This window comes from Hemitrygon akajei, chromosome 11 (assembly GCF_048418815.1).
Source record: "Hemitrygon akajei chromosome 11, sHemAka1.3, whole genome shotgun sequence".
In the NCBI taxonomy this organism is placed as follows: domain Eukaryota; kingdom Metazoa; phylum Chordata; class Chondrichthyes; order Myliobatiformes; family Dasyatidae; genus Hemitrygon; species Hemitrygon akajei.
The window spans coordinates 83089655-83150602 of record NC_133134.1 but is presented as its reverse complement, the minus strand read 5'-3'; the positions used below and the strand labels follow the sequence as shown (position 1 = coordinate 83150602).

General features: G+C 46.6%; 2 protein-coding genes across 3 annotated transcripts; both read right to left on the bottom strand.

Annotated features, from left to right (window-relative positions):
* Positions 1–11789: 11789 nt before the first annotated feature.
* Positions 11790–24421, bottom strand: ecm1b (extracellular matrix protein 1b). Its single transcript, XM_073061255.1, has 4 exons — positions 24264–24421; positions 20684–21024; positions 17686–17890; positions 11790–12423 (listed from the first exon to the last, which is right to left on the bottom strand). Exons 1-4 carry the CDS (start codon positions 24370–24372, stop codon positions 12404–12406), a joined length of 675 nt encoding a protein of 224 aa, XP_072917356.1. The 5' UTR covers positions 24373–24421; the 3' UTR covers positions 11790–12403.
* A 4702-nt stretch (positions 24422–29123) lies between these two features.
* mrpl9 (mitochondrial ribosomal protein L9) lies at positions 29124–45569 on the bottom strand. 2 transcript variants are annotated; one of them, XM_073061254.1, is made up of 7 exons: positions 45531–45569; positions 44387–44546; positions 43755–43879; positions 43516–43569; positions 37985–38086; positions 30193–30276; positions 29124–29425 (listed from the first exon to the last, which is right to left on the bottom strand). In XM_073061254.1, the coding sequence occupies exons 1-7, from the start codon at positions 45552–45554 to the stop codon at positions 29273–29275; spliced, it is 702 nt and encodes a 233-aa protein (XP_072917355.1). In that variant the 5' UTR covers positions 45555–45569; the 3' UTR covers positions 29124–29272. The 2 variants fall into 2 exon arrangements, with proteins under 2 accessions (XP_072917355.1, XP_072917354.1); XM_073061253.1 differs by lacking the exon at positions 45531–45569 and adding an exon at positions 45384–45524.
* Positions 45570–60948: the final 15379 nt, after the last annotated feature.

Genomic DNA, 60948 nt, shown 5'->3' with positions numbered 1-60948 from the left:
TCTCCGGCAGTCCTATAAAATGCGCCCTCCTCTAACGTTCGTTCAACTGATCAGAGACGTGAGGGGGGATGAGAACGTGTTGAGACTGCGGGAGGACTCCGTCAGCAGGGTGAGGTCCTCAGGTATCATTCCCAGTGGGGAAGAGATTGAAGCCGGCTCTACCCGCAAATTGATAAAGGAGGTGGTGGCCGAGCTGAGAACTGAGGGGTTGATAGGGAGGGTCCCCCCGCCCAGGGGACGGACAGCGCAGAGGGCTGCGAGTGGTGGGGGGTCCGCGAGAAGTGGAGTGGTCGGTAGCGTGTGCTATGACTGTGGGAAAGAGGGACATTTTCGGAGAGGGGAGTCCCTGGGCATCCAAGTTGGGGAGAGGTGTTGGGAGACTTAGAGGAGACCCAGTGAGGGAATGGCCTGGTAACTCTGGGGAAACACGTTCCCAGCAATGTACCAAGGAACCTCCGAAAGCGAAAGACCCTATTCCGGAAGGAGTTGTGGGACCCCGATCCAGCGTATCGCTACGGATAGAGGCAATCTGAGCTAAAGCCATACTCGACACCAGGTCGCAGGTCACATTACTATACCTTTCATTTTACAACCAGTATTTAAAGCATTTTCCCTTGACCCCATCCAGTGCGCTGGAGTTTTGGGGTGTCAGTGCTGGAGATTATCCATATGACGGGTATTTGTCGGTGAAATTGGAGTTTTCAGAAGCTGATGTGGGAGTGTCTGAAGTTCTGGAGACGTTAGTGCTGGTTTGTCTGGATCTGGTGGAGATGGTGGGGGTGGGAGGGGCAGGGACCAACACCGCTGTGGTGCGGAGGCTCGTGGGGCCTGACAGGAGAGGGAGAGTGAGAACTGTTTGGAGACCCTGGCCTTGCACCCAGTTTCAAGCTGTTTTTGAGGAAGTGCGGAGCCGCCCTGGGCCGGATACTGAATTTAAAGGAGGGACTGTGTGTGCACCCAGTCGAAGCCTGTGATACTAAGGCCTGGGGAAGTAGCGAGAGTGATGGGTCAACCTTCCAGAGGGTCATGGAGAAGAGGGTGGGGGATATGAATTTGCTCGAAGTGTTGGTGTACTTGGATGACTTGATAGAATTTGGATCCACCTTGCAAGAGCATGAAGCGAGGCTACTGAAGGTGAAGTCGACTGAACGAGGAAGGGTTAAAACTCTCTCTGGACAAGTGTCAGTTCTGCAGGACGTCTGTTAGCTATGTCGAACACATAATCTCGCGGGATGGATTAGCTACAGACCCAGCTAAGATAGAAGCAGTGGCCATGTCGCCAGGGCCCTGGACTGTGAGCGCTCTGCGCTCGTTCTTGGGGTTCTGTGGTTATTATCAGAGATTCATAAAGGGCTACGCCAAAGTGAGTCACCCCTTGAACCAGTTTCTGCGTGGTTACCCTCCCTTGAGGAAGAAGGGAAAAGGGGACAGGAGGTGAGAGAATATCTCAACCCGTCGGAGTCCTTCAGACGGAGGTGGGATGTAGAATGTGAGGAGGCTTTTCAGTCTCTGAAGGAGTTGCTGACCCAGGAGCCAGTGCTGGCTTTTGCGGACCCCCGATTACTCTGTGTACTACACACTGACGCTAGCTGAGAGGGATTAGGGGCCATCTTGTATCAAGATCAGGGCACCGGGTTGAGACCTGTCGCGTTTGTCGGCCGGAGTTTGTCGCCCTCCGAGAGAAACTATCCCACCCATAAGTTGGAGTTCCTGGCATTGAAGTGGGTGGTGGTGGATAAGCTGAGTGACTATCTCTACGGGGTAAAATTTGAGGTGAGGACGGACAACAACCCGCTCACTTACATCCTGACTTTGGCAAAACTGGATGCTACAGGCCATCGGTGGTTGGCAGCCTTGTCGGTATATGATTTCAGCCTGAAGTCCCGGCCGGGAAGTAGGAATGTCGATGTGGATGCTTTGTCACAATGGGAGCATGAGGAACAGGAGACGGATGAGGAGTGGGAGAGCGTTCCTGCCCCTGGGGTGAAAGCTATGTGTCAGTTTGCTATCACCGTGAAGGCCGAGGAAAATGGGAGGCTGGAGCAAGCAGTGGACCCATTGGGGGCTTCTGATGTTGCCCTACCCCTAGTACTGCACTGAAGACTAAATAGTTGCCAGAGCTAAGTCCAGGGGAAGTGGCAGCTGCTCAGCGAGATGACCCGGGCATTGGCACTGTTCGGTGCGTGGTGGAAAAGGGTAATGTGGCGTGGGCAGAGGAGACTAAACACGCTTCAGTGCCTCCATTACTGAGAGAATGGCCTCGGTTGAAGTTGAGGAAACAAACTTTATACCGGGTAACGTCACCCCCAGACCAACCTCGGTGTTGGCAGCTGGTCCTGCCTGAGAAGTATCGGAAGAATGCGTTGAAGTCACTGCACGATGATTCTGGACATCTGGGGGTGGAGAAGACCTATGGACTGCTCAAAGACAGGTTTTACTGGCCCCGAATGAAGTCGGAGGTTAAAGAGTATTGCAGTTGTGCATCTGCTGCATGCGCTGGCAGCTGCCTTCGCGGGCAGCTCCTCTGTCCCACTTGTAGACCTGGTGTGTATGGATTTTCTGTCCATAGAACCCGATGCCAGCAACACGGCAAATGTCTTAGTCATCAAGGACCACTACACCAGATATGCTCAGGCTTTTCCTACCAAGGACCAGAGGGCGACTACGGTGGCAAGAGTGTTATGGGAGAAGTATTTTGTGCATTGTGGCTTCCCAGGTGGATACATGGTGACCAGGGACAGGACTTTGAGAGAAAGCTCATCTATGAGTTTCTGGTGTTACGAACCCCGTAACTGGGTCACTTACCAGCAAAGATGGAGACGTCCGTTGAAGTCTGATGATACTATTTTTAACAGTATTTATTAGTAACAATACACAAAAATAATATCAATGCAAATATACAGATAATATACATCGTCAATACTAAATCTAAAAGTGCGGGTATAATAATAATCAATAAGAAATAAGCTCTATCGTTGTCTAGGGGATAATGTATTGTCCGATGGAAATATAAAGTTCACTCAGTTCATGCAGGCTGCAGCCTTTGGGGACCGCTGGGTTGCAATGGTTGGAGAGAGAGAGAGAGATTTGGAAAAAAACTTGCCGGCTTGCCTTTTATGATTTCAATCCGTTGAAGTCTCGTTGTTGTGGCCGTTCACTTGTGGCCTCTCCTTTAGCTAAACCGTTCTTCCGTGATGAGCCCACCAATCCCAGGCAAGGGAGGACGCACACAAGCCCCCACCGGCTGTCGCTATTAAACGTTGTCACGGGATCTCTAGCGTTTCTCCTGGTGCGTCTAAAGGGGTTGTTCCCCAGACCCTCTTTTATCCTTACTCATGGGGTCTCAGATGTCAATCAGGTTGGGATGATGCAATCCCTCAACCAGCCCACTCTGGTTGTCCCCTGAGGGGTTTCAATGAATAGTACAGTACTCAATACACAATTCCGTCTCCAAGAGACAATGGCCGTTATCAGTGGTTCTGTTTCGCTGAGGTCAGGACACATTCCAAACCTTGTGTATTCTGGATGTCTCTCTCTCATTTCCTGGGTCCCAGACCCGAATTAATAGCGATCTTGTGATTCTCAAAAAGGAGGGGGTGACTTTGTACCCTTCGGCCCCTCAGAGTTGTGTCACATTCGTAACACCCCCTTCCTTCTAAGATTTTTACCACAGGTAAAAATTAATTAATACAGAGTCTTACAGGATTTCAGAATCTAACACAATACAAAAGAGTTTTTTTTTCACTACAGAGTAATACAGTTATACATTCAATTCAGCATCTAAACAGTTAGTGATTACATTGTCACTTCCTTTAATATCTTAACATCTTGTACCTTAATAAATTCTTGTAGCATCAGACTCCAATTTAATAACCACTTATTTTTTATTCCTTTTCTTCAGCAAACAAAACTAAAGAATTGTGATCTTGGCTTACGTGTATATTACAAAAGTTTATGCAAATACTAATCTTTATGTTACTTTCAAACTTAACAGTCAATCTTCCATGGGGTTGTCTTTATTATTCACATGCTTTGTCGAAATCCCTTAAAACCGGATCCTGTTATTTAAAGTGACATTCCGTCAACCCTCGCCCCTTTTCCAGTTAACTCCCACGTGGTTAGCTTGTGCACCAGTGTGGAATAGGCTTTTGCATGCTCCTTTCATAGGAGTTATTTTATCAACAATGTTTTCCAAACGTAGCCCATTTGCCGAATTTCCACACAATTCTTTATTTTTAAGCAAGTTGTTAATTTTATCTTCAGGACCCTTCATTCTATTAGTTTTCAATTTAAGATCTGCAAGCGATCCCTCTTTGTCCAAACAACATTTCAAATTCTGCCTCTTCACAGCACACTCTTGAATAACAATAGCGCGTGGGGCACCTTTACATTCCAAATCAACCTGTAATTGATTCGTAGGCACCGTGTTACCAAGCCATTGCCCCTACAGCCTGGTTACTGCTTCTGACATCAATCCAGACTTTAAATTTTCTTCATTCAATTTAGGAACTACACTTTTCCCTTTTCCTTCAATAATAATATTCACCTCACCACCTTTTATCTCCTCACTAACTTTTAACACACCTTCGAACACAAACAACTGGGAATTCTCACTTCCCACTTGTACCAAGGTTAACCCTTTCTTCACTGAACCAAGTCCATCTGACCCACAAGGACTGCATTCCTTTTCAACTGAATCAAATACCTCAGACTTTTTCTGAGTTCCATTACTAGGTTCAGTACCACATGCATCCACATCTTGAACACACTCAAACGGGGCATCTGCCCCTTCCAGGCTTTCAATACCCATACCCTTTTCAAATTCTAAGTTCCCCTGATCCTCCCAGTTACTCTCTGGGCAACTCCCTTCCGGAGTAAACTCAACCCCGTGGGCTGAAACAACCTCATCTGCCAACCCAGCAGACTTCTTCAAGGTAATGGCATCCTTTTCATCTAGGACTGCCCTCATTTCATTATCAGGAACACCTTTAGAATTTTCAACTTCTTCAAACAGTTCTGCCAAACCAGACAGATCATCCATGTCCAACCCTGGACCTTCTAACAGCCTTATCTGTTTCTCATTTTTACTCCGTGCCTCTATAAATTTCCTCCTGGCTAAGGGTAGGACTACCTCCCCTCCCTTACTCTCTTTCACCTCCCTATTCTCCGTTTTACCACCCTCTAACCTCTCTTGGTACAGGGTCGGTAAAAACGTCTCAGCCAAATCGATACTGGCCTCTTTCTCGGCTGCCTTTTCTGACATGCTGCGAGTGGTCGCGCATGCGGGATAGATCTTGGAATCTAGGGGCGGGTCCTCAACACTTACAGGCTGGCTCGTCAGCTCCATGGCCGACCAAACGTCACCACCAGCTAAATCGTTACCCAGAAGGATGTCTACATCAGTTCTCGGAAATTCTGATCGCACCCCTATTTCAACTGGTCCAGATACCAGCTCACAATTTATAATGATCCTATGCAAAGGCACAGCTTCTGTCTCTTTTCCTATGCCTCTCAAAGCTACCTCTCCAGTCTCGCGACCAAAATCTTGTACCGTACTGTGAATCAATGACTGCTCAGCTCCAGTGTCTCTCCAGATCCACACTGGAACTGGTGTGTCTCCCTCTTTCACAGACACGGTTCCTTCTGAAATAAACTTCTCAGACCCTTCTCGTATTCTGTCTACCTGGGGCTTTCTCGTTGATTTACTGATCACCACAATACATCCTGTAGGGACTGCTGCTTTTCCTGTTCCTATCTCCTTCCTCGGAGCAAGGCACTTAGATGCAATATGACCCACCTTTCCACAATTAAAACAGGTCAAGCCAGGACCTCTCCTGCCATCTTGCCTTTCCTCCTCCTTATTTTTATCACTAGCTCCCAGCTGAATCTCTGCCTCAGCCGGCGGGCTTTCTCTACCATTCCCACGGTCTCTCTGGTAACTTTTATTTGAGGAAAACTTTGTCTTGTGGGTTAGGGCATATTCATCTGTGAACCTAGCAAATTCGGATATGGACTTATTCGGCTTCTCGTTCAAATACATCCGGATATCATCCAAAACACAACCTTTAAATTCCTTAATCAGAATTAAATCCCTGAGACGCCAAAAATCCTCTTCCACCATTTCTGCTGCACACCAATGATCCAAGAGCACACCCTTCTCATAGGCAAACTCGGTATACGTCTGATTCCACCCTTTCTTTAAATTTCTGAACTTTTGTCTATAGGCTTCAGGTACCAATTCATAGGTCCGAAGAATGGCCTCCTTTACTTTCTCATAATTCTCAGACTTCTCCTCCTCCATGGACAACGCCGCATATGCCCGTTGTGCCTTCCCTTTTAACACACTTTGTAACAACGCCACCCACTGATCTTTGGGCCACTTCTGACTCACTGCCACCTTTTCAAAATGCAAGAAATAACTATCAACATCCGTCTCCTCGAACGGGGGTACCAACCTCAACTCCCGACTAACATTAAATCTCTCCTCTCGGTCTGACCCTTGAGCTCTTCGCTCTTGCCTTAACTTCTCCAGGTCCATCTCATGTTGCCTCTGTTTCTCCTTCTCAGCTCTTTCCCTCTCCTTTTCAGCTCTTTCCTTCTCCTTTTCAGCTGCTTCCAGCTGTTTTAACTTAATTTCATGCTCCCTCTGCTTCTCAGCTCTTTCCTGCTCTAACTCCTTTAGCTGGAGCTCATGCTCCCTCTTCCTCTGTTCCGCGTCCAGCCTCAATTTCTCCAACTCTAACTGAGCCGTCCCACTAGCTGGTACCTTTTCAGGGATATTTTCCAATACCTCAGCCAAAAACACATTCTTCACAATATAACACTGAGTTATGGCCCTCCGCACCTCCCGCTTTTTCATTGACAACCTCACCTCTGCGAGGTTTAGTCCTTTCGCAATATTTATCAAGTCTGATTTGGTGGCTGCCTCTAGCGCCTCCAGAGTCGGGTTTTCTATAAATTCGTCTATGTCCATCTTTGCTGGTTTCCCGTCTGGTTACCCGCGCAACCAGATCCAAGTTTGGACTTAAAAGCCCGATTCACTGGCCCTCCAATTTGGTATCAAATCTCGAGATGAGGCCCCACGTTGTTACGAACCCCGTAACTGGGTCACTTACCAGCAAAGATGGAGACATCCGTTGAAGTCTGATGATACTATTTTAACAGTATTTATTAGTAAAAATACACAAAAATAATATCAATGCAAATATACAGATAATATACGTCGTCAATACTAAATCTAAAAGTGCGGGTATAATAATAATCAATAAGAAATAAGCTCTATCGTTGTCTAGGGGATAATGTATTGTCCGATGGAAATATAAAGTTCACTCAGTTCATGCAGGCTGCAGCCTTTGGGGACCGCTGGGTTGCAATGGTTGGAGAGAGAGAGAGAGAGATTTGGAGAAAAACTTGCTGGCTTTTCCTTTTATGATTTCGATCCGTTGGAGTCTCGTTGGTGTGGCCGTTCACTTGTGGCCTCTCCTTTAGCTAAACCGTTCTTCCGTGGTGAGCCCGCCAATCCCAGGCAAGGGAGGACGCACACGAGCCCCCACCGGCTGTCGCTATTAAACGCTGTCACGGGATCTCTAGTGTTCCTCCTGGTGCATCTAAAGGGGTTGTTCCCCAGACCCTCTTTTATCCTTACTCACGGGGTCTCAGATGTCAATCAGGTTGGGATGATGCAATCCCTCAACCAGCCCACTCTGGTTGTCCCCTGAGGGGTTTCAATGAATAGTACAGTACTCAATACACAATTCCGTCTCCAAGAGAGAATGGCCATTATCAGTGGTTCTGTTTCGCTGAGGCCAGGACACATTCCAAACCTTGTGTATTCTGGATGTCTCTCTCTCTCATTTCCTGGGTCCCAGACCCGAATTAATAGCGATCTTGCGATTCTCGAAAAGGAGGGGGTGACTTTGTACCCTTCGGCCCCTCAGAGTTGTGTCACATTCGTAACACTGGGCTGGGGGTTGAGAAATCGAGGACCACGCCCTGTCACCCGCAGGGCAATCCCCAGCCGGAGAGGTTCAATCAGACATTGCTAGACATGCTTGGGACTCTGGAGATCTGCAAAAAGAGTCGAGGGAGTCAACATATTGGGAACCTGGTTCACTGTTACGACCATACACATAATGAAGCTAATGATCCTATTATCTGATGTTTGGGCACAAGGCGAGGTTGATCATTGACCTCTGTTTCGGGACAGACGCGGGTGATGTACCGCCAAAGCCTTATCTGAAGTATGTGTCTGATATGAGGAGAGATCTGAAAAGGGTGTAGAAATTGGCAGGGGTGGCAGCCGCCAAGCAGAATTGGGGAAATAAGAGGAGGTATGACCAGAAAGTGAGGTTCTCCCAACTCCTGCTGGGACACAGAGTCCTCATAAGGTTTACCTGGAAAGCACAAGTTGGCTGACCGCTGGGTGGCCACACCCTATGTGGTGGAGAGTCCGATGCCAAACCTACCGGTTTTCCGGGTGAGGCCCAAGGACGGGAAGGGGCCTGTCAAGATTCTCCATCGGAACTACCTGTTGCATCTGGGACAAGAGGTGCAGGTAGACCCAGAACCCGACTTGGAGTCTACACCGAGTACGAGGACTCTGCGGAAGTGAGGGGCGATGGAAGAGCCTGGGCCGGGCCCGGCCCCGGAAAGGGACACGGATTCGGATGCGTGGTGCATGCTGCAGTTCACTAACTCCCCCGTGACGGAGGAAGAGACTCCGGGCTCTTCTCTCTCTGCGTCAGGTGAGGTGAGGGGGACTATGGGTGGGCAACAGGGAGTGGAGAGGGAGGGAGGCCCAAACCCGAGTCGGGGGCTCCAAGTTGCAGAGGGGTTTGAGTGACAGATTGTGGGAGGTTTCGCCAGGTAGCCCCAAAGTGTCTCCAGTAGTGGCTGAGCCGGAGGAGCTGGAAGAGGGGGTACGGAGGTCTCAGAGGATTAGGAACCCCCAGAGAGGTTGGCCGATGTAGCACCTGGGGAGCAGGGTGTGATCTCTGCTGTTTTGGGGAGTTATGTCACTGCCTTTTGCACTTGGATTGGGCTCTGTGTTTTGCAGGAAGGGCAGGCGAATTACCTGAACGTCATGAGGGCATGACTAATTTCGGTGGGGGGAGAATGTAGGGTTCTCAGCAATATTAACTGTAATGTTAACTGTTAATTATAAAATGGCTTCTCTGAAAGTCTATAATGAAATGGCTTCTCTGTAATGTTAACTATGAGGTAATGTTCTCTGTAGCTGAAATGTTTGGGTTCTGACTACTGATAACGGGGGGACTAGCCGATGGAGTCTTGTTATTCTATCTGTACGTGTGGGAACCAGGGCTGATACGCGGGAAGTTCGGCGAGGAGGAGCGAAGAGGAAGGACATCGGGAAACGCTCTGGTAGACCACCGTGGTTGGTCCCAGTCCGAGGGTCGTGGAGTTCGGAGGAAATCGAATGGTGGACCGAGGATATTGCGTGAGCTCCAATGTGTGTACAAACTGTATAATCTCTAATCTTAGCGCCTTTTTAATTTATAGTTTTGTTTCTCTACTAACCCTGTAGTTACAGTAAAATTTATAAAGTGTAATCGTTCAAACGCACATTGTGTACTGACTGATATCTCACGTTGTAGGTTCGCGCCGGGGTGCATACGCAGCATCTACGCGAACGTGAGACACAGTTTGGTGGGCAGACGGCGGTTTCCCCTCGACGAACGTGGGTTGATAGAGTGGAGTGTTACATGGGCAGTCTGACTTCTCTGGGAACTCATTAAATGATGCAGCTGAAGTTTATATTAAAAAAAATTGCCCCAGCTAGACTAACAAACTCGATTGTTTTGAGAGACCTTGATAAGAAATTACAGCCACAGCAGCAGCAGGAGATGACACAGTTAATTAAGAAATTTGACAGACAGACAGACATACTTTATTGATCCCGAGGGAAATTGGGTTTTGTTACAGCCGCACCAAGAGTAGTGAAGAAATATAGCAATATAAAACCATAAATAATTAAATAATAATAAATTAATCATGCCAAGTGGAAATAAGTCCAGGACCAGCCTATTGGCTCAGGGTGTCTGACACTCCGAGGGAGGAGTTGTAAAGTTTGATGGCCACAGGCAGGAATGACTTCCTATGACGCTCAGTGTTGCATCTCGGTGGAATGAGTCTCTGGCTGAATGTACTCCTGTGCCTAACCAGTACATTATGGAGTGGATGGGAGACATTGTCCAAGATGGCATGCAACTTGGACAGCATCCTCTTTTCAGACACCACCGTCAGAGAGTCCAGTTCCACACCCACAACATCACTGGCCTTACAAATGAGTTTGTTGATTCTGTTGGTGTCTGCTACCCTCAGCCTGCTGCCCCAGCACACAACAGCAAACATGATAGCACTGGCCACCACAGCCTCGTAGAACATCCTCAGCATCGTCCGGCAGATGTTAAAGGACCTCAGACTCCTTAGGAAGTAGAGACGGCTCTGACCCTTCTTGTAGACAGCCTCAGTGTTCTTTGACCAGTCCAGTTTATTGTCCATTCATATCCCCAGGTATTTGTAATCCTCCACCATGTCCACACTGACCCCTTGGATGGAAACAGGGGTCACTGGTGCCACCAGCTCCTTAGTCTTTTCCACATTAAGCTGCAGATGATTCTGCTCACACCATGTGACAAAGTTTCCCACCGTAGCCCTGTACTCAGCCTCATCTCCCTTGCTGATGCATCCAACTATGGCAGAGTCATCAGAAAACTGAAAGGTTGCCTTACACGACATAGATGTGGGAAATGCCAAACCCATGAAACAACATCCATATCACATGAACATAGAAAAATGTAAAATTGCTGAGCAAGAAATTGAGTACTATGCTATATAGTAACCGCAAATGTAGTGTTTCACGTGTTGTAGTTTACAGTTAAAATTTTGCTCATATAGATCAAAACTTTTTTTTGGGGGGGAGAAGTGTTACAAGACATGCAGGCTCGTTCTGTGAGTGTTACTTTAAGAGCGCCTGAGTGAGGTGGGACTATGACGTCAGTCACAGGCTGGGGAAGCCTACTGTGGACTTGAGAGAGAGAGGGAGAGATAGAGCGACAGAGAGAGAGAGAGAGAGATTGGGAGAGAGAGAGACAGAGAGAGATAGAGCGATAGAGAGAGGGATAGAGAGAGAGAGAGAGGGAGAGAGACAGAGAGCGAGAGAGAGCGAGAGAGTGATAGAGAGAGAGGGGGAGAGAGAGAGAGACAGAGAGCGAGAGAGAGAGAGAGAGAGAGAGAGAGAGAGAGAGAGAGAGAGAGAGAGAAAGAGACTGGAAAGCTGTTGGAACTTCAGCTTGTCACCGCTATGGTTTGGAACTCTCCTATGCCCTAAAGGTTGGGTTGACTATGATGATGTCCAAAGGATGTGTGACTGTCACTTCGTATAATCCATATGTGTGGATTTGTTGGAGTATCCTGTGGTACCACTTTTGTTGGCCCTTTTCCTGGAATCGGGGTGTTGTGGTAACCACTTGAAGACGATATTCCTGTGCCTGTCACCTGGTGGTTTTCTAGTGGATTTCGGAATGGCTTGACGGACAAGATCTTCAACGGCTGGGTTATTTTGTTTACCCAGCCAGGAACCTCTGACCCTTGGTAATCACCTTCTCTCTACATTATATCCTGGATTACAAATCTCTCCCCTCACTCACTTATTTCATGGATTACTGAACTTCTCTACTTTACCATTTTAAAACTTTAAGAATTGTTCCTAAGCTTGGTAGTTTGGGAGCTGCATACACACACACATACATACACATAACACTGGTAACTTTTGTTTATCTCATTTTATTACTATATTGTGAGTAGACACTAATAAAGACAGTGGTTTTAACATTAAAACCTGACTCAGTGTGTGATCTATTGCTGCTGGTACATAACAGCAGGATCATAAAAAGCTGCAGAAAGTTATAAACTGAGCCAGCTCCATCACGGGCACTAGCCTCCCCAGCATCCAGAACATCTTAAAAAGGCGATGCCTCACAAAGGCAGCGTCCATCATTAAGGACACCCGACTCCCATGACGTGCCCTTCTTTTATTGCTACCATCAGTGAGGAGGTACAAGAGCCTGAAGACACACTCAGTGTACCACGAACGGTTTCTCCCTTCGTCAGATTTTTGAATGGACGATGAATCCACCGTACACTATCTCACTATATTTTGCTCTGCTTTTCCACTACTTACTTAAATTAATTTAAATATATACTGCTTACTGCAACTTATAGTATAATATTATTATATTTTGCAATGTACTGCTGCTGCAAAGCAACAAATTTCACGGCATATGCCGACGATATTATACATCCCCGTTTCTCTCTCTCTCCCCGCAGACGCTGCTCGACCACGTGCTTGTCTCTCCACTTCCCAGCAGACCTGCTGCGGGCGCTACTGAGAAATGTAATTTTCTGCATAAAAAATAAAACAACTTCAGTTTAAATTGTCCATGTCAAATATCCAGTTTCACTTCCTAATAAATAGCCAATATCAGAACAGGTCAGACACAGAGTGAAGCTCCCTCTACACCGTCCCATCACACACTCCCGGGGTCAGAGACAGAGTGAAACTCCCTCCACACCGTCCCATCACACACTCCCGGGGTCAGACACAGAGTGAAACTCCCTCCACACCGTCCCATCACACACTCCCGGGGTCAGACACAGAGTGAAACTCCCCCTACACCGTCCCATCACACACTCCCGGGGTCAGACACAGAGTGAAGCTCCCTCCACACCGTCCCATCACACACTCCCGGGGTCAGACACAGAGTGAAACTCCCTCTACACTGTCCCATCACCCACTCCCGGGGTCAGGCACAGAGTGAAACTCCCTCTACACCGTCCCATCACACACTCCCGGAGTCAGACACAGAGTGAAACTCCCTCTACACTGTCCCATCACACACTCCTGGGGTCAGGCACAGAGTGAAACTCCCTCTACACCGTCCCATCACACACTCCCGGGGTCAGACACAGAGTGAAGCTCCCTCCGCACCGTCCCATCACACACTCCCGGGGTCAGACACAGAGTGAAACTCCCCCTACACTATCCCATCACACACTCCCGGGGTCAGACACAGAGTGAAGCTCCCTCCGCACTGTCCCATCACACACTCCCGGGGTCAGACACAGAGTGAAGCTCCCTCCACACCGTCCCATCACACACTCCCGGGGTCAGACACAGAGTGAAGCTCTCTCCGCACCGCCCCATCACACACTCCCGGGGTCAGACACAGAGTGAAGCTCCCTCCGCACCGCCCCATCACACACTCCCGGGGTCAGACACAGAGTGAAACTCCCTCCACACCGTCCCATCACACATCCCGGGGTCAGACACAGAGAGAAGCTCCCTCCACACCGTCCCATCACACACTCCCGGGGTCAGACACAGAGTGAAACTCCCCCTACACTGTCCCATCACACACTCCCGGGGTCAGACACAGAGTGAAACTCCCTCCACACCGTCCCATCACACACTCCCGGGGTCAGACACAGAGTGAAGCTCCCTCCACACCGTCCCATCACACACTCCCGGGGTCAGACACAGAGTGAAGCTCCCTCCGCACCGCCCCATCACACACTCCCGGGGTCAGACACAGAGTGAAGCTCCCTCCGCACCGTCCCATCACACACTCCCGGGGTCAGACACAGAGTGAAGCTCCCTCCACACCGTCCCATCACACACTCCCGGGGTCAGACACAGAGTGAAGCTCCCTCCACACCGTCCCATCACACACTCCCGGGGTCAGACACAGAGTGAAACTCCCTCCACACCGTCCCATCACACACTCCCGGGGTCAGACACAGAGTGAAACTCCCTCCACACCGTCCCATCACACACTCCCGGGGTCAGACACAGAGTGAAGCTCCCTCCACACCGTCCCATCACACACTCCCGGGGTCAGACACAGAGTGAAGCTCCCTCCACACCGTCCCATCACACACTCCCGGGGTCAGACACAGAGTGAATCTCCCTCCACACCGTACCATCACACACTCCCGGGGTCAGACACAGAGTGAAACTCCCTCCACACTGTCCCATCACACACTCCCGGGGTCAGACACAGAGTGAAACTCCCTCTACATTGTGTCCGTGTGAGTGTGCGTGTGTGTCAGTGTGTGTGCGTGAGTGTGAGTGTGTGTGTGTGTGAGTGTGTGTGTCTGTGTGAGTGTGTGTATGTCTGAGTGTGTGCATGTCTGTGTGAGTGTGAGTGTGTGTGTGTGTGTGTGTGTGTGTGTGTGTGTCCATGTGAGTGTGTGTGTGTGTCTGTGTGTGTGAGTGTGTGTGTGAGTGTGTGTGTGTCAGTGTGTGAGTGTGTGTGTGTCCGTGTGAGTGTGCGTGTGTGTCAGTGTGTGTGCGTGAGTGTGTGTGTGTGTGTGTGTGTGTGTGTGTGAGTGTGTGTGTGTGTGTGAGTGTGTGTGTGAGTGTGTGTGTGAGTGTGTGAGTGTGTGTGTGTGAGTGTGTGTGTGAGTGTGTGAGTGTGTGTGTGTGTGAGTGTGTGTGTGAGTGTGTGTGTGAGTGTGTGTGTGTGTGTGTGAGTGTGAGTGTGTGTGTGAGTGTGTGTGTGTGTGTGAGTGTGTGAGTGTGTGAGTGTGTGAGTGTGTGAGTGTGTGTGTGTGTGTGTGTGTGTGTGTGTGTGTGTGTGTGTGTGTGTGTAGCGTGTGCTCCCTGTAACTGCATGAGTTTCTTCAGGATGCCCCAGTTCCCTCCCACATCCCTGGGTCATTGGGTTAATTGGCCACTAGTGTGGCTGGGGCAAGAATAAATTTGGATTAATGTGGGATCAGTGTAAATTTGCTCACATGTTTGCCGATTTTGGTGGTTGAGTCATTTGGAGAGACTGCGCAGGCTGGGACTTTTTACCCTGGAGAAAAGAAGGCTTGGGGGTGGGGGGTGATTCAATGTTTATAAATTCATGAGGGGTGTAGATAAGAAGAATAGACATAAATTCGGAAAAGAACTGCAGAAAGTTTGAAAGTCAGCCAGCTCCATCATGGGTGCTATCCTCCCCAACATCAAGGGCACCTTCAAAAGGCGCTGTTGCAAAAAGTCAGCATTATTATCAAGGACCACCCCCCTCGCCCATCACCCAGGACATGCCCTCTTCTCATTGCTACCATCGGGGAGGAGGTACAGGAGCCTGAAGACACCCACTCAACGATTCAGGAACAGCGTCTTCTCCTCTCCCATCAGATACCTGAATGGACAATGAACCCATTAACACTAACTTTACCCCCTCTGTATTTGCACTATCATTTAACTCAATTTTCTTTTTATCTATATGCCCCTTATTGTAATTTACAGTTTTTATTATCAAGTATTGCAATGTACTGCTGCCACAAAACAACAAGTTTCACAAAATAGGCCAGTGATATTAAACCTGAGTCTGATTCTGATCCTTTTCCTCAACAGAGGGGAGTTGACAACCAGAGAGAACAGGATTTAAGGGGCAGGATTTAAAAGGGCAAATTTTCCACTGTAAGGCTACTGAATTTATGGAACAATCTGCCCTGAGGAATGAGCTCCTCAGTAAGAGGAGGCAGAGCAGGACCCTCCTAAGTAAATTGGGGCAAGAGAGGCCCTTCCCCCCCCCCAACCCCAGACAAGCTGCATCTCCACCTGGTATGGGAGCAGTCGAACATCGGACCAGAAGTCCCTACAAAGGACCGTGAGAATGGCTGAGAGGCTCATAGGGGTCTCCCTATCGTCCGTCGAGGTCATTTATCAGGAGCACTGCGTACGCAGGGCCCTTAGTGCTGTGAAGGATCCCACCCATCCAGCCAGCATCCTCTTTGACTTTCTACCATCAGGCAGGAGACTCTTGATGCATAAAGACAAGAACAGTCAGGATGGGAAACAGTTTCTTCCCTCAGGCCGTCAGGCTTCTGAACTGCCAGCCGCATCGTATTCAAAGTGTCACCGGTTGACCTGTTCCGTACCTTATAATATTTAATTTATGCACTTTGATTAATTGTAGATTTAATTCTTACGTTCCTAAGTTATTGTGTGTTATGTGTATTACAGTGGTTTACACCGTACTTTGTTTAACAGTATATATGGATATAGTTAAATGACAATAAACTTGACTTGCCAGAGGAAGTGGTCGAAGCAGGAGCATTATCAACAGTTGAAACACACTTGGACAGGTACACGGATAGGAAAGGTTTAGAGGGATACGGACAGGTACACAGATAGGAAAGGTTTACAGGGATACGGACAGGTACACAGATAGGAAAGGTTTAGAGGGATACGGACAGGTACTCGGATAGGAAAGGTTTAGAGGGATAGGGACAGGTACACGGATAGGAAAGGTTTAGAGGGATACGGACAGGTACACGGATAGGAAAGGTTTAGAGGGATAGGGACAGGTACTCGGATAGGAAAGGTTTAGAGGGATAGGGACAGGTACACGGATAGGAAAGGTTTAGAGGGATACGGACAGGGACACAGATAGGAAAGGTTTAGAGGGATACGGACAGGTACTCGGATAGGAAAGGTTTAGAGGGATACGGACAGGTACTCGGATAGGAAAGGTTTAGAGGGATACGGACAGGTACTCGGATAGGAAAGGTTTAGAGGGATACGGACAGGGACAGGGATAGGAAAGGTTTAGAGGGATACGGACAGGTACACGGATAGGAAAGGTTTAGAGGGATACGGACAGGGACACGGATAGGAAAGGTTTAGAGGGATACGGACAGGGACACGGATAGGAAAGGTTTAGAGGGATACGGACAGGTACACGGATAGGAAAGGTTCAGAGGGATACGGACAGGGACACGGATAGGAAAGGTTTAGAGGGATACGGACAGGTACTCGGATAGGAAAGGTTTAGAGGGATACGGACAGGGACAGGGATAGGAAAGGTTTAGAGGGATACGGACAGGTACACGGATAGGAAAGGTTTAGAGGGATACGGACAGGTACTCGGATAGGAAAGGTTTAGAGGGATAGGGACAGGTACACGGATAGGAAAGGTTTAGAGGGATACGGACAGGTACACGGATAGGAAAGGTTTAGAGGGATACGGACAGGTACACAGATAGGAAAGGTTTAGAGGGATAGGGACAGGTACTCGGATAGGAAAGGTTTAGAGGGATAGGGACAGGTACACGGATAGGAAAGGTTTAGAGGGATACGGACAGGGACACGGATAGGAAAGGTTTAGAGGGATACGGACAGGTACACGGATAGGAAAGGTTTAGAGGGATACGGACGGGTACACGGATAGGAAAGGTTTAGAGGGATATGGACAGGTACATGGATAGGAAAGGTTTAGAGGGATACGGATAGATACACGGATAGGAAAGGTTTAGAGGGATACGGACGGGTACACGGATAGGAAAGGTTTAGAGGGATACGGACAGGTACACGGATAGGAAAGGTTTAGAGGGATACGGACAGGTACACGGATAGGAAAGGTTTAGAGGGATACGGACGGGTACACGGATAGGAAAGGTTTAGAGGGATACGGACAGGTACACGGATAGGAAAGGTTTAGAGGGATACGGACAGGTACACGGATAGGAAAGGTTCAGAGGGATATGGACAGGTACACGGATAGGAAAGGTTTAGAGGGATACGGACAGGGACACGGATAGGAAAGGTTTAGAAGGATACGGACAGGTGGATAGGAAAGGTTTAGAAGGATATGATGCTCAGGTAATCACCCTGATCTGGTGGCGCAGTGCCCTCAGGCAGACAGGTCGAGGTCTTCCCGTGTGAAGTGTCGGCAGGAGGCAGGTAGCTCAGAGAGGGGGCAGCCAGGGCAAAGCACTCATGTCGCTCGTCCCCTTCCAGCTCCCGGCAGCAATTGTGCGCCCTGGTCTTGATGGAAAATTCTTCCTCGCAGTACTGATCCAGCGACTCCTTCCACTGTGAGGAAAGCCGGACAGACATGAGTTACACAGGTTCTTCTGACTAAGACAGCAATCTACACTAATCCCATTGCTCTGATCTCTACCCCGTAAACCTGGGATAGAAAATATCACGTGAAGGTAACATCTCATGAGGTGAGAACTGTTCAAGGCAGGTTGGCATGACAATTTATCTTTACAGACAGAAAGCCTGGGCAAAGCTGCCAGGGGTGGAGATAGAGGCATATACGATAGAGGCATTAGACAGGCACAGTGTGAAGGGAATTGAGCACATACAGGCAAAAAAAGATTCAGTTTAATTCACTGTTGAGTTCAGTATGGGCTGAAGGGCCTGTGCTACGTTCTATGAGAATGAGAACTTTTACAGTGAGGGGCCTGTGGCAGAGTTCCTTATGGACGTGTGGGTGGCATGTAGCCTTGCACAGGAAGAGTGCAAGAGTATTTCGGAGATGGTGATCACACTTCTATCTCCCTTACCACAGCATTGGAGAGGGATAGGAACAGACAAATTAGGAAAGTGTTTATTTGGAGTAAAGGGAAATATGAGGCTATCAGGCAGGAACTTGGAATCATAAATTGGGAACAGATGTTCTCAGGGAAACGTACGGAAGAAATGTGGCGAATGTTCAGGGGATATTTGCGTGGAGTTCTGCGCAGATACACGCCAATGAGACAGGAAAAAATGGTAGGATACAGGAACCATGGTGTACAAAGGCTGTTGTAAATCTAGTCAACAAGAAAAGAAATGCTTAGGAAAGGTTCAAAAGACTAAGTAATGATAGAGATCTAGAAGATTATAAGGCTAGCAAGAAGGAGCTTAAGAATGAAATTAGGAGAGCCAGAAGGGGCCATGAGAAGGCCTTGGCGGACAGGATTAAGGAAAACCCCAAGGCATTCTAGTATGTGAAGAGCAAGAGAATAAGACATGAGAGAATAGGACCAATCAAGTGTGACAGTGGGAAAGCGTTTATGGAACCAGAGAAGATAGCAGAGATACTTAATGAATACTGAAGCAAAGGATACTACAGAAAAGGATCCTGGCTATTATAGGGATGACTTACAGCGGATTGAAAAGCTTGAGCATCTAGATATTAAGAAAGAGGATGTGATGGAGCTTTTGGAAAGCATCAAGTTGGATAGTTCACCGGGACTGAACGAGATGTACCCCAGGCTACTGTGGGAGATTGCTGAGCCTCTGGAAATGATCTTTGCATCATCAATGAGGACGGGAGAGGTTCCAGAGGATTGGAGGGTTGCAGATGTTGTTCCCTTATTCAAGAAAGGGAGTAGAGATAGCCCAGGAAATTATAGACCAGTGAGTCTTACCTCAGTGGTTGGTAAGTTGATGGAGAAGATCCTGAGAGGCAGGATTTATGAACATTTGGAGAGGCATAATATGATTAGGAATAGTCAGCATGGCTTTGTAAAGGGCAGGTCGTGCTTTATGAGCCTGATTGAATTTTTTGAGGATGTGACTAAACACATTGATGAAGGTAGAGCAGTAGATGTAGTGTATATGGATTTCAGCAAGGCATTTGATAAGGTACCCCATGGAAGGCTTATTGAGAAAGTAAGGAGTCATGGGATCTAAGGGGACATTGCTTTGTAGATCCAGAACTGGCTTGCCCACAGAAGGCAAAGAGTGGTTGTAGACGGGTCATATTCTGCATGGAGGCCGGTGACCAGTGGTGTGCCTCAGGGATCTGTTCCGGGACCCCTACTCATTGTGATTTTTATAAATGACCTGGATGAGGAAATGGAGGGATGGGTTAGTAAATTTGCTGATGACACAAAGGTTGGAGGTGTTATGGATAGTGTGGAGGGCTGTCAGAGGTTACAGTGGGACATGGATAGGATGCAAAACTGGATTGAGAAGTGGCAGATTGAGTTCAACCCTGATAAGTGTGAAGTTGTTCAGTTTGGTAGGTCAAATATGATGGCAGAATATTGTATTAATGGTAAGACTCTTGGCAATGTGGAGGATCAGAGGGATCTTGGGGTCCGAGTCCATAGGACATTTAAAGCAGCTGCGCAGGTTGACTCTGTGGTTAAGAAGGTATACGGTGTACTGGCCTTCATCAATCGTGGGATTGAGTTTAGGAGCCGAGAGGTAATGTTGCAGCTATATAGGACCCTGGTCAGACCCCACTTGGAGTACTGTGCTCAGTTCTGGTTGCCTCACTATAGGAAGGATGTGGAAGCCATAGAAAGGGTGCAGAGCACATTTACAAGGTTGTTGCTGGGATTAGGGAGCATGCCTTATGAGAATAGGTTGAGTGAACTCAGCCTTTTCTCCTTGGAGCGACGGAGGATGAGAGGCATTGATTGTGTGGATAGTCAGAGGTTTTTTTCCCAGGGCTGGAATGGCTGACACGAGAGGGCACAGTTTTAAGGTGCTTGGAAGCAGGTACAGAGGAGATGTCAGGGTTAAGTTTTTTTACACAGAACGTGAAGAGTGCATGGAATGGACCGCCAATGGCAGTGGTGGAGGTGGATACAATAGGGTCTTTTAAGAGACTCCTGGACAGGTACATGGAGCTCAGAAAAATAGAGGGCTATGGGTAACCCTGGGTAATTTCTAAAGGAAGGATATGTTCGGCACAGCTTTGTGAGCCGAAGGGCCTGTAGCTTTTCTATGTTTCTAAGATCCCAGCTGCGTCTGACAGCGGTGGGATGGGCTATGGGGAGAACCCCACTTCCCTCACCTCAACCTTTCCTATTCCACCCTTTCAACCCCAACAGCGGGCGACTCAGGGCGTTTGTGTATGGGGAGCGGGGCAGGGTGCCTTACCCCGCCCAGGGCGCACTCCAGACGCTCCTGCAAGTCCATCCTGAGGCAGCAGCTGGTGAAACTCTCCTCCATCCTCTGCAGCGCGTCGGCCTGACGGCGGAGGTGCCCAAACCCCGTGGTGGGCAGAGACCCGGGAGGGTAAGTCTTCCGCCAACCCAGGTACTGGCAGACGGAGCCGATGTTGTCCGAATCCGGACGTTCCAGAGGGAACGAGACACTCGGCACCTCCCTCGAGGGGTATTCTGCTGAATCGCTTGGGATGGCTTCTTCCTCGCTCAGTAATACAGGGATGGGAAAGGTGACTTCCGACTGCTCGATGAATTGGCCTTCACTGGAATCATCTAATTTGGAAGATATTGGTTAAAATATGAGCAACACACACAAAACGCTGGAGGAAGTCAGCATCGACGGAGATGAATTAACAGACAACATTTCAGGTCGAGATCCTTCATCAGGTCTCATCGGAACTGAACAACAACATTTCTTCTCCTCTGCGAGTGGCAGATTAGCATGGACTCTCAAAAGTTAATTGGCAGGTCAGCTTTTTTTGAACCATGCTCCTAAACTGTGGAATTCAGACTCAATTGGTGCTTTTGAAGGCCAGCTCAAGACCTATTTATTTAACCTTGTTTTAACTAACATCTGTTTGTCCCTTATCTTTATGTGTAGCCCTCTGACAGCTGGCTTGTGACGAGTTAGCTATTACTGTGAATACAAGCTAAAGGCAACATAACTCGACCATGCACGGGGAATAACGATGACAAGGCCAGTTTCAATAAATAAACAAGTCTAGGGTAAATATGATTCAGGTAAACACAGGCAAATTAAAGTTTGAGTGTCCCTTCAAGGGAACATAAGACTGTTACTTGTATGGACACTCGTGCAAATTTACTCTTCGCCAGGAGACAATAATTTACTTCTGGTTCTGAAGCGGTTTTGCTTGCAATCTTAATCCAAGCAAAACAAGCATCGAACTTTCTCCAATGCTGTGTGCTAACTAGCTAACTAAAAGTTATCTGCACGTCTTCCGTCAGGACATTGTGTGCATGAGGATTTTCTGACAGTGGTATCTGTCTCGATCTTTCCGAGTGAGCGTTTCACCATGTCCTCCTGCTCCATTTATTATCCAATTCCATTCTCCATCGCCAGTCCCGCGCTCTCTCTAGAAAATGGCTTCCCGTTCTTTTCCCCACACTCTCTCCTGAATGTTAGCAAGATAAATCCTGCTGGCTAATTCAACAACCCTAATCAACTGAATATTTATTTTAAACAGCAAAAATGAAATATTGGATTGTATAGTGTAATTAAAAGAGCACGTATTCCATGTTGAAAAAAATACTCAGCAACATAACTCAATTAATAAAATAAAGTTTGGTCTTAATCCAGGGGTTTACATTTAGTTTGCTCTTTATGCCATTGTAAAGTAATTTGAACTGCATTGTTTGTGTGAAAAGTGCTCTGTATTATTATAGAGATATTATGTATCTGTGTTATAAAATTATTGTATCTATATTAGTTATTATTGGTTTATCAGGAGAGGCTGAACAAGCTGTGACTGTTTTCTCTGGAAAGGTTGAGTCGATGCAGAGGACAGTGAAGGGAGGCTTGATAGAGGTATATAAAATTTCGAGTGGTACAGAAGGGGTAAATGCAGCGGATAGTGAGGTCAGCTGAGAAGATAATCGGGGTCTCTCTTCCCACCATCACGGACATTTACACTACACACTGCATCGGCAAAGGAAACAGCATTATGAAGGACCCCACGCACCCCTCAGACAAACTCTTCTCCCTCCTGCCGTCTGGGAAAAGGCTCCGAAGCATTTGGGCTCTCACGACCAGACTATGTAACAGTTTCTTCCCCCAGGCTATCAGACTCCTCAATACCCGAAGCCTGGACTGACAGCTTGCCCTATTGACCTATTTATTATTTATTGTAATGCCTGCACTGTTTTTTGCACTTTATGCAGTCCGGGGTAGGTCTGTAGTCTAGTGTAGTTTTTTTCTGTGTTGTTTTTTACGTAGTTCAGTCTAGTTTTTGTACTGTGTCATGTAACACCATGGTCCTGAAAAACGTTGTCTCATTTTTACTATGTACTGTACCAGCAGTTATGGTCGAAATGACAATAAAAGTGACTTGACTTGAAAATACAAGTAGGCCTTTTTCTCCACCGAGGTTGGGTTAAACTAGAATTAGAGACCACGGGTTAAGGGTGAAAGGTGAAATGTTTAAGGGAACTTCTTCACTCAGAGGGGGCTGCGTGTGGAGTGGGTGCACTAAGCCTCTCTGGAGTGAAGGATGCTGAGGGGCGAACTTAGAGGTTTATAAAATCACGGGGGTTGTAGATAAGGCGTATGGTCACAGTCTTGTTCCCAGAGTGGGGGGGGGGGTCTAAAACGAGGGGGGGGCAGGTTTAAGGTGAGAGGGGGAAGATTTAAAAAGTGCTTTCTGAGTTTCTCCAGCACTTTGTTTAGATTTCCAGCACTTGGAGAATATTCTGTGTTTATAATTTGAAAAGGGCAGAGTGTTTTTTCACACAGAGGACGGTAGATACATGAAATGAACTGCCAGAGGAAGTGGTAGAGGCGGACGCAATAGAGGTCAGCTGGGCAGGAAAGGCTCGGAGGGTTCGGAGCCAAACTCGACTAAGTGACGGAGGGTTTTGGGTTAAAGGTTTCTATCGGAGGACTGAGAGGCCGGACTGGGGCAACATCCGTCCACCAATGCACTGTCGCGAACCCTTTCCCCGTCAAAGCGCTTCCTTTTAAAATAAGTCCAATTTTGGGCATAGCAAATTTTTGATCAGCAGATGAATTGAGGATTATTGGGAAATGGCCGGTAGGTGGAGCTAAATCCACGACCAGATCGGCCATGATCGTATTAAATGCCGGGGCAGGCTCGACCGGCCGAATGGCCGCCTGCTGTTCTTAAGATCCCACACACAACAATCTTGCTGAAGGCGGCGAATGGTGCTGGAAATCCGAAATGTAAGCAGGGCACCAGGTGAACACCCGGCAGGTCTGGTCGGGCAGCGTCAGTGGGGTAGAGAGTAGTTGTTTTGATTGTTATCCTGTTGAATGGGTCCCATTAACTGCCCACAGGGCACAGAGCGTCAGGCAGGCAGCTAGCGTTTGGGTCGCCCCCACCCCCCGTCATATTTACGAAGGAGCACACTTGACTCTGCCCCCACCGCCAGCTTCTCATTTAAGTCCCTGCTGAGGGGGCGCTCCCTTGGCACTGCCCCTCCCCCGGCTCCATCTACGCGCCCCAAAGCCCTACACCGTGCGGCGTTACATCAGAGATCCATCAATCGGATTCTGTCCCGTTAGTGCCCCCACCACTCCGACTAGTAGGCGTGTAGACGTCCGGACCATTGGTTCTCGGGTCAGTAACCCACTTCGGAAGGGGCAAGGAAGAGAGCGACCGACTCTCACCCCCACCCAATCCATCTTACCGATTTTGTCAAAAGTCCGGAGTTTTTCAAACGCACTTCGGAGAATTCAGTGGCAAAACCCGGTCTGCGACAACAACTTTCCCTGGGCCGTGACACCCCCCCCCCCCAACAACCGACCCCCTACTTACCCTGTCCCAAAGAGGGAGGGACGAAACAGGAGACCAGCAACAGTATCCTCCACATCGTGCCCTTTCTCCGGACCCGCTTGCCCGTCGCTTCCTGCAGAAGCTGACTCATCTCTCCACTATGTATTTTTGTGTTCCGACACTGGACGGGCGTGGACTGATGAGGCGGGGACTGTTTCGCCTTCAGATTTTGGAATCTGTCCAATTTCAGTGTGTACTTTTAATTTTCAGCCCTCCGGGTTCCCCGTCGCCTATGTCCTTCAAGATTGACGTCAAACACCCCCCCCCCACACACACACACACACACACACATACACACTCATGCCCAGGACCCAGACCTTCCTGGGATCTTGCCGTGCTTGTCGCGGATCCCACTTCGCCGAGGTTCGCACAAAAGGACAGATGGCAGGGAACCCTTTCCCGGGCGGGACCCGAGAGACGGCAGGGTCGACACACACAGACTGAGAGCGGTGCAGGGGAGATCTTCTTCAGCCCGTCACCCTTACAGGGTATAGATGGGCCGCCCGCAGCAGCTCACCAGACACCGCTGTCCTGAGCCAGTCTTTCAAGTGGTCCAGAAACGTAGCCCAACTCCTGGTGCATCCTTCCACTCGCAGGGATGAGGTCTTCGGAGCACCTGTTGGTGCTTCTGTAGCTCTGGGCTTGCTAGCCCCTTGCCCAACCCTCCTTTCGTAGCTGGAGTTCGGACAGCCCATGGCGGAGTTGCTGTTGGGGAGATGGTCGGTACAAAGTGGGGAGGAGGTGAAGCTCTGGAGTCCGGTGGACGGAGGAGTGTCATGTAACAGGCAGGTAGGAGGGGGGAGTAGTGATTGGGAGAGAGAGAGAGGACTCCTCTACCCCATATTGCGCTCATTCTGTCTGTCAATCCGTCTATCCAGTGCTCGCCTGCCACTATCTCCCAATCAGGTGGGTCTCCTTACAAAGCCTAGGAGCAGAAATAGGCCATTCAGTCCATTGATTTTGCTCCACTATTCGATCATAGCTGATTCATTTTCTCTCTCAACCCCATTCTCACCATAACGTCAGTGCAAGTTGAATGAAATTCAATTCGAGGCAGTGTTCCGGTTTTTTTCCCCGGTGTGATCAAAAATCTGATGGCAGTTGGGTAGAAACTGTTGCTGAAGCAGGCTGTGGGTCTGCTGGACCCTGTACCTCCCGCTTCAAAACAGCATCAAGAAGATTGCACATCCCAAATGGTAAGGGGATCCCTCACCTTCCAGAGACATCGCCTGTACATGTCCTCAAGGGTAGGGAGAGCTGCGCCCAGAAAGGACCTGGCTGGAGCAGGTGGGGGCATCAGAGGTGCAGTAGAGTGTGGAGGCATGAAATGAGAACATAGAGACCACTAGGGCGAGAGAAAGGAGAGGGCCGCACTGTGGGAGGGAGCCAGTAGGAGGCGCTGCAGGGAATCTAGGGTTGATGAGGCGGGAGCACTACACTGTGGGAGTGTGATACAATGCTATGGGTAGGGCGGTAGGATGGAGCAAGACCAAAGACGTCTTTGGAACGTGGAAGGAAACTCATACTATCACAGGGTTAACAGAGAAACTCCCTAAGGACAGCAGTGGAATTGAACCAGGGTCACTAGCGCTGTTACAGCTTTGCTCTAACAGCTAAGCTGCTGCTGTAGGACAGGCGGTGAAGAGGGAGTGATCAACACGTACAAACAAGCTGGATGAACTCAGCAGGTCGGGCAGCAACTGTTGAAATGAGCAGTCAACGTTTCAGGACTGAGCGAGGTGCAGGGGCCCCTTAAAGAAGGTGGGGAGAGGGTGGAAAACCAGATCAAGGGGTGGGGGAGGGGAAGCAGGGAGGGGATAGGCAGGAGAGGTGAAGAAGGAATGTAAGGGGAAAGCACTATGGGTAGTAGAAGAAGGCAGAATCATGAGAGAGGTGATAGGCAGCTGGAAGAGGAGGCAGAGTGAAAGTGGGATGGAAGAGGGAGGGAATTACCGGAAGTTGGAGAATTCGATGTTCATACTAAGGGGCTGGAGGCTATCCAGACGGTATATGAGGTGTTGCTCCTCCAGCCTGAGTTTGGCCTCATCATGGCAGTAGAGGAGGCCATGTATGGACATATCCGAATGGGAATGTGAAGCAGAGTTGAAGTGGGTGGCAACCGGGAGATCCTGTCTGTTGTGGCGGAGGTGATCGACGAAGCGGTCCCCCAATCTGCATCGGGTCTCGCCGATGTAGAGGAGACCACACCGGGAGCACCGAATGCAATAGATTACCCCAACAGACTCACAAGTGAAGTGAAGAGGGAGTGATACGTTACGTAGAGCGGGGTTACTTGGGGAGTACCACACTGTGGGAGGGGCAGAGGAAGGAGGGCTGTGCTGTTTGAGTGATGCTGAGATGGGAGTACTGTCTTACAGGACGTGTGGCGGGCAGGCAATGATGGCGAGTAGGGAGTGTCACTCCTCAAGAGGGGCAGGACTGTGAACTGTCACACAATGGAAGGATGGCAAGGAGCAGTGAAGAGCGAGTGTCATTCTGAGGAAGAAGTGCTGTACTGTGGTGGGGGAGAGATGCGAGGAGGGAACGCTGCGCTGTGTGATGAGTGGTACTGAAGAACTCCACAATTCCTGGGGTACACACCGATGAGCTACTTCCGTTTCCGGGGAACACGAGTGATCCTGTGGCCATTTGCAGACAATATTTATCTCATGCCAAGTCCCACAGAATGAGGAAAGGTTCAGACCAGGTGCAAGGGTTCAGTGCTGCCCCATCCTCTGAGAACCCGGGTGTAGGATGGGGACGGGTGCAGTGAGGTACCAGGATGGGACCCCGGTACTGCCTCACCTTCTCTAAGCTAGCAGTGAGGATCTGAGGAGTTTGACCCTGTTGGATTAGGATGTACAATTGTTACTGTTCTTATATTTTTCATGTAGTTCCTATGCTCGTTATAGTTTTTGTATCACTTATAGATGTGTAAATGTTCAGTAAATATTTTTTAGTAATTGTGGATTAGATGATTCCCGAAGGGTGCTCCTGGGGCAGTTTGTCAGCCAACAGGAATGGGAACTGCCCCAGAATTTTCATTGGTGGGCCTGTCCTTTGGAGCCCCTGGATGCTGAGAAACTCAGTTCCTGTTATGCCAAGCACTCGGTGTTCACATGCTGCTATGTGCCCCTTCTGGAATCTCCAGTAACTAACCCAGGTTCCAAGCTCCCACTTGGTTAAATCCTGCCTGACCCTCCCCTGCCAACTCCTTGCATTCAAATTTACATCCTCCATTTCAGGCCCCACCCCAATCCCCTCTGTAACCTCCTCCCTCGCTTCTGTTCTCCACCCCTCCCCTTTCCAGGCTTGTTGGGTCAGAAGAGCCCGTTACTGTGATGCATCTCTAACTAAACTAATTAAAACATTGGATTGGAGAGCATTTGTTCTAGGACAAGTAACTCCCCTGTTGACATCAGCTTGTAATAAGGAGAAAATTTGTTCTGAACGTAAACCCCAGATTCCGTGTGAATTCTTTCAGTCTACACAGTATCAACCGCTTTTAATCTGGATTTAGTCAACTGAATTTGATTCCAAAGATAAAGATTAGCTTTATGTCACATGTACACACAGTGAAATGCATCATTTGCGTCAAACCAAATCAACAAGAATTATGTGGGCAGCCCACGAGTGTTGGCACGATTCCAGCACAAACCTAGCATGCCCGCAAATTACTAATCCTAACTTGTACATCTTTGGAATGTGGGAGGAGGCCTAAGTGGTCACAGGGAGAACGTACAAACTTCTTACAGGCAACAGGGAAAATCGAACCTGGATCTTAAAGTTGGCACTATAATAGCTTTATCCTAGCTGTTATGTTACAGTACTGCCCCGTGAGGGGATGCAAACTGCTGTCTTCAGTCAGTAGTCTGGACCACTGGACTATTAGTTGGGTATCTTACACTGGTGTTGGTTTGCCAAGTTACCTCAGGTGGGGAGGTGCTCAGCAAGGGAGTAGCTCCAGGAGAGGACAGATTTGAAATACCAGGGCCACATAAAAGAGGGGAAGGCTTTCACTGGCGCTTGTTAGCCCAGAAAGAGAGTGGATGTGGGGGCTGGGGGATGGTCTGCAGCAGTTCACGAGCACATACAGAACTGGGGTAGCACGACAGCATAGTAGTTAGTGCAAGGCTTTACAGTGCCGGTAACACAAAGACGTACATGAATTGGTTAATGGGTGAAACAGATGGTGTAATTGACAGTGAAGATGGTTATAGTAGGGACCTTGATCAGCTTGGTTAATGGGTGAAACAGATGGTGTAATTGACAGTGAAGATGGTTATAGTAGGGACCTTGATCAGCTTGGTAAATGGGCTGAAGAATGGCACGGTAGAGGTTAGCGTAACACTATTACAGCGCCAGCAACCTGGGTTCAATTCCTACCACTGTCTGTAGTTCAGCGGTTCACAGTTCTCTCCGTGACTGGCCTCCCACATTCCAAAGGCGTCCAGGTTAGGGTTAGTAAGCTATGGGCAGGCTATATTGATGCCAGAAGCGTGATAACACTTGTGAGCTGCCCCGTGATACAAGTGGTGTATTTATCTCTATGTTTTGATGTACATGTGACAAATACAAAGACAATTTGATCTCATCTTAACTCAGCAGGTAGAAGGGAGAACATCACTGCAGTCAGGTACTGTCTGGGGCTCTCTTTCAGAAGCATATATACACACACACAAAGGGGAGCGATCCTCTCCCAGCTGGAATCTTGTGGTCACGGGTCAAGGTGGGTGTGACTTCTTTGCTTGTGTACTCACTACTGATCCTGAAGAGAGTGCCTTTGCTCCTTCACGTGGGATAGGCAACTGCTGCTCCCTGTGGAAACTAAATGGATGGCCATTCACGAGAAGAAATATTTATTATATTTATGACTCTGTGAGGATGCAGGACCCTCACTGATGTGTTACAGCTAACACTGGGCAGGCAAACTCCATCGAACACCTGAACACTTCAGAAAAGGGCCAGTGCCCCTGAAACCAAGGCCACGGTCAGCTCTCTTTTTCCTCCTCCTTGTCCCCCTCTGCTGATAATTCCTCTTTTCTCCGCTGCTGCCGACTCAGCCACTCCTTGTACCTCCTGGTCTTGGGAAGTTCGAAGTTCACCACTGAGATGGGCAGGCGGACAGTGTCGATGCCGTTCACCTACAGGGCACAAGTATCGGATGTCAGATCGGAGTTTTGGACTCCACAGTGTAGTAGCTCACTGCCCCTCGGGTGACCCGCCATGTCAGACTATCCTTCGCCATCTCTGCTTGCCTGTGTTAAGTGGAACCTTAGCAACGTTCTTCAAAATGCAATCAACAAATTACCAATTTTTCAGACATTTTCTTCCCCTAGAAGATTTAGGGGAGATTTGATTGAGATATTATGAGGGGTATAGGCAAAGTAAATGCAAACAGGGCTTTTCCACGGAGGTCATGGGTTAAGAGTGAAAGATGAAAGGGGAACATGAGAGGAAAATTCTTTACTCAGAGGGTGGTGAGAGTGTGGAACGAGCTGCTAGTTCAAATGTGGATGCAATTTTGGTTTCAACATTTAAGAGAAGTTTGGATAAGTAATGGATCGGTTTGGAGTGCTATGGGACTGAGCAGTTTAAATGGTTTGGCATGTACTAGATGGGCTAAAGGGCCTGTTTCTGTGCTGTTATGAAAAATAATATTTTCTTTAACCCTCAAAATGAACAGAGTCCCAGTGAAGATGGGAACTTCACACTGTATCTAACCCATTCCTCGGGAGTGTGTGATGGGTCGGCATAGAGGGAGTGTCACTCTCTGTCTGACCCCAGGTTTGTATGGATGGAGTTGGTTTCAGACCTTGTTGACACAAGGATGGGATCCCCTGCTGTAGGTGAAGGCACTGCAGACCAGGGCAGCGGAGACCGTGTCAGCTCGCAAACTCAGGTCACTCACCGTCACCTCACACCAGTGCTCGCCCCACTGGGTGATGGGCTCATCAGGAATCCTCAGCGCCTCCGGCGGAACAAACAGGTTCAGCTGAGGAAGGAACACAAGTTCAGTGAAACAGAAGAGACTGGAGACTGCAGCTCCTTTTCTCTGCCTCCACAGACACTGTCTGACCCACTGAGCTCCCAGTTTAGTCAACCCCCTGGGGTCAGTCTGCTCTCCCTGGTCATCATCCAGCAAGTCACCACCAGGGTCACGGCCCAGGATGTGTCACTGTGCTCTCTGTGCATAGCAAGCTCATAAGCATGGTGCAGAACCGATCAGCCCTTTCAACCCTGCCCCCATCCACCTTCCCTTTGCAAGGCGAGGACTAAGCCGCAGGGCACTGAGTATGCAGAGGATTCAGAAAGTACCGGTCAAACAGGGGCACAGGTTCAATGCCCTCCACCTTCCCATAACACACCACCAATATCTGAGTCCTCCCCAATCCCATAGATGCTCTGATTACAGATGATCACTAAACCTCTAACAATGGGAATCACTCCATGCCCCCACCCCACGCAATACACCCTTTGACACTGGACAATCTCTGCCCCCACCCATAGACCCTGTGACAACAGGTGAACAATTCCCCCACCCACAGACCCTCTGATGACAATCACTACACCCCCCCCCCGATACCTTCTGACGATGTCCGATTACTTGCACAACCCCATGGACTCTCTTACAATGGACGATCACTTCTCCCTCCCATAGCATGGCCAGAATGAATGAGCTGTCCACTGGGAGGTGAGTGATGGGTGTGGTGGGAGTTATACCCATCATTCATCCGGCACAACCACTGGTCTTTGGTGGTAGGGCCAACTGCAGCTGAATGAATAAGAAATAAGAAACAGCAGGAGCTGGCCATTCAGCCCATCAAGCCTGCTTCACCATTCAAAAAGATCATGGTTGATCTCACCAAGAATTCAACCACCTTCCTGCCATTTCCCATAACTCTCAGAGCCCCTAATATGCAAAATTCCAACTGTGTCTTAATATTCAATGAGGTAGCCTCTACTGCTTCTCTGGGAAGAGAATTCCAGATGACCTAGTTTCTGTGGACACCAGGATTGAACTCTGAACTCCAAAGTCCTGAGCTATAATCGGGTCGCACTAACCGCCAAGTTACCATGGAGCCTGTATCTCAGTCGCCGTCCTAAATCTATTCCCCCGAAAATTGAGACTATGTCATCTGGTTATGCCTATCAATAAAAAAAATTCCTGTCTCTATCTTATTTTATTGGGCGACACCGTAGCGTAGTGGTTAGCACAATGCTTCATAGTACAGTTGCCTGTATGTTCTTCCTGTGACCGCATGGTTTCCTACGGGTGCTCCGGTTTCCTTCCACAGTACAAAGACGTGGGTTTGATAGGTTAACGGGTCATTGTAAATTGTGCAGTAATTAGGCTAGGGTTAAATCAGGGGATTACTGGAGGGCCAGAAGGGCCTGTTCTCTTATTGACTGATTGATTAATCTACAGCACAGAATTGGCCCTCCTGTCTCTGCGAGCAGTGCCGCCCAGCAGCCCCCAATAACTCCGATTAACCCAAACCTACTTAACCCATTTATACCTCTCCCCATCCTTTACACAATTTGCTTTTCCATTTTATTTATTGTTATCAGCCAACTTGGGGGCATGCTACACCTGGTCCCGTTCCAAATTGTTCACGTATATCATGAACAGTTGTGGGCTCACCACTGGCCCTGTGACACACTGCTCACCACTGACTGCCAACCAGAGAAACATCCATTTATCCCAAAGTAGCACATAGAAAGTGCAGGAGTTCCTCCAGCTCTAGATTTCCAGCATCTGTATAATCTCTTATATTTATAATTTAAAGCCAACTTTCTGTCTTCTATTGGTTAACCAATCCTCTATCCATGATAATACATTAACCCAACTCTATGTATCCTCATCTTATGAATTTTATGCAGTACCTTATTGAACGACTTCTGGAAATCCAAGTATACAACATCCACCTGTTCCACAATATCCAGTATGCTCATTGTATTCTCAAAGAACTCCAGTAAGTGACTTTCCCTTCCGGAGTCCATGCTATGTATGCCTGAACCACTTCTAGTCGATGTTTCACTATTTCTTCCCTAATGATTGCTCCAAGCAATTTCCCAACTACAGACCTGTCTTTGGCCTAAGTCCTTTTTAAACTTTGGAATCGTATCCGTTGTCTTTCAATTCACTGGGATCTGCTTACAGTCCAGAGAATACTATGTAAATGATCACAAATGCCTCGACTATAACATAGAACATATAGAACACAGAAATCTACAGCACATTGCAGGCCCTTCACAATGTTGTGCCGACCATGTAACCCATTCTAGAGACTGCCTAGAATTACCCTACCACATAGCCCTCTATTTTTCTAAGCTCCATGTACCTCTCTAAGAGCCAAGCCCTATTGTATGCTCTTCCACCACTGCCACCAGCAATGCACTGCACACACCCACCACTCTCCATGTAAAAAACTTACCCCTGACATCCCCTCAGAACCTATTTCCAAGCACCTTAAAACTATGCCCTCGCATGTGAGCCATTTCAGCCCTGGGAAAAAGCCTCTGGCTATCCACACAATCAATGCCTCTCATCATCTTATACACCTCTATCAGGTCACCTCTCATCCTCCGTCGCTCCAACAAGAAAGGGCCGAGCTCACTCAATCTATTCTCATAAGGTGCACTCTCCAATCCATTCAACACCCTTGTAAATCTCCTCTGCACTCTCTCTCTATAGTATCCACATCCTTCCTGTAGTGAAGTGACCAGAACTGAGCACAGTACTCCAAGTGGGGTCTGACCAAGGTCTTGTATAGTTGAACTCAATCCCAGTTGATGAATGCCAACACACCATATGCTTTCTTAACAACACTATCAACCTGCGCTGCAGCTTTCAGTGTCCTATCGACACAGACCCCAAGATGTCTCAAATCCTCCACACTGCCAAGTACTACCATTAGTATTGCATTCTGTCTTCAAGTTTTACCTATCAAAATAGGGGAGATTTTGAACAATTTCTTTTCTTCGGTATTCACTAAGGAGAAGGATATTGAATTGTGTAAGGTAAGGGAAACAAGTAGGGAAGTTATGGAAACTATGACGATTAAAGAGGAGGAAGTACTGGCGCTTTTAAGGAATATAAAAGTGGATAAATCTCCGGGTCCTGACAAGATACTCCCTAGGACCTTGAGGGAGGTTAGTGTAGAAATAGCAGGGGCTCTGACAGAAATATTTCAAATGTCATTAGAAACGGTGATGGGACTAACTATTGAAGATGGCGATTGTTTAGTCGCTCCGAACTTTTGCTCCGTTATTCTTCTTATCTTTGCACTATATGTTTCCCTTCTTAAACCTTAGTTAGGTATTTTATTAGTTCTCTTTTACCTGCCTGCGAACACATCTATCTTATAATGGCTACCAAAAGTACTAAAACCGGGAAAAAGGAAACTTCTATGGCTTTGTCGGCTGACATTCTCGCTGTTTTGGAACAACATCGACAAGATATTTTAATGGATTTTAGAACTGAATTTAGAACTTCTTTCAACCAGCTGGATTCCAAATTGGATCAGATTAATGCTAGAGTGGATGAACATGCTGAACACTTATCTCACTTTGACTTAACTTCTGAAGATTTAAAACGCCGTGTTCAACATCTTGAAACTTTCTGCTCCAACCTAGAGAAGAATAGTAAACTTTCTTCCAAAATGGTGGATCTTGAAAATCGGAACAGACGTTGCAATCTATGAATTCTTGGTTTGTCAGAGGCCACTGAAAAGGGCTCTCCCGTTGAATTTTTTTCTGATTTTCTCTGTGAGATTTTCGGGAAAGAATTTCTTCCGACTCCACCTGAGCTTGAAAGGGCTCACAGGATTTATGTTCCTCGTGCAACTCTGGGTTCCCGTCCACGGCCGGTTATTTTATGCTTTCATCGATACCAGGTGAAAAACCGTTTGATTATGGAGGCACGCCGCAGAGGTACTTTTGCCTTTCAAAATACGGTCATTCGTTTTGTGGAGGATTATGCCCCCCAGGTTCTGAAGATGCGTGCTGAGTTTAAAGGTGTAACGAAAGTGCTTTTTGATCGCGGATTCAGACCCTCTCTCCGAAATCCAGCCGATCTTCGAATTACGCTTACTACTGGAGATTATAAGTGATTTAAATCAGTGAAGGAGGCTGAGGCGTTTGTTGGAAGTCTTCCAGCCACCTCGTCTTCTTCGGAACCGGCCTGACCTTCTAAAATGGCTGATAAGTACTTCTCGAAGTAAAACTATTTTTTCCGAACTCAGACTTTACTTGAATAACTCAGACATTAACTATTGAAACTCTAAGGGCTGTAGTCAATCTCTCCCTGGACTTGGTGCGTTTTTTCTAAATAGGTGATTTAAGTTTAATGTTTCCCTGCGGACTTTTAGATTTTACTTGTGTAATCTATTTTATTTTTGTATAACTTTATCTATAGAGAACTACAATTGATTTTAACTTGTTTTGGAGGTTTGGAGTTTTTATTGAAGGCCTCCCTGTTGGTTGATTTATAGTTTAAGTTTTGCTTTTTTTTCTGTAAATGGTTGATAAGTACTCTCTTTAAATTTATAATTTCCCCCTTTCCCCCTCCCTTATTTTTCTTTTAATCTTTTATAATTTTTCGCGGGTGGGTTAGTTTTAGTTTTCTTCTGATTTTTTTTGTATTAAGTTTTATACTTCTGTTGAAGTTGTTCCTATTTGTAATTCTGTTTTCTAGTGCATAAATTAGTTATTATTTCTATATTATTTATATGGAACTTTTGTTAATGATACGGAACTGGAAGTCATTTTTGGGTTAATTTTTTTGGTAGAGCTAGCTGCTTTTTTAGGTAGCCGTCTAGTTTTGGGTTGCGAGGATGGGGTGGGTTCTCCAGTTCCAACACTACTCACTGTTTCTTTTGTTTTCCTTTGTTATTCGGGACATGTCTCTGTTTTGATTCTACGGATCTATGTTTACATTTTTGCTCCCAGACTGTTACTGTACTGCTTGATTTTTTATATGCCTGCTACCTTCTATGCACTAACAATTGATAATGGTTAATACACTTAAATTTGTGAGCTGGAATGTAAAGGGATTGAATCATCCTGTTAAAAGAAGGAAGGTTTTACACTATATATTATGAAATATCTAAACTTACCTTGTTCATATATATACTATATGGTTTATGCTTTGGGAAACTTACTTATGCTCTATTCATTGTTTATGTATTACTTCATGTATAATGGGAGTCTATATATTTGTAATCCCTTACCATTATTTGAATTGTATCTCATTCATAATATTCTAAATATTAATAAAAAGATTGAAAGAGAAGGAAGGTCTTCTCGCATATTAAACAACTCAAAGCTGACATTGCTTTCCTTCAAGAAACTCATATTCGTAGTTTTGATAATTCTTGGCTTTTGTCAAAGTGGGCGGGTCAGCATTTTCATTCATCCTTTGCCGCCAAAGCTAGGGGGGGTCTCCATCCTTATTAATTCAAATATTCCTTTTGAACTCCATAATAAGATATCTGATACAAATGGCCGTTTTATTATTGTTTCTGGTAAATTATATAATACTAAAGTTGTACTAGCAAACCTGTATGCTCCCAATTTTGATGATGTTAATTTTTTTAAACGTTTTTTCTCCTCACTACCAGATTTAAACTCATACTCTCTTATACTGGGTGGCGATTTTAATTGTTGGTTAGATCCTAATTTGGATCGATCGTCCTCTGTTACTAGATTACCTACTAAATCTGCCTTAGCTATTCACTCTTTTCTCTCTAATTATGGTATCTCGGATATATGGCGTTTCCTTCATCCTACTGAGAGAGATTATTCTTTTTTTTCACATGTTCACCATACCTTTACTAGATAATCAACATTCCATTTGTCTATTCTTGTGATTATCAGAGTATACTGATTTCTGACCATGCCCCAATTACTTTGTCTTTAAATTTTCCTGGTCTCCCTCAGAGGAATAAACACTGGCGTTTTGACTCGACTTTATTATCAGATGATGATTTTCTAAAATTTATTAAGGATCAGATAACCTTTTATTTTAACACCAATACGTCATCTGAAATGTCAAGATTGTCTGGGATGCCATGAAAGCATATTTGAGGGCTCAAATAATCTCCTATACAGCAAATCTTAATAGAAGGTCCTGTGCAGATCGATTAGACCTCATTAATCAGATTAAAGAATTAGATCAACTGTATGCTCAAACTAAGAATCCTGAATTATACAAGAAGCGTGTAGAACTTCAAACTAAATTTAATCTTCTGTCTACTCAACCTGTTGAATGCCAATTTCTTGAAAGTAAGAGTCGCTTTTATATTCATGGTGACAAATCTGGTAAATTTCTAGCCAATCAGCTGAGGCGTTCCAAAGCTAAACAACATATTACAAAGATCCGGAAGGAGAATGGAGACTTTACATCGGATCACTTAGAAATCAATGACACATTAAAAAATTTTTATTCTCCACTTTATTCCTCTGAATCTCTGAATGACAATATCTCTGTTGATCATTTTTAAAATAATCTGAATATTCCTTCGCTTTCATTTGATTTTAAAGCCAAACTTAATGCGCCTATATCATCAGAAGAAATATCTTTTGCAATTTCTGCATTGTCTTCAGGGAAATCTCCTGGACCTGATGGGTTCCCCGTAGAATTTTATAAATCATTCTCTTCACTTCTTTCTCCTCAGTTATTCTCAGTATTATCTGACTCGTTTAATTACGGTAAATTGCCACCCTCTTTTAATGAGGCATCTATTATTCTTTTATTAAAAAAGGGTAAAGACCCAACAGAGTGTTCCTTGTATAGGCCGATTTCTTTGCTTAATGTTGATGTTAAAATCTTGGCCAAAGTTTTGGCTTATAGATTAGAAACTGTTATTCCCTCTATTATTTCTGATGATCAAACTGGTTTTATTAATAGAACATACCAATGCAAAACTCCATGCAAATGTTCCCTGAACATTTGCCACATTTCTGCCCTATGTTTCCCTGAGAACATCTGCTCCCAAGTTCCTGCTTAATAGCATCATATTTGCCTCTACCCCAATTAAATGTTTTCCCAAATTTTCTGCTCCTATCCCTCTTCAGCGCTATGGTAAAGGAGATAAGAGTTGTGGTCACTACCTTCAAAATGCTCTCCCACCGAGAGATTTGACGCCTGACCAGGTTCATTTCCCAACAGCAGATCAAGTACAGCCTCTCCGCTACTTGGCTTATCTACATATCGCATCAGGGAACCTTCCTGAACACACCTAACAAACTCCACCTCATCTAAACCCTTTGTGCTAAGGAAAAGCCAGTGAATATTAGGAAATCTCCCATCACAACAGCCTTAAACTTCCGCCATTTCTTTTAGCATCCTACCAGAAGCAGGGGTCTTGTCACTTTTAGGCCCACTAATCTCTTTATTACTACCTCTTTAGTGATTGCGATTATGTCAATGTCCTTGCCTCCCATTGGATCCATAACATCTCCGTTTGGCACATTAAACATGTCCGCCACCGTGAAGACTGGCACAAAACAATCGCTCAAAACCTTGGCCTTTTCCACTTTAAGTAAAAACTTTTAGTATCTAGAACTAGGGATGTGCAGTCTGGGAACCGTCAGATCTGACCCGGATAAGGGATGTGGGATCCAAATCAGCTGAGGGATGTGGAATGAGGGAGGGGAGGGCACCAGAACCCCAGCAGTTCCCGCACAGAGCTGCTCACCTCCTTGAGGAAGTGGCGGCAGACAATCTCCTTGTTCAGCTCCCACTTCACATTGTTCTTCATCCTCACTGTCAGCCGAGAATTCCTCAAGAACTCCAGGGTCTGGGGGAGAGAGGAGCAGGAGGTCAGCACAGTTTGGTAGGGAGAATGCAAGTTCCATTCAGCCCATCAAGTTCATGCCAGCGCTTGGCAGAGCTAACCTGTAAGTCCCACCCCTCACGTGTCGGCCACGCAAATCGCTCTCTCCCTCACTTAGATAGTGCTACTGCCTCAGACAGGGAGGGATGTAGGGCTTGGAGGGGGTTACAGAGACAGGGAGGGGTGTAGAGGCCGGAAGGGGTTACAGAGACAAGCAAGGGTGTGGGGGTTGGAAGTGGTTAGAGCAGGGTTCCTTGAGAGGTTGCTAGGGGTTCCATGAGATTGTGAACTTCATGCAACGCATGATGCTGGCACTTTCAGTGGTGGGCAGTGACACAGCAGCCCCATTAGCAATCTCAGCCCAGTATGGCAGTGCACAGTAGGACCCTGTTTATTTGCTTGAGTCCATTCTCAGTTTCTGATGCGAGTTAGGGGAGGCCATTGACAATTGGTGAGCGCTGTATTGCATGCAGGGGAGGAAAGTAGGCTGTTGAGCAGCATGAAGTGAGTTTTCCTTTTCCAATATAGAGTACAGGAAAAAAAAATATATATATCAATACATTATACTAAATCGCATATAAAGACTTCTTACCCTATATTTATACAGGTTAATTAATTTGTAGCATTGAAATATAGTAATTTTATTATATAAAAAAAATCTAACCCACTACCAACACCAAAGTTGATTAGTAAAGAAAAAAGGAAAAAAATTTATTAATCATCATCTGTGCTTTAACAGCAAATCACAAGTTTTGAAAATAATTCAGAAAAGGTCCCCACAATGTTTGAAAGTCTTGACTAGATTCAGAGATTGAACATCGAACCTTCTCTAAATTTAAACATGACATCACATCACGTAACCATTGGGCATGAGTAGGAGGGGCCGCATCTTTCCATTTAAGCAAGAGCGTCCTTCTGGCCATAAGAGACATAAAAGCCAAAATGTGCAAATCAGATGGCTCCAAAATAATATCCTCTCCTCCAACAAGACCAAATAAAGTGGTCAAAGGATTAGGCTTAAAGATTACTTTGAAAAGTATCGAGAAAGTTTGAAATACTTCTTTCCAGTATTTTCCAAGACTCGGACATATCCAAAACATATGAATGAGTGAAGCTTCTCCATTATTACATTTATCACAATATGGAGATATATCTAAATAAAAATGAGACCACTTATCCTTGGTCATATGGGCCCCATAGACCACTTTAAATTGTAGAAGAGAGTGGCGGGCACATAACGATGAAGTGTTAACCAATTTAAAAATTTGATTCCAAGTTTCCTCAAAGATTGAAGTCTGTAAATCTTGTTCCCAAAGATTTTTAATTTTATCTAAAGGAACACTTCTCATTCCCAGCAGCATATTATAAATATTAGATATAAATCCATCGAAATTGGTATCGAAAAAAATGAGTTTTGGGTAAACTATATTTAGTTGACAGTTGTTCAAACGAAAAGAGACTTCCCTCTACAAACAAGTCCTGAAAGCATTTAATACCTGATCTGTCCCATTCTTTAAAAGCCACATCAATCTTAGAGGGTTTAAAAAAATAATTAGAGAAAATGGGACTCGAAAGTGAAAATCTCAATAAGCCAAAGTATTTTCGGAATTGTATCCAAATTATCATAGTGTGTTTAACTACCAGATTATCAGTTAACTTAACTCAGAGACAAAGGAAGTGAGGATCCAAGAAGAGAAATAATAGAAAATAACAGAGTTAGCTTCTAAAAAAAACAGAATGTAAGATGTCTTATATTAACTGCCCAATAATAAACTCTAAAGTTTGGTAAGGCTAATCCTCCATTCTTTTTATCTTTCTGAAGATGGATTTTATTTCATCTAGAACGCTTATTCTTCCCTACATAAGAAGATATAATAGAGTCAAGAGAATCAAATAAAGATTTAGGAATAAAAACCGGCAAAGCCTGAAAAAGATATATAAATTTAGGTAATATATTCATTTTGATAGAGTTAATTCGACCAATCAGCGATAACGAAAGAGGCAACCAACTTAATAGTATCCTTTTTACATGATTCAATAGGGTAAGAAAATTTTCTTTAAATAGACACTTATAGTTTTTAGTGATTGTTACACCTAAGTAGGTAAATTGGTTTCTTACTATTTTAAAAGGAAGGTTAGAATTTGTTGGTATGAAATTGTTCAAAGGGAAAAGTTCACTTTTATGTAGGTTTAACTTATAACCTGAGAACTGGCTAAAACAGGAGAGTAAAGAAAGCACATAGGGTAATAAAGTCCGAACATTAGAAATAAATAGCAGCAGATCATCAGCGTACAGTGAGACTTCATGAATAGTATCTCTCCTTAAAATACCGGTGATATCATTAGATTCTCGAAAGGCAATGGCTAAGGATTCTAAGGCCAGATCAAAAAGCAAAGGGCTCAACGGACAGCCACATTGAAGCTTAAATGGTTTGGAATTATGAGAATTAGTGATAACCCTAGTGGAAGGAGTTAAATAAAGTAATTTAATCCATTGATGCGGGTCCAAAATTGAATTTTTCTAAAGTTTTAAATAAATAATTCAACTGTCATCCATTCTCTCGTCCAGTAAAGAAATAACATCTTTATGTTCCTTTATCTTCTTATCATGTTCAGTTAGAATTGCTTGAATATCTTCTAGTTTCGTACCTATTTGTTTAATTTCAGCACTGTTTTCTTTTCTGAACTGTTGAAGCTCCTCAGTAAGCTTTGGAATTGAGCCTGTAATAGCTTCCAAAGCTGTTTTGGTAGTCACAGTAATATAATAACCCTTCTAACAGTAGTATTTCAAAAGGTTGGAGAGAAAAGTACCGGTAAGTAAATTAGGAGCACCAGCAAAGATCTGTTACTCCATCAGCGGCCAGCAGGCAAAGTGCGTTTTCCCAGCATTGACCGGACTCAACCCAACTTGGGCTGTGATGTCAGCCTCTCACTCCCCAATTACCTCCCCCAACTTCCCCCTACCTGCCGCCGACTGACTTACGTGAGCGAACAAATTCCACTGCTGGAATAGAAAATTGGAGCGAACTTTTCATTCTAAAGATGGACCAGTGTGGTGATTTTTGAAGAGGAGGTGTGAGATGGACAAGGAGGATTCGAGGCCGAGGCCTACTGACAATTCTGATAAGCTCAATGATGAAGAATTACAATCTTCTGAGTCATTTCACTGAACTAGTGCAATAATGAACATAAAAAGCATCTGTCTTTACAATAATCACTGGGTTTTACATAGACTGGTGATCCAAGTTGTCTATTCCATTGAGCCTAGTCTGTGGCAAACGACTTGCAAATGTAACAATGGCTCCAGCAAAATTGAAAAGAGACTTGACTACAAATCACAACCACATGACACGTAAAAGTGCTGATTATTTTAAACCACTATTGGAATCTCAAAACAAACAGATTTTGAAAAATAAAGTCACAGTCAGTAAAAAAGAATTCAGGAAGCAAGTTATTTAGTAGCTATAAAACTGTGTAAAAACCTGGACAAAGAGCAGACCAATCTCCTGCTACAGACAGAAATCCAGCGGCTTAGCAGAGGAAGAGTCCTCAACAGGGTGTCTGAGCTGAAAGGTGAATTGCAGGAGCACTTTCAAGAAAATAGGAGGCAATATTTTGGTGAGAGCTTTGAAGATGAAGAATGGCTACAGAAACTAGTCAACTTAACAGACATTTTTCATCATCTGAAACAATTGGACAAATCTCTGCAAGGCCCTGGAGAAAGTGTTTTGACTTCCAGAGACAAGATTCTTGGATTTAAAAGGAAACTGAATCTTTAGAAAAAAAATCATGCTGTAAAAGGAAATCTTGAAATATTTCCTCTGCTGCTTGGGCTTGAGAGTGAGGAAGGAAATCATAAAGTCTCGCATCTTACTGAAAACCACACGGAAGAACTGCAGAACAAAATGTTTTTGTCCCTTTCAACACTATCTATGACTGACTGGGTAAGGGTACCTTTCTCTGAATCTTCTGCTCAGCCTGAGAACTTGACTTTGGGAGAAGAGGAAGAACGTTGTGAGCTGTCCTCTGATCGTGCACTCAAGATCAGATTTACTAACCTGCCCCTGGACAAGTTCTAGATTTCTGTGAAAGAAGAATAACCTGCCATTCATAAGAAAACAATGAACATTTTGCTACAGTTTTTGACTTCTTGCATGTGTGAGAAAGCTTTTTCTTGTTTATCAAGCATCTAGAGCAAGGATAGAAATAGTCTCATTTCAGTTGAAGGTGAAATTCGTGTGTGATTACCTCAAGTTCTAGTTCAAGAAAACAACCTCTCCCTCAATGTCGCAAAAACAAAGGAGCTGGTTGTGGACTACAGGATGAATGGAGACAGGATAACCTTATTGACATCAATGGATCTGGGGGTGAGAAGGTGAACAGGTACACCCTCATATGCATCACCGAGGATCTCATGCGCTCTGTACATATTGGCTCTGTGGTGAGAAAGGTATAACAGCGTCTCTTTTGCCTCTGACAGTTGAAAAAGTTTGGTATGGGCCTCCAAATCCTAAGTACTTTCTACAGGGGCACATCTGAGAGCATCCTGACTGGCTACATCACTACCTGGTACGGGAACAGTACCTCCCTCAATCGCAGGACTCTGCAGAGAGTGGTGCAGACAGCCCAGCGCATCTGTAGATGTGAACTTCCCATGATTCAGGACATTTACAAAGACAGGTGTGAAAAAAGGGCCACCCCAACCACAAACTGCTCCAGCTGCTACCATTCGGGAAGTAGTACTGCAGCATAAAAGCCAGGACCAACAGGCTCCAAAACAGCTTCTTCCACCAGGCCATCAGACTGATTAATTCATGCTGACACAACTGTATTTCTATGTTATACAACAGTTTCATCCTGTTGTACATAATATTTATTATAAATTACTATAAATTGCACATTTAGACGGAGATGTAAAGATTTTTATTCCTCACACATATGAAGGTTGTAAGTAACAAAGTCAATTCAATTCAGAATTTCAGATTTTATTATGTTTGCCTTATGAGTTTTAAAGATTTATGAAAGGGAAAGAAAGATTAATTTCAAGAAAGGTAAGTTAAGCTTAACTGTGTTTATTTTTTCAAGAAAGGTTGGTTAAAAATTCCTTCTCTACTCAAAACAGCATTGACAATTATTTTTGAATTATTCTGTCTACAACTTACTGATCATGCTACGTATTGTGAGCTCTAGATATAATAATTTTTATGCAGGGGTTCCCTGAGACTTGAAAATTACGTCGAGGGTTCCTCCAGGGTGAAAAGTTTGAGTCAGGCTGGGTTAGAGAGACAGGCAGCGGTGTAGGGGCTGAACGAGATTATGGAGACAGGGCAGGGTACAGGGGTGGTGAGAGGGTTACAGAGAGAGGTAGGGGTCTACAGTCACACGTCACTCACCCTCTCTCCACTTTGTGTCTGCCTCCTCTCCTCTGGCTTCCTCTCTCGAAGCACCTGTCACATCATAAGAGATGTTAAATGCCAGAAGATATAATCCGTCAGATTAGTCAGTTACAGTAAATTTTTTAAAACTGCAGGTTCTGGAACCCTAAAATAAATACTTCCTCTTTGTACCCCCACTCCCGACAACTCAGTCCTTGCCAGTTAGTGATATAAAAAAACACGAGGATAGCACCCACCTTACGTTCCTGCTCGAAGGTAGCCCGGTTCTCTGGAGAAGGGTAGACAGCTAGGCCTTGGGGTAGCAGTCGGTTCCGACCAATTGACTTCTTCACCCAGACTGTGTCTCCTCGATCTCCCAACTCTGTGGGAGGGGAGGGAGGAGGTAGTGAGTGAGGGACCGGCGGGTGGAAAGGGAGGGAGGAGGTAGTGAGTGAGGGACGGCAGGGGGAGGAAGGGAGTGGGAAGACTGAAGCCAGCAGGGGGAGGGTGGGATTGGTGAGGGAGGAGCTGGCAGGGGGAGGGAGTGAGTGAGGGAGAACAGACCCACGCACTCTGTCTGGAAGTCAAAACCCAATGGGCAAAGCCTGGAAACATGGAGGCTGGAGACTGGAATTGGAGGACTGTCTGTGTGAGGGAGGAAAGGGGCTTGTTTTGCTGTTGTCGATTTTGTTGCTTACTGTGTTCTGCTGAGCACCATGGGCATGTTAAATTGGTGCCAGATTGTGTGGCGAATCGTGTGGGCTGCACCCCCAGAGCACTCCTAGATTTTGTTGGTTGCTAACGCAAGCGATGCATTTTACGGTTTCAATGTACATGTGATAAATAAATCTAAATTTGAATCTGACTGCTGCTGGTGACATTTACATACTGGGTACAGCCTGCGTCAATAACAGTTCCAGCTTGTCCTGGGACTTGTGTTTCGTGTCCTCCACCAGGCGGTACAGTCGGTGTCTCCTAGGGTGGAGCCTGGCCGGCTTGCCTTCCTTGGAGAGGGGAACCTGCCACAAACGTTCGACGATCACCGTGCCCTGTGGGAACAAAGGGCCTCATCAGCCTCAGACACAGGAGGTACACACAAAAGGCAGGATGATCACGGCAGGTCAGGCAGCATCCGTGGAGGGGAACAGTCACACTTTGGTCCGAGACCCTTCATCAGGACTGGAAAGGAAGGGGGAAGAAGCCCAAATTGTGTTTGTGATTTGCTGCTCCTCTTTGAGGGATGCCGACCCTGAAATTGTTTAAAACTTCTCTCCGATGGGAGTTCAGTCAGATCCCCCTGTGATCTCCGTTGTTCTCCAACTCATCGACCTAGTTACTTTGGCTTCTACCTCATTCCTTTCCAGTCCTGTGGTAGGACCTTGGCCCAAAATGTCGACTGTTTGTTCTCTTCCATAGATGTTGCTCAATATGCTGAGTTCCACCAGCATTTTGTGTGTGTGAGCCTTTTCACTCTGCCCTGGGGCCTCCAGTGACCACGGGGAAACATCAGCAGAACTTCCCAACGTGCACAGAAACCAGAGTCAAGCACTTCGATTCATGTCTCCTTCCCACATGGCAGAATACCGATTTGCCCAGAGTCCATGCTGACCCACAGAGCCCTATGACCGGTTCCCCTCCACATTACCATCAATTGCACTCCAATCCTACCCACCCTCCCCATTCTTTTACCCTCACCCACCTCCACCTTTCCTTCCTCTCTCACCCTCCCTCCCTCACCTCACCCATCAACCACTCCCCTCATCTTACCCATCCCTCCCTTCCCCTCTCCACCCTCACCGCTTCACCCTACCCTCTCACCTCAAACCTCTACCCCACCTCCCACTCTGCACACACCCCCTTCTCCTCCGTCTTCCACTTCCCCTCACCCTGACGGCGCTGACCGCGACCCCACGGACTGCAGATTCCCCGGGGCCGCCACCTCCGGCCCGCAGCAGACGCTGGAGCCCCTGCCTCCACATTCCGCGCGCGGGGCCGCGGACGCACTGTCACCACTGGGGACTAGGCCGCGTTACCCGGGCAACGGTCCGAGGACCCATTCGGGGACGTGAAGGTGGCCGCTGCCGTGCCTGATGTCAACGGGGGTTCCCGGTGCCTTGGCGCTTTGTCAGGAATTAACACCCCTGAGCGGCGGCAACAACCGGAACTTTCTCCAAACACCCACCTATTCGCCGTACCTCACTCCACCGACCCTCGTAACCACCCACCTACTCACTGTACCCACCCTGTGCTCCCTTCTTCCTCCCTCGCCATTCCTACCCCTCTGACAGCCCACCAACTCCATACCTCTACCTCCGGCCCCTCGTCTCCGCACTATAGGCTCCCTCCCCCTTCTCACCTCCTTTTCTTCGTCACCCCTGCGGTCCCCTACCCCATCCTCCATCCTTCCTCCCTCTCTCCGTTACCCCTCCTTTCTGTCAGCGCTCCCTCATTCCCTTTGGGTGTCCCTAACAATCACTTCCATCTCCCCCCCCCCCAACCAAACCCTGCATCTACACCCCTCCCATCCCTACCTCCCTCCGCAACCCCTTCCCCTGCGCCCTCTCCACCCTCCCTAACTCTATCACCTCCCGGGCCCCTTCTTCCCTCTCTTTGTCTCCTCCCTCTCTCACTTCACCTTCCCCCCCCCCCCCCCCATCACCCTCTCTCTCTGGGAATTTGCAACCATCAGCAAATTTCTTATTAATAACTGTTACTGTATCCAAGGGACTGGGTCTAGCTTTAACAGAGCCCTGTTCACGTCGGTGCAATGTCCAGTCGCTCTGTCCTTGGTGTTCACCTTAGAGCCCAGTGACTGGGAATTTCTGCCTCCTCTCCCACAACCTCACAATGTTCCTGCCCCCGGGCTTCTGTGCACGTCCTGGGGCGTGTGTCAAGGGAAGGCTGTGAGACCTGCCACCACAAAGGTCTCGTCACCAGAACAGCAAGCTGATTACTGGCAGAGATAGATTGGTTCTTGATTAGCCAGGGCATCAAAGGGTCTGGGGTGAAGACAGGGGAGTGGGGATGACTGGAATAATTGGATCAGCCCATGATTGAATGGCGGAGTGGTCTCGATGGACCAAATGGCCTACTTCTGCTCCTATATCTAATGGTCTTATGGACCTAGCCTCAACAGCCACCTGTGGCAACAAATTCCACACTGTTCTAAAGGGACAGCCCTCTCTTCTGCTTTATCTAGGCCTTTCAACATGCAATAGGTTTCATTGAGGTCCTGTGAGTACAGGCCCAGTCCATCAAACACTCCTCATATGATTCTGGGATCATTTTCGTGAACCTTCTTTGAACCCTCTCCAAAGCCGGCACATCCTTTCTTAGATAAGGGTCCCCAAACTGCTCACAATACTGCAAGTGAGGCCTCACCAGTGTCTTATAAAGCCTCAGCATTACATCTTCTCAAAATGTATGCCAATATTGCATTTTCCTTCCTCAAACTGCAAATTAACCTTTAGGAAATCGTACATAAGGACTCCCAAATCCCTTTGTACCTGGGTCTTTTGAATTTTCTCCCCGTTTAGAAAATAGTCTATGCTTTTATTCCTTTTATCAAAATGCATGACCGTACACTTCCCAAAAGTGTATTCCATCTGCTATCTCATTGCCCACTTTCCTAATTTGTCCAAGCCTTGCCCATCCATCTATCTTTGTATCTTCTGCAAACTTGGCCAGAAAACAATCAGTTCCATCTTCCAAATCATTGACATATGACGTAAAAAGTATCAGTCCCAACTCAGACCTTTGTGGAACACCACTAGTCACCGACAGCCAACCAGAAAAGGCTCCCTTTATTCCCAATCTTTGCCTCCTGCCAATCAGCCACTGCTTTATCCATGCCAGAATCTTTCCTGTAATACTGTGGTTTCTTATTTTGTTAAGCAACCTCAGGTGTGGAACCTTGTCAAAAGCCTTTTTCCCCCCCGACTATACAGCATCCATCAATTCTACTTTGTCTGATCTACTTCAAAGAATTACAACAGATTTGTCAGGCAAGATTTTCCCCGACGAAGGGTCTCGGCCCGAAACGTCGACAGTGCTTCTCCCTATAGATGCTGCCTGGCCTGCTGCGTTCCTCCAGCATTTTGTGTGCGTTGTAAGATTTTCCCATGTTGGCTTTCACCTATTATATCATGTGCCTCCAAGGACCCCGAAACCTCATCCTTAACAATCAACTCCAACTGAGGTCAGACAAACTGCCCGATAATTTCCTTCCTTCTGCCTCCCTCACTTCTTGAAGCATACAATTTTCCAGTCCTCCAGAACAACGGCAGAATCTGTTGTTTCTTGATAGATCATTATTATTGACTCCACAATCTCTTCAGCTACACTTTCAGAACCCTGGCGTGTAGACCATCTGAGCCAGATAACTTATCATCGGATCGTTCAGCTTCCCAAGTGCCTTCCCCCTAGTAAGAGCAACTGCACTCACTTCTGCCTCCCCCCCCCCCCCCCGACACTCTCAAACTATCAAACCTCCAGCATACTGCTCGTGTTTCCCATAGTGAAGACTGATGCAAAATACTTTTCCAGTTCATCTGGCAATTTACTTGTCCCCAATTACTAATTCCCCAGCATCATTTTCCAGTGGTCTGAAATCTACTCTCGCCTTTATTTAACTTTTTATATACAGTATCTGAAAAAAATCTTTTTGGTGTCTTCTTTGATATTACTGCCGAGCTTACCTTCAAACTTAATCTGTTCCCACCTAATGGCTTTTTAGTTGCCTTTTGTTGGATTTAAAAAAATTTCAAATCCTCTAACTTCCCACTATTTTTTGCTTTTCATATGCCCTCTCTTTGGCTTTGACTTTTCCTGTGTCATCCTGCCTTTAGAATACTTCTTCTTTGAGATTAACCCATTGTGCGCCTTCTGAATTGCTTGCAGAAACTCCAGCTGTTGCTGCTGTACTGCTATTTCTTGTCAGTGCATCCCAGCTCCTCTCTCATACCTCTGTAATTCTCTTTACTGAACTATAATACTAATACATCTGACTTTCACTTCTCCCTCTCAAATCGTAGGAATGAATTCTATCATATTAAGACCACTGGCTCCTATGGGTTCCTTTACCTTAAGCTCCCTAATCTAATCCGGTTCATTACACAACTCCCAATCCAGAATAGCTGATCACCTAGTGGGCTCAACTACAAGCTGCTCTAAAAAGCCATCTCATTTTGCATTCTACAAATTTTCTCTCTTGGGATCCAATATCAGCACCATCCTGATCTTCCCAATCTACCTTCATATTCAAATCCCCCATGACTTTTGTAACATTGCCCTGATGTCATGCACTTTTTTAGCCCACAATCTGGCCATTGTTCGGAGGCCTGTATATAACTCCCATCAGGGTCTTTTTTCTCTTACAGTTCCTTAACTCTAACCACGAGGATTCTACATCTTCCGCATGATCCCATGTCACCTTTTTCTAAGGATTTGATTTCAATTTTCACCAACAGATCCACCCCACCCACTCTGCCTGTCTTCCTGTCCTTTCAATACAATGTGTATCCTTGGATGTTGAACCCCAGTCATAATTTTCTTTCAGCCACCACCCACAACGTCATACCTGCTGATCTCTAACTGCGCTACAAGATCATCTACCTTAATCTGTATTCTGCGTATTGTGATGCATCATGGTGGAGTACGGTCAGATGACAGTAAACTTGAATGTAGACTTGAAGAAGCCCAGGTCAGGTGATTTGAGATAGGACCAGAGTTTTAAATTAGAGCTTTTAATTCAGGGCTTTAAATTAGCAGGAGAGGTTCCAGAAACTAGGCTTGCATTTTTGGCAATCCGGGATATTAATAAAGGTTCAAATCAGGTTCTTCTCATTCCCATGGTCCACTTTCCTTTCCCAGCAGATTATTCTCCAGCCCTGCATCACAGGAACTGTGTGGCACAGGAACAGTACTGCAGCAGATAGAAGGGCTCGACAATGGGTAGTTAAAACTGACCAACACATTACCAGCATCTGCCTCCTCACCATAAAAGGCATACACTCAGTGGCCACTTTATTAGGTATAGGGTGGAACCCGTTGTGGTCTTCTGCTGTTGTAGCTCGTCCACTTCAAAATTCGACATGCTGTGCATTCAGAGATACGTGGCCTGTCAGTGGCGTTAACAGAGTTTTACCAAGAAGGATTTCTCTCAGGTCGGCGGTGGTTATTTAAAAAGGGAGCTTCAAGAGCGTTAGTCCATTGTACATGGCTTATCCGTGGCTATAAACAGAGCACCAATCGTGAGATAGATAGCAGCGAAGGTTCAGGTATAAAAGGGAGATGCTACCCAGCGGAGCGATCATCGATGGAGTGAACTGAGGCAGAGCGGTAGGTTTTGGCTCATTTGGGTTTCAGCGAGGTAAGTGGGTGAGCAGACCTCATCCTTTTTTCTCTCTCTCCATTTCTTTTCTAGAAGAATAAGGAGCATGTCTGTAGGGTTAGTACTTTGCTCTGGGTGTCAGATGTGGGAATCCTGGGATTCTTCCAAGTCTCCCAGGTGGCCACATCTGCGCCAGGTGCACCGAGATGCAGCTCCTGAGAAACCGCGTTAGGGATCTGGAGCTGCAGCTTGATGACCTACAGCTTATTAGGGAAAGTGAGCTGGAGATAGATAGGAGCCACAGGGAGTTAGTCACCCTGAGGCTGCAGGAATCAGATAAGTGGGTGACTGTCAGGGAAGGGATGGGAAGAGAGGGATAGTAGAGAGCACCCCTGTGGCCATCCCCCTCAGTAATCGTTATCTCGTTTTGGACACCGTTGGGGGGGGGAGTTGACCTGACAGAGGACGACCATGGTGATCGGGTCTCTGGCACTGAGCTGGTTCCGTGGTGCATAAGGAAGAGAAGAAGATGAGGAATGCGGTAGTCATAGGGGATTCCATAGTGAGGGGAACAGACAGGAGGTTCTGTCAGCCTGATAGAGATACCCGCATGGTGTGTTGCCTCCTAGGTGCCAGGGGACGGGATGTCTCAGATCGGGTGCAGAGTATTCTGAAGGGAGAGGGTGAACAGCTAGAGGTCTTTGTACACATTGGTACATTGTACACATTGTGTACACTTTGTACACAATGACATAGTTTGAAAAGGGAAGAGGTCCTGAAGAGAGAATTCAGGGAGTTGGATAGGAAGCTGAAAAGCAGGGCCTCCAGGGTAGGAACCTCAGGATTGCTGCCTGTGCCACTTACTAATGAGTGCAAGAATAGCACGATCAGGTATTAATAAGCACAGCTGAGAGACTGGTGTAGGGGGCAGGTCTTTGGGTTCCTGGATCATTGGGGCATCTTCTGGGGGAGGTACGACCAGTACAAAAAGGACGGGTTACACCTGAACCCAAAGGGGTCCAATATCCTAGCAGGCAGGTTTAACAGAGCTGTTAGGGAGGGTTTAAACAAATTTGGCAGGGAACCGGAGTGGTGGGGCTGAGGAAGGGGGAAACAGAAATAAATCAAAGATAGCGTGCAACAGAGATGATAGAAAGGACAGGCAGGAGATGAGGCATAATCACAGCCAGGGCAATAGAGGCGTGGTGCAGTTAAAACAGAAAGCAACAAATACTGGACTGAAAGTGTTATATTTGAATGCACTCAGCATAAGAAATAAAATGGACGATCTTGAAGTATGATGTAGTGGCTATCTCTGAAACTTGGCTAAAGGATGGCTGCCATTGGGAGTTGAATGTCCAAGGATATTTGGTATATTGGAAAGATAGGTTAGTAGGCGGAGGGGTGGTGTGGCTCTGTATACAAGAAATAATATTAAATCATTAGAAAGGGATGACATAGGATCGGAAGGTGTAGAGTCTCTATGGGTTGAAATGGCAAGGGTAAAAGGACCCTAATGGCAGTTGTATACAGGCTTCCAAACAGCAGCCGAGATGTGGATTACAAATTACAGCAGGAGATAGAAAAGGCATGTCAGAAGGGCCTTGTCATGATAATCGTTGGGGATTTTTAACATGTACTGGCTGTCAAGAGAGAGAATTTGTAGAATGTTTAAGGGATGGCTTTTTAGAACAGCTTGTTGTTGAGCCCACTAGGGGATCGGCTGTGCTGGATTGGGTGTTGTGCAATGATTTAGAGGTGATAAGAGAGCTTAAGGTTAGGGAACCCTTAGGGAACATTGATCACAATATGATCGAGTTCACTTTGAAATTTGAGAAGGAGAAACTAAATTGCAATGTGTCAGTATTTCAGTGGAATAAAGGAAGTTACAATGGCATGAGAGGGGAACTGGCCGAAGTTGACTGGAAAGGGACATTCGCAGGGAGGATAGCAGAGCAGCAACGGCTGGAGTTTCTGCAAAAAATGAGGGAAGTGCAAGACAGATATATTCCAAATAAGAAGAAATTTTTGATTGGTAGAAGAACACCGTCATGGCTGACTAGTGAAGTTAGAGCCAAAGTAAAAGCAAAAGAGAGAGCATACAAGGAAGCCAGAGCTAGTGGGAAGATAGAGGATTGAGAAGCTTTTAAAAACTTACAGAAGGAAACAAAGAAGGTCATTAGGAAGGAGAAGATGAATTATGAAAGGAAGCTGGAGACTAATATCAAAGAAGTTACTAAAAGCTTTTTTAAGTATATAAAGGGTAAAAGAGAGTTGAGGGTCGAAATAGGACCAATAGAAAATGATGCTGGAGATATTGTAATGAGAGATGGCAGAGGAACTGAATGCGTATTTTGCATCAGTCTTCACAGTGGAAGACATCTGCAGTATACCAGACAGTCAAGAGTGTCAGGGAAGTGAGATTTGTGCAGTGAAAATTACGACTGAGAAGGTGCTCAGGATGCTTAATGGTCTGAGGATAAATCTCCTGGTCCTGATAGAATGCTGTCATAATGGGGGCATTGGGGGTGGACCCAAATGCAAGACACAGACACTGAACTACCAGGAACAGGACTAGGCATGAGAAGGAAGCAGGGGAGGTGAGGAAGAAAGGACACTGGACATGACACCGGCCCTGGACGAGACAAGGACTCCGGGCCTGGACTCTGAGCCAGAGACTGGACAAGGACCCAGAACCTGGGTCTTGACTCGGACTCGGACCCCAGAACTAGGCTAGGACATGACGAGGTTACAGGACGTGGCGAGGCACTGGGCTAGACATGAGACTCCTGGACGGGACAAGGGAATCCCAGCACCAGGCTGGGCAAGGTACTCCTGTGCTGGGCGAGGCACATGGACATGACGAGAACCCAGAGCCTTGGTCGAGGGAGAGGCAACAGGACTGGATGTGAGACTCCTGGACAAGGGAACCCCAGCACAGGACGAGGGAATCCCAGCACCGGTCTGGGCGAGGTACATGGACATGGCAAGAACCCAGAGCCTTGGTCAAGGGAGAAACGGGAACATGGAACACTGAGCCGGGACCCCTCCGTGGGTACAGGATGTATGGCCAGGACTCATTACTCAGAACACTAAACATGACGAGACAGTTCCCAATGCTAGGTAGCGGCAAATGGTTGGACCTACCTAGCAAAGGCATGGACACAGTCAGTTCCCAACGCCAGGTAGCGGTAAACAGCTGGACCTACCTAGCGAAGGTGTGGACACAGTTCCCAACACTAGGAAGCAGCAAACAGCCGGATCTTCCTAGTGAAGGCATGGACACAGACAGACAGTTCCAAACAGGGTGAGGCTCCAGGCAGAGGAGAGGAGAGTCGAGGCGAGGCTCCAGGAGGAAGGTGAAGGGAAGGGATCCAGACAGGGGGTTTGGATAGGAACAATCCAGCATCCAGAGGCTGAATCCTGAAGCAATTTATGAATCCAGCCCAAACAAGAATCAGCTGCCTCAACAGAAACTGGGATACCCGGAAAACCTGGAATAAGGAACATGGACCAGACCGTGAACCAGAATGCGGATTTCATGGACCAGACCATGACAAATGCACTCTCAGGTTCTGAAGGAAGTTGCTGGAGAGATTGTGGAGGCATTAACAATGAACTTTCAAGAATTTATAAATTCTGACATTGTACTGGATGACTGGGAAATTGCAAATGTTACTCCGCTATTTAAGAAGGGTGGAAGGCAGTAGGAAAGAAATTTTAGACCTGTTAGCCTGACATCAGTGGTTGGGAAGTTGTTGGAATCGATTGTTAGGGATGAGATTATGGAATACCTGGAGGCACATGACAAGATAGGCCAAAGCCAGTATGGTTTCCAGAAAGGAAAATCCTGCTTACCAACCTACTGCAATTTTTTTAAGGAAATTACAAGCAGGGTAGACAAAGGAGATGCAGTAGATGTGGTGTACTTGGATTTTCAGAAGGCCTTTGTCAAGGTGCCGCACATGAGGCTGCTTAGCGAGATAAGAGCCCATGGAATTACAGGGGAGTTGTGAGCGTGGGTGGAGCATTGGCTGATCGGCAGACAACAGAGAGTGGGGATAAAGGGATCCTATTCTGGCTGGCTGCCGGTTACCAGTGGAGTTCCACAGGGGTTGGTGTTGGGACTGCTGCTTTTTATGATGTATGTCAATGATTTGGACCATGGGATTAATGAATTTGTGGCTAAATTTGCCAAAGGTACAAAGATAGGTGGAGGAGCAGGTAGTGTTGAGGAAACAGAGAACCTGCAAAGAGACTTAGATAGTTTAGGAGGATGGGCAAAGAAATGGCAAATGAAATACAATGTTGGAAAGTGTTGGATCATGCACTTTGGTGGAAGAAATAAATGGGCAGACTATTATTTAGATGGGGAGAGAGTTCAAAATGCAGAGACGCAAAGGGACTTGGGAGTCCTTGTGCAGGATACCCTAAAAGTTAACCTCCAGGTTGAGTCGGTGGTGAAGAAGGCAAATGCAATATTGGCATTAATTTCTAGAGGTATAGAATACAAAACAGGGATGTGATGTTGAGGCTCTAGAAGGCATTCATGAGACCACACTTGGAGCATTGTGTGCAGTTTTGGGCTCCTTATTTTAGAAAGGATCACTTCTTCTTCGGCTGTCCATCGATTTCGATGTTGACTGAGACCTGGTTGTATGGAAGACCGGCAGTTGCCCATGCTGCAAGACTCCCCTCTCCACGACACCGATATTGTCCAAGGAAAGGGCACTAGACCAATACAGCTTGGCACCAGTGTTGTCGCAGAGCAACGTGTGGTTAAGTGGCTTACTCAAGGACACAACACGCTGCCTCAGCTGAGGCTCAAACTAGCGACCTTCAGATCACTAGACCAATGCCTTAACCACGGCCACGCGCCAACCCTCACCTTAGAAAGGATATACCGACATTGAAGAGGGTTCAGAGAAGATTCACGAGAATGATTCCAGGAATGAAAGGGTTACTGTATGAGGAATATCTGGCAGCTCTCGGGCTGTATTCCCTTGAGTTCAGGAGAATGAGGGGGGATCTCATAGAAACATTCTGAATGATAAAAGGCCTGATTAGATTAGATATGGCAAAGTTATTTCCCATGGAGGGGAGTCTAGGACAAGAGAGCACAACTTCAGGATTGAAGGACGAGTTTAAGATGTTTCAGAAAGGACAGAGAGGGAGGCAAAAGAGGTGGGGCGTGGCACTGCTGATCAGAGGTAGTGTCACGGCTGCAGAAAAGGTGATGCCATGGAGGGATTGTCCACCGAGTCTCTGTGGGTGGAGGTTAGGAACAAGAAGGGGGCCAATAACTTTACAGGATGTTTTTTATTGGCCGCCCAATAGTAACAAGAATATTGAGGAGTAGATAGGGAAACAGATCCTGGAAAGGTGTAATAATAACAGAGTTGTCATGATGGGAGATGTTAATTTCCCAAATATCGATTGGCATCTCCCTAGAGCAAAGGGATTAGATGGGGTGGAGTTTGCTGGTGTGTGCAGGAAGGTTTCTTGACACAATATGTGGATAAACCTACAAGAGGAGAGGCAGTACTTGATCTGGTATTGGGAAATGAACCGGGTCAGGTGTCAGATCTCTCAGTGGGAGAGCATTTTGGAGATAGTTATCATAATTCTATTTCCTTTACAATAGCATTGGAGAGAGATAGGAACAGACAAGTTAGAAAAGCGTTTAAATGGAGTAAGGGGAATTATGAGGCTATCAGGCAGGAAACTGGAAGCAGATGTTCTCAGGGAAAAGTATGGAAGAAATGTGGCAAATATTCAGGGGATATTTGTGTGGAGTTCTGCATAGGTACGTTCCAATGAGTAAGGAAAGTTATGGTAGGATACAGGAACCGTGGTATACAAAGGTTTAATAAATCTAGTCAAGAAGAAAAGAAAAGCTCACAAAAGATTCAGAGAGCTAGGTAATGTTAGAGATCTAGAAGATTATAAGGCTAATGGGAAGGAGCTTAAGAAAGAAATTAGGAGAGCCAGAAGGGTCCATGAGAAGGCCTTGGTGGGCAGGATTAAGGAAAACCCCAAGGCATTCTACAAGTATGTGAAGAGCAAGAGGATAAGACATGAAAGAATAGGACCTATCAAGTGTGACAGTGGGAAAGTGTGTATGGAACCGGAGGAAATAGCGGAAGTACTTAATGAATACTTTACTTCAGTATTCGCTGTGGAAAAGGAGCTTGGTGATTGTAGTGATGACATGTAGATATTAAGAAACAGGATGTGCTGGAGCTTTTGGAAAGCGTCAAGTTGGATTAGTTGCTGGGACCGGATGAGATGTACCCCAGGCTACTGTGGGAGGTGAGGGAGGAGATTGCTGAGCCTCTGGCGATGATCTTTGCATCATCAATGGGGAAGGGAGAGGTTCTGGAGGGTTGGAGGGTTGCGGATGTTGTTCCTTTATTCAAGAAAGGGAATAGAGATAGTCCAGGAAATTATAGACCAGTGAGTCTTGCTTCAGTAGTTGGTAAGTTGATGGAGAAGATCCTGAGAGGCAGGATTTATGAACATTTGGAGAGGTATAATATGATTAGGAATAGTCAGCATGGATTTGTAAAGGACAGGTTGTGCCTTACGAGCCTGATTGAATTTTTTGAGGATGTCACTAAACACATTGATGAAGGAAGAGAAGTAGATGTAGCGTATATGGATTTCAGCAAGGCATGAGGAGAATCAACAAGCCAAAAAGTAGCCGACTGAGATTCAACCTTGAAAAACTGAAAGACCTCACCATCTCTGAAGAATTTCAGGCAGCAATTGGGGGTAAGTTTGCACCAATATTTCTCCTTGATGGAGACCTGGAGACCACCACAAATAACTGTAACACAGTGATGACAGAAAGTCTAAACCATGGGTCACTAACAAGATATTGGATATGTGTGACACAGGAAGGAAATTAAAGAAAGATAAAAGCACAGCAGAGGGAAGAACAGAATACAGGAAAATCAACAAGGAAATCAGGAGGGAAATGAAGGAAGCGAAGCAAAGATGGATAGCTGAACAATGTGTGGACATTGAAGACAGCCTCTTCAACAACAACACAAAGAAGGCATTCCAACTGGTGAAAGATCTTACCAAAGAAAAACAAGCCAAAGTGAACTCCATCCAAGACAAAAATGGCAAAAGTCTCACAGAAGAAAAGGAAATAATGGAAAGGTGGACAGAGTACTGTTCAGAACTGTACAACTACCAGAGCAAAGGGGATCCATGCATGCTGAATGTACAGGAATCTTCCAACGAGGGTGACTATCCAATCATGCGTGAAGAAGTTGAAGCTGCAATACAATCACTGAAGAGCAGGAAGTCAGCAGGAGTTGACAACATCCCTGCTGAACTGCTGAAGCATGGAGGAGAGGCCACGGTAGACATGCCTATCTGTAGACCATCTGCAATAAGATCTGGCAGACAGGTGAATGGCCGACACCTTGGACTCAGTCACTGATCATTGTGTTTCCCAAGAAAGGCAATCTCCAACGTTGCCAGAATTACCGTACCATCAGTTTGATCAGCCACATAAGCAAGGTAATTCTCAGAATCATCTTGAACAGACTGCAACCACAGGCAGAAGACATCATTGCCAAGGAACAAGCCGGCTTCCATAAAGGCAGAAGCACCACTGAGCAGATTTTTAACCTCCACACCCTCTGAGAGAAACACCTTCAGCACCAGAAAGAGTTCTACCATGTCTTCATAGACTTCAAGAAGGCATTTGACAGAGTCTGGCATGATGCCTTATGGGCCACCATGGAGAAATTCAACATGGGGCAGAAGCTGATTTATACACTCCATTAGCTTTATGCCAAGGCAACTAGTGCAGTATTCGCTCAGGGCACCATCAGGGAGTGGTTCCAGACCTCTGTAGGAGTCTGGCAGGGCTGCCTCCTCTCCCCCACTTTCTTCAATGTCTTCCTGGAATGGATTATGAGTGTTGCCCTTGAAGATCATGTGGGCACAGTCGGCATTGGAGGGAGGAACATCACAAACCTACGATTTGCCGACAACATTGATGGACTTGCATGAAAAGAGGACGAACTGGCCAACTTGGTCAGCCATCTTAACAGAGCCTCCACAAAGTTTGGAATGGAAATAAGTGCCGAGAAAACTAAGCTCATGGCAAATGCCTACAATGCCATCACAACAGACATCTCAGTCTATGGTCAGAAACTTGAGACAGTGTAACAGTTCAAATACCTGGGGGCAATCATCAGTGATGAAGGATCAAGACCAGAAGTCCTGGCACAGACAATGACTGCACTATCCAAACTCAAGACAATATGGAGGGACAGCAACATCACCATGAAGTACAAGATCAGACTCCTGCGTGCATTGGTATTTTCCATCTTCCTGTACGCATGAGAGACATGGACCCTCACAGCAGAGCTACAGAGGAAGATACAGGCATTGGAAATGAGATGCTATCGCAACATCTTGGGCATCTCATACTTGGACCACATCACAAACGAACAGGTCCACAAGACCATCCAGCACCACATTGGCCCCCATGAAGACCTTCCCACAACGGCGAAGAAAAGAAAGCTGAGATGGTACGGCCACGTAACAAGATCCAGTGGCCTTGCAAAGACCGTTCTACAAGGAACTCTGGAGGGGAGAAGAAGGAGAGGCAGACAGAGGAAAAGATGGACGGACAACATTAAAGAATGGACAGGAAAACATTTGCGGTGACCCGGGCTCTGGCACACAACCATGACAGATGGAACAGACCAGTGCAAAGCTTGTCATGATGGCGCCCCGACGACTCCACCAGGAGTTAAGGGCACAAGAAGAAGAAGAAGAAGTTCTGAATCCAAACAGCCAATTTGTTGCAGATCCCATGCAACTTATGTTATGGTCGGGTACGAAGTCCGCATTCCGGTTCTTGATCCGGTCCGCGGACTCCGGACTCCGGGTCCTTCGACCGCCCCTCGTTTCGCCTTGAACTCAAATAGTCACACCTGAGGATCATCTTAGCTTGGTTGGGCTCAAGGAGGCGCACCTGGTGCCTATCGGTTGGCTGTGAATATAAGCGGCTCTGGGAGTGAGTATAGTTGGGGGGGTTGTCCTGTCAGTCCCAGCTTGGAGCACCACCGTTAATGACGAGTGAGTGAGTGAGTGAGTGAGTGAGTGGAATGGAGTGGAGTGAGTGATGGACTGGGCTGCTCAGTAGCCCGCCCGAGTCTTCCGGCCGCAGTGAGTCTTGAAGTCACCCTGGACTGAGGTCCCTTCCTATCCCTTGCTTCCATCGGGTAAGCCAGGCCAGATTGCTGTTGCCCGGTGAAGGGCTCTGCCCCTTCCTATCCCTTGCCTCCATCGGGTAAGTCAGGCCAGATTGCCATTGCCCGGCGGGGGACTCTGCCCCTTCCTATCCCTTGTCTCCGGTTGTGCCCGTGACCTGCCCAGGCCCCTGTGTCCTGCCTGGGAGGTCCAGGTCCCGTCAGGGGTTCTGCGGCCCACCCATAGGACTCTGCCCCTTCCTATCCCTTGCCTCTGATGGGTTGTGCCCCGCGACCTGCCCAGGCCCCTGTGTCCTGCCTGGGAGGTCCAGGCCCTGCCCAGGAGTTCTGTGGCCCGCCCGGGGGGGGGGGGGTATACTCCCAGCATTCCTAGTCCCAAGGACCCCAGCCTCGAGGACCCCTTGAACTCCAAGATTATCTCCGAACTCCAAGATCTCTCCGAACTCCAAGATCATCTCTGAACACACTCAGTCTCCACACCTTGTTCTGTCCTTTAGCCCGTCCCGTCCTGCCCCCAGTACTTCAGTGCTTGCGTCCTGTATTTGGGTCCAGTCTCACGTCCCCGTATGACATCTTAATCTTCTGGATTAGCTTCCCATGAGGGACTTTGTCAAATGTTTTGCTAAAATCCATGTGAAAAACATCCACTACCCTACTCTCATCCATGTCTCTGGTCACCTTGTCAAAAAACTCAATCAAGTTGGTAAGGCACGACCTGCCATGCACAGAGCCATGGGCTTCCAAATGCTTATGTATCATATCACTAAGAATTTTCTCCAGCAATATCCCTACAACTGACGGAGACTCACCAGTCTATAGTTCCCGGGATTTTCCCTTGTTCCCTTAGAGGTACAACATTAGCCACTTGCCAGTCCTCCAGGACCTTGCCTGTGGCTAGAGAGGACATGAAGATACTGGTCAAGGACCGAGCACTCTTGCCTCCCTCAATAACCTGGGGTCTTCCATGAGACCCTGGGGACTTATCCACCTTAACACCCATTAGGAGACCATTAGGAGACTCCTCCTTGACTTCTAAACATCCTAATGTATTCACACACTCAGCATGTATCTCCTGGTCCTCCACATCCTTTTCCTCGGGAAATACTGAAGCGAAGTACTCATCAAGCACCTCACTCACTTACTCCGCATCCAAGCAAACGTTTCCCCCTTTATCCTTGAGTGCTCCCACCCTCTCCATAGTTACCCACTTGCTCTTGATGCATGTTTGGAATACCTTGGGATTCTCCTTAATCCTACTTGCCAAAGACTTTTCATGGCCCCTCCTGGCTTTCCTAATTCCCTTCCTTAGCTCTTTTCTGGCTTCTTTATACTCCTCATGTGCCTTGTTTGATCTGAACTTCTGAAGCTCTACATACTTTTCCTTTTTCTTCTTGACTAAATTCAGCACCTCTCTGGACAGCCAAGGTTCTCTTATCATTCCATCCTGTCCTTCCTTCTAACAGGAACATACCTTTCCTGTACTCTGTGCAATTGATCTTTAAACACCCTCCACATGTCTGATGTGGACTTGTCAGTTAAAATGTGCTCCCAATTAACGCTTCTTAGGTCCTGCTTAATGCCCTGATAATTTGCCCTACTCCAGTTAAAACTCTCCCACAAGACCATACCTATCCTTATCTACAGCTGTCCTGAAAGTTAAGGAGCTGTGATCTCTGTTCCCTAACTGTTCACCCGGTGAAAGGTCAGTCAGCTGGCCAGGCTCAGTACCCAACACCAGGCCCAGTATGGCCCCTCCTCTCATTGAAAAGTCCACATGTTGATTTAAGAAATCTTCCTGGATGCACTTAACCCATTCTGCCCCATCTACACCCCTTACACTAAGGAGGACCCATATTAGGGAAGTTGAAATCCCCATGA

What these genes read in the sequence shown, in the direction of transcription:
- ecm1b (XM_073061255.1), bottom strand. Translation starts at nt 24,372, where the DNA reads ATGAGTCAGCTTCTGCAGGAAGCGACGGGCAAGCGGGTCCGGAGAAAG. An exon ending in CCCTCCCTCTTTGGGACAGG is followed by an intron (nt 21,025 to 24,263) that starts GTAAGTAGGGGG and finishes CTTCCAAATTAG; the next exon opens with ATGATTCCAGTGAAGGCCAA. An exon ending in TGGAGTGCGCCCTGGGCGGG is followed by an intron (nt 17,891 to 20,683) that starts GTAAGGCACCCT and finishes CTTTCCTCACAG; the next exon opens with TGGAAGGAGTCGCTGGATCA.
- mrpl9 (XM_073061253.1), bottom strand. Translation starts at nt 45,476, where the DNA reads ATGTGGAGGCAGGGGCTCCAGCGTCTGCTGCGGGCCGGAGGTGGCGGC. An exon ending in CCTTCGAGCAGGAACGTAAG is followed by an intron (nt 43,570 to 43,754) that starts GTGGGTGCTATC and finishes ATGATGTGACAG; the next exon opens with GTGCTTCGAGAGAGGAAGCC. An exon ending in AGACACAAAGTGGAGAGAGG is followed by an intron (nt 38,087 to 43,515) that starts GTGAGTGACGTG and finishes TCTCTCCCCCAG; the next exon opens with ACCCTGGAGTTCTTGAGGAA.